Source organism: Phoca vitulina, unplaced genomic scaffold, assembly GCF_004348235.1.
Source record: "Phoca vitulina isolate PV1807 unplaced genomic scaffold, GSC_HSeal_1.0 scaffold60, whole genome shotgun sequence".
Lineage (NCBI taxonomy): Eukaryota > Metazoa > Chordata > Mammalia > Carnivora > Phocidae > Phoca > Phoca vitulina.
In genome coordinates, this window is record NW_022589763.1 from 1158968 (window position 1) to 1231056 (window position 72089).

The window sequence follows — 72089 nt, forward strand, 5'->3', positions numbered from 1 at the left end:
AAGTGTCCGTGGATGGATGGATGGATGGACAATGGGTAGACAGGTAGGTGGGTGGAAGGGTGGATGGATGGTGCATGGTTGGGTGGATGGATGGATGGACAATGGGTGGACAGGGGGACAGGTGGATGGGTGGAAGGATGGTTGGGTTCAGGGATGGACAAATGGATGGATAGATAGATGGATGGACAGATGGATAAACGGAACATGGTCCATGCAGACGGTAGAATATGACTCAGCCTTGAAAAAGAAGGACATTCTGCACCTGTTACGACATGGATGGACCTTGAGGACATGGTGCTGAGAGACATGAGCCAGATGCACCTGTGATTCCACATATACAGAGACCCTAGAGGAGTCCCATCCATAGAGACAGAGAGTAGATGGTGGGGCCAGGGGCTGTGGGAGGGGGATGGGGACAGACTTTCAGATTGGGAAGATAGAAAGTTCTAGAGATGATGGTGGGGATGCCTACAAGGTAAGGCAAATGTTCCCCTGGGAGGATGCGATTAGCCATTTGAATAAAACTTCCATGGGCCAGCAGGCATAAGCAGGTACCGTGCCCAGTCCCTAGGATTACGAGGTTATTCGGCTATGGGACCTTATCTGCAAGAGCAGAGTAGGGAGAACTTGAGGTTCGAGGCAATGGGGACCTCCTGATCTCCAGGTGTCAGGAAGTATGTGATATTGGGTCTTAATTTTGTGTCTCCTACACCAATGCTCCAGCGGCCCCAATCACAGATGGGGAGGATGTGATTCAGGGAGGCGGCCCCACAGCCCCTCAGTCCTGGGCAGTCCTGGTGGATCCATGTCTGAGTTGTGAGGCCAGCTTTGTGGCAGGAGAAAATGGGAGAAAGCTCTTGGAGGAGGTAAGGGCAGGGGATGCACGCAGAAGGATGGCTAGCACGCTACCAGTACCTTTCCCAGGGGCACAGGGAATAAACTACCACATCATCTCTGCTACCTGCTTTGGGAAAAGTCCCCAAATCACTGAAAACCCCTTGTTTCTCATATACATACCCCAATGCACCCACCAATTATTCGCCTTCATTATATACAGAATCCGAGCATGTCTCCCCACACCTAGCAGTGACCTTGCCTGGAGTCTCCGTGGCAATGACCGCCCTGCTTCCACGCATGTGGCTGGTATCAGTCAGGGCAGGAGAGTCCACACCACAATGACAAGCAGCACAAATGTCTTGGTGCCTCAGGCTAGTGGTTTGTAGGTGTTTGTTTCCAGCTGGGCGCTTTGCTCCATGTCATCGCCATGATCCCAGACACATGCTGGGTGAGTAGCTGTCAGCTGGAACCACAGGAAGGAAAAACGGTGTCCTGAGTGTCTCCACGTGGCTTTTAAATGCTCTAGCTCAAAAGAAATGCACATCATTTCCGCTCACAACCTGCTATTGAAAATGGAGCATAAGTCCACCCAAGCAGACGTGGGTGGAGATGGACAGTCCTTCCATGCGTGCCATGACTCCAATCCAACCAGACATGGGTGGTGATGGACAGTCCTTCCACGTGTGCCATGACTCCACCCAACCACGCATGGGTAGTGATGGACAATCCTTCCATGTGCGCCATGACTCCATCCCACCAGACATGGGTGGTGAAGCACAGTCTTTCCACCTGTGCCATGACTCCATCCAACCGGACATGGGTGGTAATGCACAGTCCTTCCACATGCCCAGATGGAGGGACGACAGCTGTGTCTTCTCCAAGCGCCATTACACCAACGACATGAGGTGAACCCTTTATTTGTGCCAGCCATACAGAAACTATTTATAATAGCTACAATCAATGCTGCTGTGATTGTCTTTTTTTATTATTATTTCTTGAGTTGGTCATTGGTGATGATTACCTGAAATCATTAAAAATTCTAGTAAGCCAATGGTGTTAGATATTTGAGAAAGATTTCTGCCAGAAAGCCCTGCAGTTAAAATATATAATTAGGTTTTGGTGATCTCTGAAAGATTTATCTCTCAAGGTTGCAATGCTAGTACATTTTACCCAGAAGTTGGGGGCAGGTACACAACCCTATAATACCCTAAGCATCATCCAATATAATTGAAATACTCTCTTCTCATTAGCTTCCATGAGTGTGATTTAAATGATTTGCTGCAGTGTAAATATTTGTCAAATTCTCGGGTTTTGCCCCTTCTACGTCCTCCCATGTACTAACTTAGAGGAACACACGCACACAAACTCATGCACTTTCTTCTCTCTTTCTCTCTCATACATGCATGCACACATGCTCGTGCGCGCGCACACACACACACACACACACACACGCATGCATGTGCTTTCCCTCATCGGCATCTGCTCTTCTAATTCCTTCATGGATACGTTAGTGACGCTCTTTTCATGATTTAACTGAGCTGCTTAAAATAACTTCGGATATGGAGTTGCTTACCGTCTTATGCAGAGAGCCCTTAAAATAGCTGTAAACCCTCATTATCCACAACGGCAATAACATCAACACGCCTAGGGGTCAGTTCCTTGTCGGGTTAGTGCAGTAATCCATGGTTACTAAATGGACCAGTTGAAAAAAAACCTTTCAAAATAGCCTTACCCCAGTGGGTGGCCACTTCATATCCATGCTATTTTGAGACATCTTGTGCAGTGTGGCGGGTTGGCCCACATGTTTTAATTCACATGTCGACTTAATCAGATGCTTTTGTATATAAGAGACAGAGGCCCTAATCTGAACTTACTGGTTTCTCTCTAAGAAGAGGGGATGAGGACTCAGATATGCACAGAGGGATGACCACGAGAGGACACAGGGAGAACATGGGGTATACACGCCAAGGAGAGAGGCCTCAGGAGGAACCAGCTTTGGTCCCACCTGGATCTCAGACCTCCAGCCTCAGCCCCACATGAATCTCAGACTCCCAGCCTCCCAGACTGTGATAATAAATGTGTGTTGTCTAAACCACCCAGTCTGGGATATTTTCTATGGCCACCTTCATACAGGGAGCTCCAGGGAGTAGTTGACTTTGGGACTTTTCTCTCCCCTCCTATTTGGGGTCTGTTCTCTCTTAGAGCATCACACACCCTGGCTGCCTACTATGAGCTTCCTATAAAATCCTCATGCACTGACCCTGCAGGTCCGAGGGAGCTGTGGGCCTCACGTTTCCAGCCCAGAACATATTTCAAACCTGGATAAACATCTAATTAAAAGAGCCAAAGGTCCTGTTGCACTGGCCTCAGTGTTGGGGGGAAATCTAATGATATTTAGATGCTACACTGCACAGAATACACTGTGCATATTTATTCACCTGGACAAATTGGCTGGATCTTAGCAATGTCTTGACATGACAATCATGTTGCGGTTGGCCGTTCACAGAATGCAGGCGGGAGTTATGTTGTGCTGTGTGGAAATGCCTGTCCTGGGCATAAGTCTATGTGCAGGGTCATTTCTGGATCCTCTGGGACTGCCAGCGAATCTCGGAAGAAACGAGCCACGTTCACACCATGTGGATGTGTGATTATTCTTTCTAAAGTGGATCTGGGTCCTTCCCAGAAATCTCCATTTCTTTTTTTTTTTTAGAGAGAGATTTTATTTATTTATTTGACAGAGAGCGAGTGAGCACGAGCAAGGGGAGTAGCAGAGGCAGAGGGAGAAGCAAGCTTCCTGCTGAGCAGGGAGCCCGATGCGGGACTCGATCCCAGGACCAGATTCTATGTTGGAGGCAAGTGGAGATGGGTTAATAGTGCATGGCCTCAAACAGGACTGGCATAGCCGCTCCGGGAGCTAAAATGGAGCAGCACCATGGACAAGGCTTCCTCCTCTTTTAGTGACCTCTGAAAATGAAGCCACCCCCTAAGGAGCCTTCCGACACCCTGGTCCTCAGCTCACCGTCCCGTGTGCAGACTGGGTGTTGGGCACGTTTGCTGTGTTGTGGGGTCCAGCCTGCCATGCGTTGTGAGCAGAGCATTGAGAGTCATCCTACTTGACATTGCAGAAAAATCCCACCCCATATGCCGGGCGTTGGGATTTGAGCACATGAGGACTGTGGGACTTCGTTGTGGTCACCCCAGAAACCTAATGCCCGTGACTTCAAAGTCTTGGTGCGATTTATTCCTGCACCGAGGAATTGGGACTCAGTTGTGGGTGGCTTTGTGCGTGGCATGCAGCTGTTCTTCCGAGAGTCATCCCCGTCTCTACTGTGGATATGACATCTGTCTGCCTTGTGCGTTCCTCCGGGGAAGCTCATCACAATTTTATAGCCATGCTTTCCAAAAACTGAATGATAAGAGGATCCTCGAGAAAAAGAAACAAGGGAAGTTGGAGCTCAGAAGACACTGAAATGGTCTGGATTTATCAAATGTGCACACAGTCATCCTGCTCCCCTGTGTGCTGGGAATATCTGGTGGGCTTGGTAGGACCACATGGAAAATGCCGCCATTTTGTCATGGAGGTCAGTGAAGTGATGGGTGCCTTTGGGGCCAGGAATGATATGTTCTACTGCCGAGATGTTGCTGAAAGTCATGGCTTTTCATAATCGGTGTGCATTTGCATTGTTGGGAGGTGGGGAGGAAGAATATCGTCGCCATTTATAGCTACCTGGCTTTACGGAGCCGCGTGGAGTAATCTGTCCGTTAACTGCGTTAAGTTTTTACATTGAGACAGAAACTGTTGAGAAACAGCGCAATCTCCCACCTTCTCTGCTTCTTTAAATGTGAAGGCACAGTAAAGAAATAAAGAACATGCAAGACTGTGATGCAACCATATCCGATCCTTGGCAGGGGGCATGGAAGAATGGTGTTCATTTCAGCAATCTGTAATAGCAGCTTTATTAACTAGAAAACGCATTCACCCGAGAATGATCTTTTGTGTGGTGCACGAAGGGAGACACTTCTGATGTCATGAAACCCTCTGGAATGAGACAGAGCAGTATGCAACAGAAACGGGGAGAGCAGTAGATCATCACAGTGCTGACACCTTGCAATCCTATCTACATCATGAGGCCACGTGCTTGCACACCACAGAGCACCCAGTGGTGGGTCACCCTGGGGTGCAGCACAAGTGTTGCATGGGTGTTGGAGATGAGGTCTGTTTTCTCATGCACCCTACACAAACAATGGGAAGACTCGGTCACTAGAAATGCCTCTGCATATTTCTTCTTGTGCAAATGTATACGTGGACTTTATTTGGAAGTAGTAAGACCTTATGTGCAAAAAAGATAATTTTGCAGATGTAGCCTCTGATGACATAGGGAGGAATAAAGACTCACTTAATTAACTAGCCCTCCGAAGTGGGTCCTACTGAGATGCCTGAGTGGGAGCCAGCTGGGTCCCGGAGTGGGTGGGATGGCATGGGACGGCTTTGTCAGACCTCGAGGGATGGAACCTATTGTCGGTCCATTCGCAGCCCCCAGCACGTGACGAACTAGTTTGCCACTGTGAGGGTTCCAAGGATGATAAAAAGACCGTGTTTGGACAGGTACCATGTTCAAAGTCAGCATGGCAGAAATACATAAAGGAGAAGGAAGAGCGATGCATGGGACCTAGGGGGAGATGGAGCAAGGAAGTGTGTGCTGGACCTTGTAATGGCCCCTTGCAGTCTGCGTTGGCAGGAGAGACTCTCTGTGACCCCAGTCGCTTGCATACAGGCTGTAAGGGAGCACAGAGGCCTTTTGGCACAGAGACGTTGAGAAGGAATTGGGTGGCTGACATCTGCAGACATCGCAAGCTAAGGATGTACAGCAGCAGTCCTTGTTTCTGAGAGGTTTTTCTTAGACTTGTCCCCTGTTGTGGCCACAAAGCCTGCCTGCAAATGGACAATAATCCAGCACCCAAGGCAGTCCCTGGGCCAGGAAAGGCATTTAAGCTCTGGGCGCTTTTCAGCAGTCTTGGCCACGCTGTAATTGCTGCATGCCCTGGGCTGTCATGGGTTGGAATGAATTTGGGAAGGCGGCATTCAAGAACTTTATTGAACTGTGCAACTGGAGATGGTAAAGCTCCAATGGTCATGCACATCGCCCTCCCGACACAACAGATGTTGTGGGAGGTGTTGGAGCCCGTGTCCCCCAGTTTAATTTCAGTGTCGCTGGGGGGTTGTCAGAATCTTTTCCTCTGAAGGCTTCAAGGAATGGGAGATAAGCCAATCTGTGTGCATCACTTAGGTGCTAATTAGGCATTGCAATCCATCTTCCACCTTGCAAAGGAGGTGGGAATGTGCTGCTTTTCTCATGAGGTACAAATGGAAGGTAAGGACAAATTCACCAAAAGATGGACTTTTAAAGCTTTTTGATATGGTTTCAAACTCAGCTATGAAATGTCTTTACATACGGTTTTTGTTTTTTTCAATTACAACAGTTTCTATGAGAGGCTGCACCAGACAGATAAAACCTCAGAAATGTACTCGTGAAAATAAAACTTAGCGTATGGAGATCATAATGGAAGGCATCTACACACGTTTTGCATACTCAGGGCAGGCTTTGTCTTAGAGGCTGCACCAGACAGATAAAACCTCAGAAATGTACTCGTGAAAATAAAACTTAGCATATGGAGATCATAATGGAAGGCATCTACACACATTTTGCATACTCAGGGCAGGCTTTGTCTTATTTTTTTTGATGATAAGGCCACGGGACAGAAGTGCATTTTTAATCTTGCCACGCTCCATTGATGAAGATTATATGAGTAAATGTAAAAACATGTCAGCATAGATATGGGTTATAGGAACAAGGATATACGATGTGATTAAAAAGCACAAACAGGGAAGAAAACTAGGAAAATGGTAATTTAACCAGTATCTGATTACTCGGTGCAAAAATGGGGCAGTAGACCGTGTATGCGTCAGCAAAGGGAAAATGGCGGAGGCATCAAGCTTCCTGTTTTCCTTCTTCCTCCCTCCCTCCCTGAAACCAGCACCAACCAAACAGATAAGGTTGTTCCAAGGAAGAAATATCTTTCCCCCCCAACTTCCCACTTCCTTCCACGGTCTTCTGTCATTGAACTCACCGGGGAGCCCAGGACTGAATGATGCAGACCATGTCCATCAGCCCCTTGGGGGAAGGAAATGATGGGTTTTGAATATGAAGGGGGACTTGGGAAATACATCCCCTCCCACCAGGCTTGAGGTTAGGAGGTGTGGTAGGCTGCATTAATTGCTCACAATGTCTTTCTTCTTTCCATGACTTGGCCCTGGCTAATCCTTGGTGCAAAGACCATGCATCCCTAGTCCATTGACTTTGGACTTTGCATCTGGTTCATTTTGGCATGTCGAACACTAGAAGAAATGCTTGAAGCTGAGGTGTGCCTGCGTGGTTTGGCTTGTCCTCTGAATATCCACTCTCCGCCATTACAGGAATATCCCTGGGTTCCAAAATAATGAAATCAAAATCAAGCGGAGCAGACATGAATCTATGCTGACACATTGGGTTCAGCTTAGCCTAGGGCAACACAATCTAGATCAGCCACCAAACACCCACAAACCCACAGGTGTGAAAAATAAGTATTTATCATTGCAGGGAACTGAGATTGAGGGTTGTTTGTTATGCAGCCTCATTCGATGTAGAGCTGACTGATGCAGAAAACAAGCATCTTCCTGTGTGTGGGAAGGTTCGTGGCATAATCCGTACCTTTTAAGAAAATTTCCAAAACCTTGCATAGATTCCTTCATATTTTCAAAGGGGTGTGTGTGAATGTGTGAAAAATCATGGAACTGGTTCCTATCTTTTAATTTTCTTTGTAAATTTGCAAGTGATGATGTGTTACTTCACCCTGAAGTCTCAAATCTACTGTATCATGGTACCTACTGGAAAATTCAATTTTAACATTCTGTTACAAAAGATATTTTGATGGATGGGATAAGAATGGGGGTGTGTATTTAGAACCCCAAATTACCCTTGACCCCTCTTGTCACCACACATCATTACTACTGTGAAGTTGGGGTGTAGCCTTCACATCGACGTGTTGACTCTTTCTTTATATATGTGCGTACCGATAAAAATATAATCTAAAATATATTTCACAGAGAATCCAACCAATATGGCAACCCATTCTTGGATCTATTGACTTGATGTCACAAATAATAACTCAAAATCTTTTTGCCATCCCTGAAACTGTCGTTACGATTCCCACACTTCCTAAATGCCTACTTGATAAATTACATTTTTATCTGCTGAAAGAAAAGTAGGCTAAATTTACCACAACATCCATTTTCATGTGGCAAATTGGAGGCATTTATTTCTCCTCAACTGATGACAATTTTCCAACCCTAGAACTAAGTTCTTTTCCAAAATGATGTTTTTCCTACTAAAGCCAAACTTCCACTAATTAAAACCAAACAAGCGGCTTGATTTAGACGCTGTGTTGACACAGTCAAAACTGTGCATACAGCTCCACTTGTTTATTTTCGACTGGTTGGATGGCTGGATGGCGGAAAGAAACGAGGAGCTTCAAATGTAAATCCTGTTGCGTACACTTGTAATTAAGCTCTGAAGAAATGCTTTTGTAAATGAGATTGATACCTAAATGTGTTGAAAGAATCCAATTAGATGGGCATTTGGAAACGGTTTAGTGAATGCCGACGTCTCTGTTTCACGAAGGCTCGGGGTGGGGAAAGAAGCTTCACCATCAGGGGTGAAGCTTCTTTGTTTCATGCATGAAGAAGTATGATGAAGCCCTCTATCTCTGTAGAGGGCCATTGCTGGTTGTCTTTGGAGTCGACCCCGGTCTTAGCAGATGTGCCGCCAGAAGGTCTCATGCTTTCAATCTTTGACTTTGTCTTCCGCCCTCTGTAAGTGGAAAGCTCTGATTTTTAGAGCTCATGTGCTTGCATGGGCTCAGCCTGGGTAATCCGGGGGTAATCTCAGCAAGCAGGAACCTTAATTACACCTGCAGAGTACCTGTGCCGTGTAACGTAACACGTTCTCAGGTGTGAGTCCCGAGAGCTGAGGTGAGGTTCAGGGGAGACCACGTTCTGCAGACCATGTAAGGAGATGAATACATGAAGGAGTAAGTGGGCAGCAGGGCCATGAAGAGAGTTGAGAAGAAAAGATGGGGAGATGGATGGATGGATGGATGGATGGAGGTTTGATGTTGGTGTGGGTGTAGGGTTTTCCTTCTGGCTTAACCCAAGAGGAATGCACATCCCGAGTCCACACTGAGGGCGGCCCACAAAGCACAGAAGCAGATGTGCACATCCTATTCAGAGAGGAGGCACGGGGTGGCCGTGGTAGAACCAGTTGTGGGCAGAGCCTGCCTGGGGGGTAGCCAGGCTCCACCACTTCCCAGCTGGGGGACCTGGGGAAAGGTATTGAGCTCCCTGTGCCACAGCATCTCAGTGCAAATGAGGGTGAGTGTAGGGAATGCCTCTCTGGGCTTTGAGAGCCTGAAGTGGGTTACTACCCACAGAACACCTGCAGCCGTGTCTGGTGTGGTGTCTGCTGGTGTCCATGCCGTGTCAGCCTCTGACGCCGTGACAGTACTCACAGTACTCCTACCATGATACCGTAACGATAGTGCTATTGTGTCCAGAGAGGGAGCAGTAGGAGGCTAATCCTGCTATCACGGGAGTAAGACCGCTACCATGACAGGAGTAATGCTGCCTCTGTGATCATGATGGTGATATAATGGTACCATGCCCCTGAGAACGACGGTACCACTCTGTGCCCGTGAGAACGACGGTACCACTCTGTGCCCGTGAGAAGGACGGTACCACTCTGTGCCCGTGAGAACGACCGTACTGCCGCCGTGCCCGTGAGAATGACGGTACTGCTCCTATGCCCATGACAACGATGGTACCGCTCCTGTGCCCGTGAGAACGACGGTACTGCTCTGCGCCTGTGAGAAGGACGGTACCGCTTCGTGCCCGTGAGAATGACAGTACCACTCCTGTGCCCAGGAGAACGACGGTACCGCTCTGTGCCCGTGAGAACGACGGTACCACTCCTGTGCCCATGAGGACGACGGCACTGCTCCGTGCCCGTGAGGACGACGGTACCGCCACTGTGATTGTAACAATAATTACAGTAATACTGCCACCGTGAGAGTAAAGTAATACCGTTACCATGAGAGTAATCATCATGATACTGCCTCCATGACGACGACATCGCTACCATGATCACAGTACTAGCAATCGTAATAACAGCGTTGCTGCCGAGAGGAAGATGAGGATCATAATGATAATATAGTAGTCCCACAATGATAGTAATTTGTATCATTTAATTTTAATTATTAATTATTAAGTAATTTTATTTAATTATTTAAGTTTATGTTAGTATATGTTACATATTATTTCTTATGATAAGTATAAATGATTTATTTATGTGAAATAAATATGATTTGTTTATAATGAGTAAAATACCCTTTTATTAACAGTGTGTATGAATGCAATTAGTAATGTGCTTATTACTAATGTAATAATAAATAATTATTATAAGTAATAATTAATAATAAGCAACAATTATTAATAATTATATAATAAATTAATTAATAAGCCACAAGTAATAATAATTATATAATAAATTAGTTAATAAGTAATAAGTAATAATTATATAATAAATTAGTTAATAGGTAATAAGCAATAATTAACAATTATATGTAATAAATTAAGTAATAATAATTAATAATCACATATAATAAATTAGTTAATAAGTAATAACAATTAATAATCACATATAATAAATTAGTTAATAAGTAATAAGTAATAATTATATATAATAAATTAATTAATAAGTAATAAGCAATAGTGATGAATAATTATATGTAATAAATTAATTAATAAGTAATAACGATTAATAATCATATAATAAATTAGTTAATAAGTAATAATTATTAATAATTATATAATAAATTAATTGATAAGTAATAATAATTAATAATCATATATAATAAATTAGTTAATAAGAAATAAGTAATAATTATTAATAATTAAACGTAATAGATTAATTAATAAGTAATGAGCAATAATAATTAACATATGTAAAAATTAATTAATTAGTAATAAGCAATAATTAATACTTATATATAACAAATTAATTAATAAGTAATAATTATTAATAATTACATGACATTACTAACGAGACATCTGTCCGGAACAGAAAGCGGAGCTTTTCAGAGACGGCAGTGACAGGAAGGGAACCTGGTAATGATGAGGGTGGGGGGCAGGCACATGTGTGAGCACGTGGACGTGTGCGTAGTGTGAGAACGGGTGTGGATGCACACGCATGTGTGAGAGGTATGCGTCTCATGTGTGTGCGTGCAACACGCGTGTGTTGGATCAGGGCGGGGGGTTGGTGAGTGATGTAGACGCAGGTCCCACACCCAGCGCCTCCCCCACGTCCCCCACGTCCGCCACGGTGAGGAGGAGTAAACCCTCAGCTGGAGTCCCAGGCGCTCACACACCTGGGTGGTGTGACTTCCTCACCGTGCTACGTGGAGGCGTGACTTGTGCAGGTGCCGAGTGTCTCGTCTGCGGCACGGACCGCGGCCCTCGTCCTTCTCGAGCTCAGGAAGGGCAAGCGTGCTCATCGTGGCCACCCAGCTCCTGCTCCCGACACCTGGCATCGCCACACGTCTCCGGGGAGTCAGGACCCAGGGGAGACGGGGCCGTGCTCCTCACAGCAGGACAGTGGACATAGGGCTTCGATATGGAGGCGGCAGTGGACAGCAGTGGGGCCAGCCCGCCGTGAGTGTGTCTGGAGTCTTCCAGAACCCGGAGCTTTGTGCAAGCTGAGCGAGCTCCTGTGTCCACCCCGGAGCTGCACCATGCGGGTCTCCACAGGAGTGCACACCGCCCAGCTCAGACACACCCTCTCTGTTCACTGTTGGCCATCCTGGGAGGGCCTTCCGTGGACTGGTGACTGTGTCCACGCTCCCTGTGCATCATCCAGCACCAGGACACCCAGGCTGTGACCTAAGGGTGACTTAAGTCTCGTCCGAACTGCCCTGTGTGCTCTACCTGCCTCGGTCCCCTGCCCAGGTTGTCAGCGAGGCCGCGGTGGGCATCTCCGAGAATCCACGTGGCTCCGTATCAGCGTGCTGTGGCCGAATCACTCAGCAGCCCTCCGAGAGAGCAGATGGTATAGATGGGCTTGGGGACATGCCGCCGCTGTAGCTCGACGTGCGCCTCATTTGGAGATACGGTCTTTGCAGATGTAATTAGTGAAGATGAGGTTGTGCTAGGATAGGGCGGGCCCCCAATCCAGTGCCTGGTGTCCTTTCAAGAAGAGGGGGATTTGGACAGACACACATTTCTTTTCTCTGTTGTCTCCTGGAATTCACCCGAACAGGTGGCATTTGGCAACTGGGAAGATTCTGATATTTTCCCCTCTTTCTCTGGCTCTGGCTCAGCCCCAAGGCCAACTTCATCACAGATCTTGCAGAAAGTGATACGATAGTAAGAAAATAATAACAAAAAACGTATACCTATCAGTTAAACAGTTTACATAAAATAGAGCAATTCCTCACATCCTCAGAAAACCATGCAAGATGAGATAGGTAACTTGAATTGTCCTGTATTGATGAAATCAATCAAATTGTTAGCTAAAAGCATTTTTTTTTTTTAAAGAAAACTCCAGGGCCAAACGGTTTTACTGATGAATTCTCTGACACATTTAGTGATAACATATCACAGATTGTACAAAAATTATCAAGAAAACTGGACTTACAAGTCATTTTATGAGAGCAGACTTATCTAGATGCAAAAACAAAGAGAAGACAAGAAAGGTAAACAACAGATGGATCTCCTTTGTGGGCAAAGATGCAAAAACCCTCAACAAAATATCAGCAAATCACATTTAGAAATACATTTTTAAAGGATTTTATTTATTTATTTGTCAGAGAGAGAGAGCGAGCATGAGCGGGTAGGAGAGGGAGAAGCAGGGTCCCTTGTAAGCAGGGACCCCGATGCAGGACTCGATCCCAGGACCCTGAGATCATGAGCTGAGCTGAAGGCAGACGCTTCACCAACTGAGCCACCCAGGCGCCCCCATCACATGTAGAAAAAGCATGACAGATCCTGACCAAGCATGGCTTATGGTGGACATTATTCCAGGCTCCTTCATGACAAGGAATCCAGGTACCCACCTGGTATCAGGTACCCACCCTTTTAACAGGTGGGAGAAAGAAAAACCCACAGGGTCATCTTGATTTGGCAGAGGAAGGCTTTGACAAAATCCACCTGGCACTGACGACCTTCAGCAAGCTCGGAATTGAGGGGGGTTTCTGAATCCCGGGGAGAACACACGCTTTCCCAGCCAGGTGTGCGGACGAGGGAAAGGCGTCTGATCTCATCGGTGCAATTCTGCACCGTACGGGGAGTCCTAACCGGGGCTGTGTGATTGTTAGAGAGATAAACACACAGCATTCAGGTTGAAAGGGGAGGAGTAAACAGGGTACGGGGGGGCACCTGGGTGGCGCAGTCGGTTAAGCATCTAACTCTTGGTTTCAGCTCAGGTCATGATCTCAGGATCCTGGGATCGAGCCCCACATCCAGCTCGTCACTCAGCACGGAGTCTGCTTGAGATTGTCTCTTTGTCCCTCGGCTCCTCTACCTGCTCTCTGTCTCAAACAAATAATTAAATATTTTTTTAAGAAAGAAGTAAACATGGACGTAGGTGGCATCCTCAGAAAGGCAAGGCGGTACCACCCGAATAAAAATTGTGTTGTGTGCACGTGTGTGCATGTGTGTGTGTTGGGGGGGGGTCAAGCACCTGCCCGTCCCTCACCGGGACCAGCTCACTGCCTTCCACTGGCCGTCAAACTCTCGGCACCGACACGGGGAGCCCCAGGTTAAAGGACCTGCGGGGACTTGTCCCACCCCTGATTGTGTGGCTTGAAATAATAGGTCTTCGAATCAAGGACGAGTAGCTACGCAGCAGAAAGCACCCGAGGCGGGGAGCGGATCCCATGTCCGACTTTAAAATCAGGTCAGCAATCAACGGCGGCGAGACATCCATGCCAAGCTCTCTTCCCGGCCCCACTTCCTTTATTTTTTCTCCTACATTGGAGTGTGCTTGGGACCTAACTGCTCTGTTAAGGTCGTCCGCGTGGAATCGGTTAACAGCGCTTCTAATCCAGAATTGAATCCGACAGCGAGGAGCTGGTTTTTGATATGTCGTCTTAAATGCCAGTCATTAAAAAAAAAAAAAAAAAAAAGTAAGAAAGCTTCAGACATTAGTCCCAAATTTCAGCATGATGTCCTATTACCACCGTGAGGAGCGGCCATAGGTGGAGAAATTAGGAAGAAAATGGTGTCTTCAAAATCTACAGCAAGAGGAGACATTCCCAATTCAAGGGCACTCATATTAATTAAAAAAAAAAGAAAGAAAGCCCTTATAGGATCTTATAGGATGGCAAGTTCTCTTCTTGCATTTGGAGAGGGTAGCGGTTTTAGAGGTGGAGGGCGGGGCCTGTTTGCAGGGGACAGAGGGGACATAGTTTGGAAGAGCCAAAGTCCAAAGGCTCTATCATGTTCTCAGCAACACAAAGAGGCTGGTCGTCCCCCCCAAGAGGGGACAGATTCCTGGTAAGGCGCCCACCCCAGGACGGCTCATCCCCGTTGTGCCCAAAGCAAAGATCTTCACCAATGACATTGCCGTGGGCAGATCCTTGCACACACAGGAGCTGACTTTGCCGGGCACCATGGGGGCCAATACCTACAGGGGTGAAACCAGAGATTTAAAAAGTCCCCCCTAGGATCCAGCCTAGTAGCTCCCGCCAGGTTAGGAGCCACCTGAACCCCTCATCCCGGTCCCTCCACGTCTTGGCTGGTTCCAGTCGGTCACAAGGATGGCCAGGTCACCGCTTGGCTGCGCATAAGCCGGTCGACACAAAACGTGGGCTGCCCATGATGGGTTTTCCCAGTGGGCAATGCTCCCGAGACTCGTCTTCCGGAGCAGGTGCACAGAAGACTTCTTGTTTCGCTTTAAACATTACCATCTGAGAGTCCCCGGAAATCCATCCTGCTGTGGTCTGAACAGGGAAATGCACCAGGGAAATGGATGGGCCTGGGTTTGTAAGGGAGTAACGGGCTCGTCGGGCACCGTCCCTGCCCGAGCAAACAATGTGAAAACGATGACTCTGAGTCTAGCACGGTGGGTACCCAGTCTGGTCCGGGTGCTTTCTGTCCAACACGGAGTGTTGTGTTTGCTGCAGCCCACGGAGCATCCTCGTCCACTGCGATTGAAAAACACCGATCACGGGCATGAGCCTTCTCTTTTACGATGAGCCCAGGGATGCAGCTGATACAGTTTTACGAACATAATAAAGTCATCGCGCGTTGGGCAGATTCATGAGGACGTTCAAAATTTTTGGCTTGCAAAAGCAGACAGAATGCCTCAAGAAGCCATAAAAAAAGAAAGAGTAATTTTTCTTTTTTTTATTTTAATCTCTATCCGTACCTGTCATAGTTTACTGAGGATGGTCAGCACGGCGATATACATCACTGTCTGTTTACAGCAATAAAAATCAGATTACGTGGAGCGTGCCCTCACAAACAGAAACCCGTGGAAATTTGGGAAAGGCAGGAACAGTCAGAGGAGATTTAGGATCTTAGGATAAATTACCTTAATCTTCCACTGCGTTCCCCTCGGACCAACGGATTTTTCAGTTTCCCTTCAAAGTACTTTCATGTGTATTCTTGCTGTTTTGTCGTTTTAATCTTCCTGGAAGGTAAACATGAGGCAAAACGAAACAGATTTTTAAACACACCCTCCCAAAAAATAAATAAATAAAAAATTTCCCCAGCTTGGTCAAGTGTTTTTTTTGTTTTTTAAGTAAAGCATTTTTTTTTCCCCTTGGAAGTATGTATTGGATCAAGGACATGCATCAAGAATATAGAGAGAGTTCTTGTGACTCCATAATACAACAAATAATCCCATTTTTTAAAAAACTGGGCAAAAGATAGGGAGAAATATTGTCCCAAAGTAGAGCTCCAAATGGCCCAGAAGCAGGTAAGAAGATGCTGCACCGCAGTAGTCATGGGGGAAAATGCGAATTAAAACCCTTTGCCCCAGGGGGCTGACCGGAGGGGCTTCTGCCTGATTAGAAATCCCCACAAGCTCTCCTTGTGCCCCCAGAAGCCCAGACAGCCTGTGGCTGTTTTAGGGGAAATCAGAACCACCCAGCCTCAAGCAATGGGGTCTCAGAACCAATGAAAATATCTCAGAGCTGGCTTGCAACTTTTCTTTTTTGAGAGCTCATTTATTTATTAAAAAATAATATTGCGTTCATATAATTTGAAGGCATTGAATCAAACACTGGGAATAAGGTGGTAGACAAGAAAGACATGGTTCTTGTCCCATGGGTTGCAACTTTGTATCCAATTCTCTTTAAATGCACTGCTCGATAGGTTGACGAATCGAATTTAAATTTTAAAAAAATATTGAGAAAAATAATAAAATGTGCACAGAGGCTTTTCTGCACAACGATGCTGGGACCTTGAAACACGAGAAGCCAGAGCCCCAGGGTTCTTGCTGGGAAGCAGGATCTGCGTTTGAAGTCTCTGGGCTCCAAGTGTGATGAGTGGGGGGCAAGGCCAGGGGTAGGCAGAGGCGGAGATGGGGGGGGTGTCCACCAGCCAGGGGACGCCGAGGATGGCCAGCAGCCCCACGTACCTGGGACAGAAGCCCGGCCACAGAGGTGCCCTCGGAGTCTCCGGGAGGACCCAGCTCTGCCCACACGGTGGTTTTGGGCGTCCAGCCTCCGGAGCTGGGAGAGAACACACTTCCATCGTGCTGAGCCACCGAGCGCGGGGACATTCATTACAGCCGCCCCAGGGCACCGAAGAAGCAGGTGCAATGCACTCCGGTGTTATCGGCACACGGCACGGTCTGGCCACGTCCATGTTCACAGCCACCTGATGGCCACGGAAGAGCATCCAACGAGGGATGCCACGCAATTGCCTCGTGTCCTCCGAGACACTGCGCTTCGTGTCTTCATTCAGCTCTGGGCTTATTCCGCTCGCTGAAGCCTTACCCGCGTTCTGGGACCTCTGCAGCGTCTGCCTTCGGCTCAGGTCATGGTCCCAGGGTCCGGGGATCGAGTCCCTGCATCGGGCTCCCTGCTCTGCGGGAAGCCTGCTTCTCTCTCTGCCTCCTGATCATGCTCTCTCTCTCTCTCTCTCTCAAATAAATAAAATCTTTAAAAAAAAATTAAGAAGAATTGCAGCTATATGGTTATGGTGAAGGTTCCATGTCTAAGGCTGAAACTGCATGTGTGCGCAGGTTTCGTGTATGTGTGTGTGTGATTTCATAAGCTCCCTGTGTCCTTCCGTGAGGTCCATCCGGATGGATGACTTTGCCGCCCTCTATGCCTCAGTTTCCCCGCTAACTTGGGTCCCTGTGAGTCGTGATTTCCCTCACGTCCCCTGTGTTTGCTATGGGTGCCGCCCCCAGACTCGGGGAGGTGGTGGGTGCCCGCGTCTAGATCACAGAAGCCGCGGGAGAGGGAACTGGAGAGCCAGGCGGCTCCGCCATGGACGCCTCTTTCCAGCTGGCTTTGGACACTTGGGTTTCGGTGACCACGATGGAGTTCACGAACCCCCGTGCCCCCCCACCCATGCACGGTTCAGATGCCAGCATCCACGGCACATTACCGCGGGTAATTGTGCAAAGCGCGTGCACACACACATGGCGACTTCCACACGAGAAAGGACCTTTCCCCATGCAAGGTGATGGTTGCCCATCAGCTGCTGCACCCCCAGAGCCCCTGAGCTTGCCGCGCCCCAGAACGATCTCCCTCTGAGGGCCGAGAGCTTTCCCACACGAATTGAGAGTTTGAGCGGATTGCTTGGTTCCCAGAACTCCCTGAAGGGGAGATGAATGTTTGCATCCGCCCATTATCTTTAAAGGTAACGCCTGGGCTCTGTGAGATTTCTGGTAAATCCTTGGTAAATGGACCGGAATTTCCAGATGGGCCTCCGTGGACCGAGAGCGACAAGCATGCATCCTGCAGACCCAGCGTAATGAGCCCCACCCCGGACACGGCTTTGGGGACAAGATCGTTGTCAAGCCTGCGTCCTCCTTGACTTGGAGCTGGGGCAAATCCAAGTGGAAATCGAGGCAGGGAGCTGTGGACAAAGACCAGGGGCTGCAACCACGCCGGTGGGTAAGCCCCTACTAACCATTTCACGCATGCTTGGGGACGCTCATGGACCCACCACAAGCCCCCGACGTGTTCCTGAAAAGAAGGCATGATTGGGGCTGCTGATGGAGCCAACCCAGGACATCTCAACCCGTAGACGCCCAACCTGGAACCAGCCTGCTCCATGCACATCCCCATACTGCTGCCCACCCCCCGATTCCCCGACACACGCACCTGCCATCAGAGACCACCCTCCAGGGAAGCTCCTTCTGCTGCTTCTGGAGATGGTGGCCCAATCTTGGAAGCCAAGACCTACGGACGAGGGACATGCTCCTGTGAGCAGAAGGGAAATGCACGGCTCCTGTGGGCATCCCCACTGCACCAAGCCCATGTAGCTTTTTTTAAAAAAATAAGCTCTAAAATTAAAAAAAAAAATTCTGTTTTTAGAGTAGTCGGGCTAAGCAGGATGAGAAAAAGGTTGTGAAGATAATTGGATTTCCTGTGACCCCACACTCATTTCCCCTTCCCGTTAACATCTTACACGACTTTAATGCATTTTTTACCATTAATGGACGGACACAGATACATCACTAGTAACTAAAGCCCACACATTATTCACATTTTCTTGGTTTCCCCCAGATATGTCTGTTGTGTCCCAGGTCTCCATCCAGAATCCCATATTACAATGGGTTGTCTCATGTCCTTGGGCTCCTCTGGGCTGGGACGGTCTCTCTGGCCATCCTTGTATTTGATGACCTTGAGAGTTTTGAGGAGTGCTGGTCAGGGAGTTTGTAGGATGCCCCTCAATTGGGGTTTCTGTGATGTTTTCCTCCTGGTTTGACCGGGCTTATAGGTTCTTGGATAGGAAATCATTGAGATGAAGTGTCCTTCACATCACCTCGTATCCAGGTGCATCCATCAACCTGACTCATCACTGTTGGCGTTGATCACCTGGTTGAGGTGTGTTGATCAGGTTTCTCTGCCATAAGGTTATTCTCTGGAAGGAAGTTACTTTGCCCAGCGCACACGGAAGGTGTGGGGAGATTTGCTCCACCGCCCTGAGTCCCGACTATTTAGGTGAATTATTTGGAATTCTTCTCCATGGGAGATATGCCTCTTCTCCCCTGTGTGTTTATCCATTTAACCAACAACCTATATCAGTACGGATTCGTGGTTATTCATTTTACGCTTTGGGTGATAACCTGCTAGCACCTCATTTATTTTGTGCTCAAAATCAAGAGTTTCCAAAGATAGAACCGGATGCCTCAGTCCAAGGCTTGAGGGAGACCAGTCAGATGGAGCGCAGCGTTGCATGAGCCCGGCATCTTGGCACGCTGCGTGTCCCATCTGTTCCCGGGGATGGATAAAGTCATCAGTCCCATGGGGACAGCTCTGTGTCCACGTGGAAAACGTCATCCACCACGTGGCTGTTTCTCATGGTGCCACGGAGAGACAGATATTCCCAACCTTCCGCAGACGAGCAGGTGGGTTGAACACCATCCCGTGTGCATGTCACAGCGGTTTGGGATGACATTCTGGGGCATGTGATACCGGACGAGAGGAGTGGGGTTTTAATTGTGTCTAGGGAATGTCAGCGCTCTGGAGTTCTCATGACTCGACACGGTATGGAAACACCACGTCTTCAGTACCGCTGGGTGGCCGTGTTACCTACAGAATTCAGACGGTGTCACCTGGCCTTCTCAAGGATCTGCCTGTTCCCTTGTCCCAGGCCCCCTCTGTTGGTCACGTCATTCTGTTGTACCCTCAGGGCTGTTTTGAGGGTGCGGAAGAGTGGGTGTGCAGGGAGCTGGGCATCATCGGTCGCTGCCCCACCTGGACACCCACCCAGAGGGGAGGAGCGGGCTGGCAGCTGTGTTTCCAAGTGCACACCTGAACACTTTCTGTCTTTTGTTTCATCTACAGATACTTTGTTTAATATGCAAGGTAGGGGACAAATGAAGGAAGGTAAAGGGGTGCATTTATGCTCACCTTCCATGTGCACTAAAACTCTCGAGAACGGCAATCAGTAGGATCACAAGGGATGCCACACCCCACATACTGTCTCCAAAGAAAGTGCTCATTCAGATAAAATCCACAACAAGACTAATTTTTTAAAAGATTTTATTTATTTATTTGACAGAGAGAGACACAGCGAGAGAGGGAACACAAGCAGGGGGAGTGGGAGAGGGAGAAGCAGGCTTCCCGCGGAGCAGGGAGCCCGATGCAGGGCTCGATCCCAGGACCCTGGGACCATGACCTGAGCCAAAGGCAGACGCTTAATGATTGAGCCACCCAGGCGCCTGACAACGAGACTAATTTCAACACCGTCTTACAAGCATAACATTTCTGTATAGAAATGAAAGCACTACTTGGGCTTATCTTTAATGCTTCTTACTTGACTTCGTTTTGCTAATGGATAGAAGGGATAAATACTATCAGGCTCCTTCTTTTGCAGTTCACGTTTAATGAGACGTAATTTACACTCAAGAAGAGCCACCCTTTCCGGGGTACAGGTGGGTGGTTTTGAATGGCGTGGACAGACGCATAACCAGCGCCATGACTGTTACATTTCTATCCCTAGGGTCTTGTGGTTGACAATTTTATTCCTCTACTCTTGGCCACTTTGTATATATAGTATATATACTCAGGTATCTATCTATGTATCTATGTATCTATACATACCCATACTGGAGTATACATTTTATATAAATATAATTCAGATAGTTATATATGTATGTATATGTATATATAGTTGTATATATGTGTATATATACATATACAATTATGTTATGTATTTTATATATACATAATTGGGTATACATTATATATATATATATATATATATATATATATATATATATATATATATATTTGGGCATGTATATAGGAAATAGACATATATACATACATACACATAGCATAACTATAACTTAATGTGTTCACAAAACACCCTAGACAGGTTGACTCAAACAACAGACATATATTATTATCTGGGTTCTGGAGGCTGGGAGTCCGAGATCCAGGCGGGGCTGAGGCTGGTTCCTCCTGAGGACTCTCTCCTTGGTGTGTAGACCCCGTGTTCTCCCCATGCCCTCACATGGTCGTCCCTCTGTGCATGTCTGTGTCCTCATCCCCTCTTCTTCTAAGGACCCCCTTCCTATGGGATCAGGGCCCACCTCTGTGATCTCATTTTACCTTAATCCCCTCTCTAGAGACCCCACCTCTAAATACAGCCCTATTCTGTGATCCTGGGGAATGGCGCTTCAACACATGAATTTTGGGGGTGCATAATTCAGCTCACGGCACTCACATCTTCAAGAGAAAAAGTAATATCATCGTTTCTTAGGAGATGCATGACTTGCACAAGGGCCCTGGCGTTCAGAAGCACGGCTGACCAGCTCCAAGGTCAGAGCAGCTGACCGGCTCCAAGATCAGAGCAGCTGCCCAGCTCCAAGGTCAGTGGTTTTTCTCTTGGGCTGGAAAGGCTGCCGGTTGAGCTGCCTCTCCTGTGACCACAGAGATTTGAAGGTTGGATGTGGAAACTGCATTCATATTGTAGAAACTCCATAAGGATATAGATGTTGGACTGGAATTAAAAAACAAAACAAAACAAGACCACATTGCCTGGGCTCATGATGAATTCAGTGTCGGCTGCCTCGAAATTCACACAGCACTACTTTGGCATGCATTCGCTATCTATTCAGTAATTATTTATCGAGTGCCTGCCTGGATAGGTGAAGGAGAGCCAAAGGTGACCAGAAGAGGCAGTTTGGGAAGCTTGCACTCAGGATGAAGGGAGGGAATTCCTCCACCGGAGTGTATCATCTGTGGAAGAGAAAACCACATGCTCCATGGACAGGCTTAAAACATCTGCTTTACGGGCATAAAGCGGCTCTGGATCCAATCAAATTAGATCATAATTGATAAATAGGCAGCTTATGATGTCCCAGGAAATATGGCCATAATGCATCGCAGTCCACGCGTTGGGTTGCACTGAGCTGTTGGCGATGGGACGTGAACGTGAGAGAGGCGTGGGTTGCCGTGTGCCCTGACGTTTCAACCTTCCTCCAGAGGGCTTTCATGGAGCACCTAAGCATGCCAGGCGGGGCAGGCGGTGCACAAAAACAGCTCAGCCAATAGACTTCAGTCCCGCCTTCACGGAGCTGAGTGTCCTATGCAGGTGCACGCCCAAGGGTCAAGCAAATCAGAACAGGAAAAACTCGATATTTTCCCCCACAGCTTCTACTACTGCCTCTAATCTGTCCTGTTCATCAGATCTTCATGAGTGCTCATATCCATTGGAGTGTCAGCAACACCCCCCCCACCGCCTCCGCCGTCCTCAACACCCTCGGGCTCTCTATGAATTTCCGATGGCTGCTGTCACAATGCACCACAAACCTAGTGGCTTCAAATGACACAAATTTACCACGCAGCAAGGAAGCGGCCATCCGCGAGCCCGGGATGAAACCGAAGCTGCCGACCGCTTCACCGTGCATTTCTAGCCTCCAGGGCAGCAAGAGATAAATTCCCACTGTTTAAGCTCCCAGCCTGCGCTATCTTGTTACAGCGGCCCACGCCGACCGATATGCATGTCTTTATGTTCCGTGGGCTACTGCAAAACCGGACGTACTCATAGAGAACGGGGATCACTGATTGATGACAGAGCAGACAGCGATATTAATTTAAGAATGAGATTATACTGAAAATGGTATTTCATGAGTTGTATGAATTTTCTTAGAAGTGGAGTGTGTATTAGGCTCCCCAGAGTGCTCACCACCAAGCCCTGTGATTACTTTTCTTCTCTACCTTCTGCACACACACACATACACACATGCACACACACACACAAATATACTCATGCATGTACAAACCCACATACATGTACATGCACATACACCCATGCATACACACATGCATGCATAAGTTTGCACACGCTCACATGCACACATGTAGAGATACACATACACAAATATGCACATGCATGCACAAACACACATACGTGGACACGCAGACACGCACAAACACACATACATACATATACATACATGTGCACATACAAATATACATATGCATGCACATACACACATGCTCACACAAATATATACATGCACGCACACACACATACATGCACACACATACACACATGCACACACAAATATACACATGCATGCACAAACACATATGTGCATATGCGCATACACCCATGCATACACACATGCATGCACAAGTGTGCACACGCACACATGCACACATGTAGAGATACACATACACAAATATGCACATGCATGCACAAACACACATACGTGGACACACAGACACGCACACACAAATACACACACATACATACACATACACGTGCACATACAAATATACATATGCATGCACATACACACATGCTCACACAAATATATACATGCACGCACACACATACACACATGCACACACAAATATACACATGTATGCACAAACACATATGTGCATATGCACATACACCCATGTACACACACAAATACATACATGCACACACATACACACATGCAGAGGCACACATACACAAGCACACACGTGTGTGCACACACAGACACACACACTGATAGACATCTTCTGTTACACTCTCATAAGCCTATCTGTAAAAACAATTGCACTACGCCTTCTGGAATTTTCAGTAGCATCTTCTGAAATCCTTTCCCCCAGTCCCCTTTTCTTTGAACTGGATTAAACTCTTGCTCTTTGCAGGACTAATTTAAATGTTTGGCATGAAAAACCCAGATGTCTCTCTTTGGTAAATGCTGAGACTGTTCTGCTCACAGCACTGTTGGAAACCAGCTCACAGCCGGCTCTTTGTGCTTTTCGAAGATGCGTGTCCCGGCCCATTGGCAGGTCCATGGCAGAGCTCACCCCACGTATTTCCCAGATATCTGTGCAGAAGAAACATTCTATTGAGGAGCGTCTCATGTATCCAGGATCAGCCCTGCCCTTTTCTCAGAGCTCCTGGGATTTATTCTGGTCCTCACACAGCTTGCGGAACAGCTTACTGCCAATCAAGACCCCTGCTCCCTCAGACACGAGCTGTCATCAAGCCCCAAACCTCACTGCCTGCGACCACTGGAATTTCATTGTGTCAAGAAAGCACCCTAAGCCATTGATCCCCTTCCAAGGATCGGCCGTGCCACATGCAAGGACCATGCAGTGGCAGAAGGGCAAGGCTGAGATGCTATAATGCCCAGTTGGGCTCTGAGCTGACCACTCCATTGCCAGGTGGGCTCTGAAGGTGGGCTGACATTCCCTTTCCCAGGGAGCTTTGCAGGATGATGGTCTGAAAGCGTTTATAACTCATTTAGTGGCGACAATCACGGGATGGCATGGGATGAGGGGTAAAGGATACCACAAGCCAAAGATCTCTTTTCTTCGCTGGACTGACCCAAACCGGAGATGGAAAATGTGCATTTTAGAGCAACGTTGGATTTTTAAATACATTTTAACAGCTTTCTCAGACACCCCTCATGATGAGCCAGCTCTTTCCAAACAAATGCTTATCCCCAGTGTTTTCAGCTGGTGCAAAAGAATAGTTTTCATTCAGGTCTATTCTTGAAGGTCACTGCTTTTATCCCCTCCAAAATGGATTAAAAGCAAATCAGATTATGGAAATAGCTGAGCTGCCTTTGGAGGAGTTGGGATGGAGGGTTTAACGTGTGTGCAGGGATGGGGGGTGAGTGGGTAGTTTGCACAGTATGTGGAGCTTGAATGCTACACCGGGATTAGGTTGGGCAGGCACTGAAACCCTAAAACAGGAGTGCTTAAAAAGGACATAAGTTTGATTCTCTCAAGTAAAGGTGACCCTGTGGTACATGGTCCAGAGTTGGTGTGCTGGCTGCGTGTCAGGCTCCTCTGAAGCTAGGCTTTTTGCACCTTTCTGCTTCTCCAGCTGTAATAATGGCCCCTGACCTCATGGTCCGGGGTGACGGTCCCCACATTCGAGGAAGCAAATGGGAGGAAGGGAAGTAGGGTAGGGAAGAAAGGGCCAGCTGTGTATGTCTTTGAAGGAAGGTTTCCAGCATGTTGTAGGGCTAGTAGGCAGAGGGGGAAAAAGCTTTGTATTGGGAGGTACTGGGCATGAATGATGGTGCTGTTAATTATTGGTTTTGTGACACTGGGCGAGGCTGGACTTCTGTGAAGCTTAGTTTTCTCTCTTGTAACATGGCAATGATGATGGTGATGATGGTGGGGATGATGATGGTAATGATGATTGTGATGATGATGATGATGGCAGTGGTGATGAGGATGATGATGATGATCTTAGTGGTGGTGATGATGATGATGATGATGGTGGTGGTGATGATAGTGGGGATGATGGTGGTGATGATGATGGGGATGATGGTGATGATGATGGTGATGGTGCTGGGGATGATCATGATGATGATGATGGTAATGGTGGTGGTGGTGGTAGGGATGGTGATGAAGGTGATGATGGTGATGATGCTGGGGATGATGATGATGATGGTGATGGTGGTGGTAGGGATGGTGATGAAGGTGATGATGGTGATGATGATGGTGGTGGTGGTGGGGATGATGATGATGATGGGGATGATGGTGATGATGCTGGGGATGATGATGATGATGGTGATGGTGGTGGGGGGGATGGTGATGAAGGTGATGGTGGTGATGATGATGGTGATGGTGATGGTGATGATGGTGGTGATGGTGATGTGGCCTGCCTCACAGGACTGTCATAAGAGACAAATGAACTAAAGTATGCAGGACCTTGAACATTAGAATGTGTCATACAAATCATACTTGTTTTATTCCTGACCCACTTCTGATGAAAACCATTGTCTTCTTGAAGGCTCACATTACAAAACAACCAGCTCCAATGAATTAAAAGGCAATTATTTACTACATTTGTGTTTGTTTATGTGAGTATTTATGCATCAGAAGAGAAATAAATGAATACACACTGAATGAATTTTATAAGAAAGACGGATTTATAAACACCACTCAGGAAACACAAACAAGATTTATTTTCCTAACATGTCCTCACATTAGACAGACTTGGTGAGACTTTATACTATATTATGTGTCCCTCTGTCTATCACACCTTGGACGAGAAGCAGTAATTGCTGTCTCCCTGGTACCTGGCTCAGTGTCCAACACCTCCAGCACACTCTACCAAAGACTTGACATGAATTACATTCTGATCTGATCTGAACCAGATCAAAGGGAGGGGTAAGAGAAAGAGCTGGACATGGCAAGGTGAAGGAGGGAGAAGAGGCAGGACGATCAAGAAGGGATCAATGAAGACACAAAGGTCAGAGGAGTAGCCTTAGTGAGGAAGCCTGGACAAGCACATCGGTTCTCTTGACTGATTCACGCAGTTCATCAGTAAGTCCCTGATGTGCGTGCTTCTCATCACGCCACCTCTGTGTCCAGTGTGGTCCATGCTGCCATCTCTCCCTGGACACTAGCCTCTACCTGCCCCTACTTCTCTCAACATCCGTTCCTGCGTCATAACCTCAGCACAGAAGTCAGATTGATGATTTTCTTACCTAGGTCAGGGATCACAATGGGGCTTCTCCCAGAAGTGACCTGGGGTTGAAGATTGAATACAGGGTGGGGTAGGGGCTCTGGTAGGGGCGTGGGGAGGTGATACAAGGAAGTAAATTAGCCAACCAAAGGAGACTTATCAAGCCGGCCACACAGAGGTGATTGGAGCTTATCCCACAGTGATGCTCTGGCAAATAGCATAAAATACCCACCTGGGGACCCCTGGTGGAGAATGAAGGAGGCATTATTTATACCCTATGACTATCAGTACCAGGTGGGGGTATGTGAGTTTCTCAGACTTCCAGCCTGCTACTCAAATGGGGATCATGGGATCCAGCAACGAGTATAGCCCTCCAAGAGAGAGGCAGGGCTTGCATTGGAAGTCAGGTCGCTGTTCTCAGAAACAGCAAGGACTTCCTTGGGGGTGTGAGTGGAGCACCCCCACAAGAATCAGCCCCATCAGAGAAAAACCTCCATTGGCCTGTCATTTCAATGAGAATGAAACCCAAAGTCCGCATAAGACAGAAAGATCTGCCCCATCCCTGTGGTCTCCAAACTCATCCCCCAGCCTCCTGCCCACACACACGCACAGCCACTTGAGCTGTATCCATTCAGGCTGGCCCGTAACTGTGCCACCATCCACACCATCTGCTCCCAGCTGGGGCACACATGTCCTTTCCCCCTCAGCTCATCCAGGTGTCTGGGCAAACGTCACCCCTCACAGAGGCCACAACGGTGCAAGGGCACCTCTTCTGCTGGCTCTTCTTTGGAGGACTCACGACCACGTTGTATAACACAAGATGAGATGAGTTTCGTCCGTTTATTTGCATCTTGCTTCATGGTCTGCTTCTCCCACTGGGATGGACGCTGAGCAGGAAGCTTGCCTGGCTTGTTGGTGGGAACCAGAATGGCACTTGGCATACAGAAGCGTGTGATTCATAAACACTTGCTGAATTAATGCAAGAAGAGGTCGAATGAAAGAAGGGAGGAAGAGAAGGCGTGTGGGTCCTCAGGAGTCACAGAGTTGATTCTGCCATGCCCCATCTTTGCTTTGCAGGCAGGTGGGCTCAGGCTCTTCATTCTTGGGCCGTGGTCACCAGGTGAACGCACAAGGTGATGGTGGCGTCTTCCAGGTCGGAGGAGAAGGTCTACCATCAACCAGCCAAGAGACTTGACCTGGTTCCTTATTTAATACTCTGAATTTCAGTCCCTTCACCTGTGGAATGGGTTACACATCGTGCTGTCCTCAATGGAGGGTCCTGAGAGTTTAATGCATCCACGGTACTCAGTGGGCACTCAATCCACACTGGTTCTTGTTTCTATAATCCTCCTTGTTGGCCTGCTCATCCATGACCTTCTCATGCCGCTATCTAAGAGGACCACCGAGGGAGCACCGAGAATGGGACACACAAAGCAAGCAGGGAGTGTGCTTTGAGCCAACTTCCAGGCACTGTCTGGTGGGAGCTGGTCTGGGGCTTCTCCCTTTCCTGAGCTGCTTAGTAGTTAACACATAGAAAGTCAGGTGGATCTGGTTCTCATCAGCTGCTTGCAAACCACACCAGAAACTCTTCCAAAGCAAATTCACCCCGACATGCCCATCCTCCCACGCCTTCCGCGGACACAGTTCCCAGGGAACACAGACAGGCTCGCACGTGTGTGTGCTCACACTCATCACGAATGTGCCTCCCGGATCTTTCTCACCGGCATTTAATCACCAGGTTACATGCTAGCATGCAGCTATGCCAGTATTGATTTGATATTTCCATCTTCTAAGACATTGAGGATATACATGGATGGATGGATATATATACACACACATATATGAATGTATATGTTATGATATACATTATAGTGTGTGTATTATATGTACTATTACATTTATATTTATATAATATATAACATGCTTATATATGATGTATAGTATACAACACATATATAATGTATATAAAATATATAATTATATATTTGAATTTATGTATGTATATATTACATAATGTATATATAATTATATATTTGCAAATATATGTGTATATATTATATAACATATAATTATATAATTTCTATGTATATAATTTGTATGTATATTTTATATAATGTATATATAATTATGTATTTGTATATTTGTATGTATATTTCTATATATGTGTATATATGTATATATTATGTAATGTATATGTAATTATATATTTGCATATATGTTTATATTATATAACATGCATAATTATATAATATATAGTTTGTATGTATATATTATATAATGTGTATAATACATATATAACCCATATATAATTATATATTTGCATGTATATATGTGAATATATGTATACATATTATGTAATATAATTATATAATGAAGCCCTAGACCATACATACATCATATGCAATTTTATATACATAATTATATGAAAATATATTACATATACTATATGATATATAATATATAATGCATAATACAATATATAATGCATACATAAATATATAAAATTTATATTATGTATTCTATATGTAATATGTATATTATATATTGCATCATATATATTGTAATATATATATAAATATATATTATATATCTAAGCGAATTTATATTATGTATATATTATATACATAGTATCATATGCATTATCATGTATATGTAAATATATATATCTAAGTGATAGCTAATATACTTATTATGTGCACTGTTATGGAATCCAGAGAAATAGAAATTGGGGTAAACTTTAGGGGTCTTCAAGTCATCGGTGCCAGGTATATGGGCTCAGAGCTGGGCGACTAGCCATGGCCTGGTCCATACAACAAAGGTACATTTGCACACAACACACCAAAGTCTGATTTTGTTACTTGCCCTTCTTTAAATGTGATCACGGGCCAGTGCGATCGGCCATACGTCTGGTTTCTGTCTTCCACGCACCCTCTTCAAGATGAATGCACCGAAACATTCCTGCACGGGCAGGAATGGAAGGCAGGCGTGCACACCACAGGCCCTGTGGTTGGTTCTAGACAATGTCTCGTGAGCACGGGTGAGGGGGTAGCTGGGCGTCATGAACGGATTTGTGTACCCGGACTTTACAAGCAGGTAGGAGTTACTGACTCAAGTTGTCTCTGTTCCCTGGTGGCTTGCTCATTGCCTCTTTTTATGCTGCACTGTGAGAGCATTTTAATAGGGGTGGATGTTTGGGTTGAAGCCTTGGGAATGTGTACATGCTGGCCAAAATGTTATCTCCTGTGGTTGATGAGCCATGCTTCTTGCCTGATTGCACAAAACTAACAGGCAGAAGACTTCCCGGGTGGCCGCCTCCTCCAGCACACCTGACCTCCAGGTTGTAGGCAACACCTTGCTTGGATGATACTCCAGGACTTACAGAAACTCACCTACGGAGATCCCATAGAGACTAGAAATCAAGAAACCTATTCATGCCTGGTTCTGTGTTGTCCTGGATTTCGGAGGATGAAGGTCTATCCACTGATGCCCAGGGGGTGTCCTATGCACCTGCACCAATGACCTCACCTGGGGGCTTGTTAGCAACGCCAAGATCTCAGCTCTGCCCCACACCTGCTACATTAGAATCTGCACTTTTGCAAGATTCCTGGAAACTGTGTGCCCATGAATGTCTGAGAAGCCGTGATGTGCACTCTGACATCTGGTATGATTTCTGCAAAAGTGATCCACAGGAAAAAAAATAATTCTTTGCCACAAAACACACCAAGGCATCATCATATTCTTCAGACTTTCTGTGCAAGGCTATCGATGTGTACAGGGGGACAAAGAACAGATAGTGATGTTTGTATCTTCTGGCAGCTATAATATGCCAGGCCCATGAGGTAGGGAGACATGGGAGTTTTACCAATTCACGTATTTTGCGTGGCAAGTGAATATTTGATTAATGGGGATTAGCCCCTGCTGGTATGGAAAATTTCTGTTTGAAACGTTATGGAGCCTGTCACTGGCTCCTGGTCCTGGCCAGGTCTCCAGTCATCTTGTCACGGATGTCTTCCTGAACGGCGAGATCTGTGATGGTCAATGTTACGTGTCAACGTGGCCCAGCCACAGAGATGTGGTCAAATATTATTCTGGATGTTTCTTTTAAAGGTGTTTTATTTGTATGTATTTTTTGGTATGAGATTAACATTTCAAGCAGTGGACTCTGGATGAAGCGGATTGCTGCCCACAATGCAGGTGGGCCTCGTCTAATCAGTTGAAGGCTTTAAAAGCATAAGCAGTGACTTCCCCTGAGCAAGAAGGAATTCTGCTCGCACAGGGCCTGCACAGCTCAGCTGCAATACCAGCTCTTTCCTGCATGTCTAGCGTGCTAGTCTACCCTGAAGATTTTGGACCACTCAGCTCTGAGTACGGCATGAGCCAATTCCTTAAAAAAAAAAAAAAAAAATCTGTCTGTATACGTGTATACATCCTACCAGTTCTATTTCTCTGGAGAACCCTGATGAATGCAAGATCTGACCCTACTTAGGGCTGACCTTAGCGCCATCGAGAGGGTGATAGGTATTCCAGCTCATACACAAGCACAGAATAAATCCACCCAGGATTTATGAGCTCTTGCAGGAAAGGAAAAAAAAAAATACATGGAAACATAAGAAAGCATCCCAGGTGGCTGGGAGCAGGTGTCCGGGGTAAAGGCAGAGAAATGGGTGGTACATTCAAAATGCTTCTGAAGACAAGAATCTAGCTGTTTGGGGGACTTGCAATCGTACATGATTCTTTCAATTATAAATAACAAATCACTTGCAATAATAATAATAATAATAATAATAAAGAAGTCCCCATTGCTATGTCTGAACGACGGAGAAAAACTTTCTGATGGCACCTGCCAGGGTGGAAGGTTTTACATCATTGATATTGCAAAATACGTTGTGGCGAATTGTGTGTACGTAGTAGTTTGTAAAGTATGTTGGTGTGTGTGTGTCTGTGCAGGTATGTGCGTGTATATACGTGATGGGTGTGTGTGCGTGTGGGGATGAAGACATATTTATATGTATGTACGGACGTGTGTCTTATACCCACGTAAACACACGTATCCACTAAGGACTCCAAGCATCATGCAGGTGCGCTGATGCAAGCCGAACGATAACTGAGACATAATCGGAGGTGCAAACGCTCAGATGCGTTCCTATCACCCAAATCTGCCATGTTGCTGTCGAGACTTGGGTTTCTCAGTCTGAACACGCAGGTCCCCAAAGTCCCTTCCCGGTCAGACCACCTGTCATCCTGGCGGGAAGCCGGAAACAGGATTTAAGTCACGAGCAATCTGCCACGGGAAGGAGCAAACTCCCTGAGGCGCCACCTCCGGGAAAACACAGAGCGAGGCATCGCGGAGCCTAACGAGAGGCGACAAGGCACGCCAGGCAGAGTTACCGCCAAACGCGGGGCATGGGATGCGGCTGGTGGGAGGTAATGGACTGGGCTGCCTGCGCGCATCACTCCTCCTCATGATGCAAAGTGGTCTGTAATCAGCTCCCGAGAGGAGCTCAGACGCGGGGAACAGCCCCGTCCCGGCCACCGCTGACACTCATCCTAGTTGCAAACCTCTCCGGCGCTCCGTTACCGGGGCTGCCACGGGTGTGTTCTCTGGACCCGTCCAGCTTTGAGGAAAAGAAATTCAGAGGTGCACTGAGATCCCGTCTGGACAAGAGTGCGCTCCAAATGAGCTTTCTCACGAGTGTCCCTTTGCCTCTCAAGAGCGGCAGAGGCACAGCGTGGGGCGGCAAGTCCCCATCTTTTTAACCACTGCCTTGATGCTCTTTACAAGCCTGGATTCAAAGATCTCGTTCACAGTGAACAAAAACTCTGCACACTCTTCCTAGAGTAGGTGCACACATAGACTTACACTTTATGCATAATTGTGAAGGTGCACCTTTTTTGAGGTTCTTTCTTGCACCAACTCTCCCTGGACATCCAAGGACCTCACATTCAAACGTCAAGGTTGGGGAACCCTTCGTGGACAAGGAGCGTGCCTCCTATTTGGGGGGAAGTGCCTTTTTATTCCTTATACCTGCTATGCCTGGAAATGCACGGAAGATTTAGGGATTCCAACATGAGTCTGCCATCTCCCCGCCTGCCATGTAAGCTTGGGCTCAGGGGAGCCTTGCAGGGTCTGGTTGGGGAGACCACTGGGTTGCTAGCATGACCAGCCCTTACCGAAGCTCAACTACCACAAGTGGGACTACCAACCCCTGGACGCTGATTTCTCGGAGGAAAATCCCAAGAATCACACACCAGTGACGTGACAGCCATGGCCACTACATAGATTCCTGTGAGCTCATCCCTGGGCGCTTCCAAGCAGAAGCCAGAGCACTTCTGAGCAAATCCATTTCCACCCTGGAAGGAAGGTCCTTCTGCCTCTGAACTTCTGAGCCATCTGGGTTTTCCGACAGATGGCAAGCATGTTTTGAAATGGACTCTCGGCCCCGGCACGCTGCTCATTTCTTCTTCGTGCCCCTGACGCTCTGACTGTGTATCCGGGCTCTTCCTCATGAGCTAACTGTGTGAACTTAGGGGAGGTTGACTCGAATGCCATGTCTCAATGTTCTTATTTTTTTAAAAAGTGGCCGGAAGAGTGTCTTCCTCCCAGGGCCCTTGTGGAGATCAAGCAACTTGTTCTAGACATCTTATCTACCACTCATGGATGGCGCATGTCCAGCAGACCCGCCAGGGGCTGACGGAGCTGTTGTCAGCCCAGCTATGGCTCGGAACCAATTGGGCTCCAGGTGGCCCAGGTGCACGGTACCCTCTCTCCTGGGTCCAACTGCCAGGGGCCCCCATGAGAGCGTGCTGTAACAAAGTGCTGACTTCAATCTCCATCTCCTGATCTTCAATCTCCGAAAAAAATGGTTTGATGTAGAGGATAAAGATGTCACTGTAGGATTCCTTCATGCAGGATCCACCACAGACGGTGCTCAATATGATTAGCACAGCAGGGAGGCCCCTCTTATGTCCCCCACAAACACCTGTAGGACAAGGTCAACGTCCAGGATCTGATTTTGCAGCAAGTAGCTTATAGAATGCACACGGTACTCACTCCCGAGGAAGTGTGCATGCTCACCAGATTTTCCAGCTCACCTTGAGCATGGATGGTGCAGGCGTAGGTCTCTGAGAGTTTGGTTCACGCCAATGCCATGTCCTACGTGTCAGGTGGGGTCCTCCGTAAAGTAAAAGGAGCATCCCGAATTTCTGAAATTATAAAGGATAACGATGTCAGCACAATCATAGATGCTCGGTTCTTAAAATACCCCAGCTTGTCTTTCCCAAACAAATGTATTTTTTTTTTTTTGGTAGCACATGACATTTGAGGGGATTTCAGAAAATACATAAATTCTTAAAAAGGTTTTTCATTCTAAATTTTAATGTGGGAATACTTTCCCCCCACTTGAAGGGGGCACTAAGCTACAGAGGGAAGTATTGAAACCATTAAAATCACCAATTCTGGTTTTGTCCCTCACCAAGGAAAATGCAAATATATTTGGTCATAGTCAGAAAATCCTGTTAAGGGTATTTTGTTCCTGTCCCATGGCTTTGTAGATGTGAGGGCACGGATACGTTCTCTGCACCCTAGTTTTAGCAAGACATTTGTAAATCATCATCTGTTTTGCCTTTTTTTTTTTTTTTTGAAGCATGGATTAAGAATGAAACCCTCTTTCTGTGTTCTAAGTATTTCGGATGCAATAATCAACCGTGACAAAAACTGTCTGTTTTAGGGGATAAAGATTTCACTGTAGGACTCCTTAACACAGATCCCCGTATGCAACACAGCTTTGCAGCACTGCACAATTACTGAGTGAAATGCCATGGATTGCATAAACTGTATTTGAAATTATTGTAATGGTATTTGGGGAGAAATGGCTCATTCCCCAAAAGTCCCTCTGTGGAATTAATAATGATTTTTTTTTTTTTTTTTGCCCCCTATCAATGCCAGGCAATCCAATACCACTGTGTCATTTCTAATGTCCGAGATGAAATGAAGCTAGACCAGTTTGACTCTTTTGTTGTTTTATTTTTATTCCCCTGTAGACCCTTGGAGAGTTTTCTTTATTTTATCTGGCTTGAGAAATCCACTAGAGTATGTCTAGGATTGGTTCCATTTTTTTTGGTCTTGTTTTGTTTTGTTTTGTTTTCAGTTGAGACCTCCAATGTCATAATTTTTTTCTGACAATGTGTTTGGCAGACTACATTTGTCTCCTGTCATTTCTATAATTATTGCTTCTGATCCATCTCTTGGATGCAGGAAGGACTGAGTGGGTCCAAAGAGCCCAGGGAAGTGTGGTGTGCCTGATGCATGAGATCATCGGGTCTTGGACGGTGCAGTGCGGTGATGTACAGTTGCTCAGAGCCCGCGGCATTCAAGCGAGTCCCTGCAGATGGAGTCATGGAGGCTCCATCTACATCAGTGCTTGGAGAATGATAAGAAAGAGAGAGTGAACACAGCAGTAGATTGTGATCATGGTCCAGGTTGATGGTGGTGGCTGTGTCTGAGATGGTGGACGCCATGATGGAGACTATGGGGCAGACTGGAAGTATATGCCTTGACAAAGCCTGAAAATGTACTGAATGTGGGGGATGAGGAGAAGGAAGAGTCAGGCAGCCGCTCCATGATTCTGGTTTGAGCGTCTGGATGATGCTGTTTATCACAACAGGAAGGCTGGGTGCATGGAGAGAATCATGTCTCTTCCCCAGCCCCCCAGAATTCACATGTGCAAGGCTTACTCCCCCAATGGGGTGGTTTTAGGAGGTGGGGCCCTTGGGAAGTCATCAGGGTCAGATGAGGGTGGGGCTCCACAATGGGATTACTCTCCTTACAAGAAAAGAGCTCAATCTGTCTGTCGTATGAAGAGACACAAGATGGCGGTCATGTACAAGCCAGCAAGAGCATCCTCCCCAAAATCCAACCTTGCTGGCACCTGGATCTCACACCTCCAGCCTCCAGAACTGCACGGAAATAAATTTGTGCTGTTAAGCCCTCTGGTCTATGGTATGTTGTCACAGCAGCCTGACCTAAGACACCAAGTGTGGTAGACTGGTTGTTTTTGGGTTTCTTTTAAGGAGTTACTCTTTCTCTCAGAAGCTTCCTTCATCCTTAATAATGCTGGTTATGTAGGATTTACAGTTGGTTACTCAAGCATTCTGACCACCTTGTATCCCAATTAAGTCTGTCTAAATCTATCAAAATAATTGCACCGATGTGCTGGGCACCAGAAGGTATTTGGTGCCTGATGCTTCTCATATTATAACTAGACACAGGTGAGGACAAGACATAGGATGTAGACATGAACTGGCAGGAGGATGATTTGTCACCAGCAGACCCCAACTGGAGAGGACGTGGAGATTTGTTGAAGATGCCTCATTGCCATCAGGATTCATCTTCTGAGTCACCTACATATGAGTTGTCATATTTGAATGTTGAAGAGTCAACTACTAGGATCCAGTTGGCTGGTCATCATCCATTATTCCCCCTGAAAAGCTGCCCTTGCTCTGTGGACAGGAGGTGTTGGGAAATTTTCCCAATATTCCTCTACTGTGAAATATTCTTGCCCCGAGACAGAGACAGAGAATCTCAGTGGGGCTGGACCCGGAATCATTTTCTCCAGCCCTGTGAGATTTATACTCGGTAATGGGTGTTTGAAATAATTATCTGGGGGCACTAACCTGTCCTCTTGTCATATTGAATAGATACACTGGTAAGCGCTGTGTGATTTGGACCAATTTGCACACAACTGTGTTGAATGTTGCACCTACTGGCTATTTGGCTGAAATTCCCTTGAACAGAGATCATGCTTGATATCCAAATCCTTTGTTCAGACGGGTATTCGTTTCCCAGGGCTGCCATGACAAAACACCAAACTGGGTGTCTTTGAATCACAGATACGTATTCTCTCAGTTCCGGGAACTAGAAATCCGAGGGCAAGGTTGGTTCCGTGTGGATTCTCTGATGGAGAGTCTGTTTCAGGACTCGGTGGTTTTTCCAGGGATCCTTGCCATCTCTTGGCTTGTGGATGCATCCTTCCAATCTGCTTGCTGTCTTTGGTTTTCTGTGGTTTTCTTATAAGGACACTACTCATATTGGATCCAATCCCACGATCTCATCCTAACTAATCACGTCTGCATGAGCAGAGGGTCCACCGCATTCTCTTCTGTGCTCCGAGTTCCTGCTGATGTGATGTGTTCTCAATCCAAGGAGCCCCTATGAGTCAGAAGTGATGTCTCTCACAAGGCCATGGACATGGAAAGCTCTGCCCTGGTTAGTTCTGATTACTTTCTACCCTACAGTTCCTAGGAAATGAGCAATTTATGAGTACTGAGCCCAGGTATGAAATGCCCAGCCACTCCATCCTTTATAGAGACCCCAAGAAATGTTCTCTGGTCATCCCCTGCATCCTCCTCCACCTCAGCTCTGCCAATCCTCAGCTGCTGTATTAGCTGTTGCCGTCTAACAAATGTCCCCCAAATTTAGCAGCTTAGAACAATACAGATGCATTATATCACAATGGCAATGGGTCAGGATTCCAGGCATGAGTCACCTGGGTCCTCTGCTCAGGGTTTCAAAAAAAAAAAAAAAAAAATTCAATAAGGAAACAGCTGGGGCTGCATTCTCATCTGAAGACTAAATTTCTCTTATGGTTCATTCTTGTTGTTGGCAGAATTCACCTTCTCTTGAAGGGATCCTCTGATTAGGTCAGGCCTACCTAGGATAATCTCCTTCTGATGAAGTCACAGTTACCTGATTAGTAACATCAGCAGGGGAGTGACATCTGTCATGTCATGTTCATGGGTCCTGCTCATACTCCAGGGGAGGGGATGACACAGGGTGTGTGCCCTAGGGCACAGAAATCTCGAGACCACCTCAGAATCCTGCTTACCATAGCTCCTTCCCACCCAGTCTGTGCCTCTGAGGTCCCAGTGTGCCTCCCAATAGGCTCACCTGTATATCTGGCAGGTGCCTCGCCAAGTTTCTGGGACGTCCAGATCTATGAACTGGGGTGTCCTCCATGCTCTATAAAGGGATTTGATGGGCCCAAGGCTCAAGCAAGATTGCAGAAATTAATTGCATTTTCATGCAATTGGATCTCTCTACTTTTTAAAAGGCACACATAAGCCTTGTTTGCAAGAGGAAGAGCTCTCAAAATATCCCTTAAAATATTGCACAAATACACACGAGGCTTAAGAAAGCACATTCCTTCCTCTGCCCCTGTCTGAGCCATCTCAGACATTTCTTGTACTCTCTGTTCACGACCATCTGCCCATCTGTCCCCTCCAAATGAGGACACTTATCCTTAGTTTTCCCAAGCTAAAAGAGTGATAATCAATTCACTTGTCTGACGGACACATCACAAGCCTCAATTTAGCCACCATGGCTTTGCGCACCGTATGTGGCTGAGCGTCTGGTGGCCGTGTGACCTTGTCTCCAGCCCTTCAGACAGACTCACAGGGGCTGGGACAGAACACGGGGTCCACTCAGGGCTGCACTGTCTACGGAGGGACTGGGTTTCTACCTTCCAAGGACTAAGTGGTAAATGAAAAACAGCCTTATATACTTGTATTGGGGCTCTCCGATTCCTTGTAACTGAATTAAGACATTTATAACAAAAAAATTGGCCATTTTAATCATGTGGCAATATGCTGTTAGGGGCATGAAGCATATTCACTGTTGTGCAACCATCCCCACCATCATGCCCAGAACTTTCCATTTCCCCAAACTGAAGCTCTGTCCCCATCAAACACTAAGTCCTCATCCCCCCTCCTGCAGCCCTTGGCCCCACCACCTACTCTCCCTCTCTGTGGATGGGACTCCTCTAGGGACCCCGTATATGTGGAATCACACAGGATTTGTCCTTCTGTGTCTGGTTTATGTCACGCAGCACATGTCCTTGAGGTCCATCCATGTCATAGCAGGTGCAGAACATCCTTCCTTTTCAAGGCTGCGTCATATTCCACCATGTGCATGGACCCACATTTTGCTCATCCACTCATCTGTTGATGGACACTTGAGTTGGTTCCACATTCTTGTTATTGTGAATAATGCTGCTCTGAACATGGGTGTGCAAATGTCTCTCCAAGACATTTGCTTTCAGATATTTCCGGCATACACCCAGAAGTGGAATTGCTGGATCACGGGATGGTTCTATTTTTAATTCTTGAGGCACCGCCATACTGTTTTCCACAGCAGTTGTGCCATTTTACACTCCCACTAACAATGCACAAGGGTTCCCATCTCTCTACATCCCTGATAACACTTGTTATATCCTGTTCTTTGTTGTTTGTTTGTTGTGATGGCCGCCATCCTCACGGGGGTGCCTAATTCCAGCCATCGTCCATACTGCCTGGAATCCGCACTGACCAAGGATCTACACCGATACCTTCCTTGGTATCTTCACATCTACCTGACATCTACCATTGTGCTCTGTAGAGCTGTTGGCCTGAAATTCCTATACAACATCTGGACTTCTCCCAGGATGAAGACAGAATTAGTATTTACGAGCATTTGTTTTGGTGTTTGGCTGCAGTCAGGGGATCTGAGTTCTGAGAGTTTGGGGCAGAGACTGGTGCCCACTGACAGCTCCATCTGCTCCCCACACTTTCCAGCATGCCTTGCAGGGAAATGCCACGTGAGCGGTCCTGCCTGGTGCAATGTTGGTGTGTGCGAACACGCACGGTGTGTGGCCCACACGTGACTCCCCAGTGTCTTTCTCTGCTCATGTTAACTAAGGAGGGCGGCGTTTTACATAGTGAAGCCACCGTGTCAGCTTGGATCCCTATGTCAGTGTGTAGAGAACATGCATGTCCTGGGGACACATACACTTTTGTTGGACTAAGATCCTGGGGTTGCTATTTGGACCCTGGGATCACGACCCGAGCCGAAGGCAGATGCCCAATGACTGAGCCACCCAGGGGGCCCCCCTGGGGTTGTTATTAAAACTGGCCTCCTCCAACTGATTTAGGGGAAGAACACCGAGCCTAGTTGATTTGTGTTACGTTTTGACCCCTTTGAGGGCTAGCAAATGGTGTGTTAGCCTAATCCAACCCAGCGATGGGAGGACAATGCCTGTGGGTTCACACTGAAATTCTCCCAAATCGAACTCAGCCAACATGCTCTTCTCTAGCTGCCGATCAAGAGTCGGAAGACCTGCTGCCTGATTTTTCAGAGGAGATTATTTTCATGCTCTTTAGAAAGCAGAATAAATTAGTGAATTCTGAGAACGAGTGGGGTAGATACTCCTTGGAATTGTCCATTTCTGTGGCATGTGCAGGTGGTCCACTTTATGCTTGTGTTTTGCCCACTATTTGTGCTCTTATTTATTTAATTCTTTAATTCTACCTAAAATGGAATATACCATTGGCACTGAAATTAGGTTGGGGTTGGCTCACTGGAGAACAGTTACGAACCCAGGATGGGATCACGAGAAATGAGAAAACCCACCCACTTCTTGCATTGGGTCCTTCCACTACCCATGGTGGCATACCAAGTCTGAACTACTAAGATATCCTGAACGGACTCGCATTTAGGATTCTCCCAGGAACATACAGTTCATGGCATGTTTCAAGCTTTTCTACTGAGTTACAAAATCTGCTGGGGAAGTATGAAAGATCTCACAGAATTAATTCCATTTACGTCAACATCAAATCTTTAATACAGCGTGCCTGCTTTTCGTGGCGGGAACTGATTCTTTCATCTGCTGTTGCTTGTATCTTAAAAATGTATAAATTGACTTATCTTTATATACATTTCCCTACTTGTCATTGGTCCTATTTTGAGGTCCAAAAGGAGGCCAAAAATAATTGGTTTGAGAAGGGGATGACTGTAGGAAAATGCCTGACCTGACATCCGTGTCTCTCATCAAAAGGAGGCAGCATCACTAGCCTGATTTTTCCATTTGAAAATCAGAAATTGTAGGGCACCTGGGTGGCTCAGTCGTTAAGCATCTGCCTTTGGCTCAGGTCACGATCCCAGGGTCCTGGGATTGAGCCCTGCATCGGGCTCCCTGCTCCGCAGGAAGCCTGCTTCTCCCTCTCCCACTCCCCCTGCTTGTGTTCCCTCTCTCACGCGCTCTCTCTCTCTGTCAAATAAATAAATAAAATCTTTAAAAAAAAAAAAAAAGAAAATCAGAAATTGTAATGTTTCTAAGCAAACTGGAATGGATGAGCTGGGCTCTGTAGGTCAAGACCATAAAAAGTCAAAGCATTTGTTAAAGCTTGAACACAGAGTCATAATTCTGAGCATGCCTCTTCTGAGTTCAATGTACAATTTCCAATCTTTAAGCTCAATTTTTTTTGGAAGAGTGGCCTTCTCTTTCCCAAACAACATACTACCAATTGCACATTCATAGACTTGGCAGGAAATGCCAGGCTAGTTTGATTAATGCTAGCAACCAAAATGGAGTCTCCATTATGTATGGGAATTTTGTGCATGCATTTAATCATCTGGACCTATGCTCAATCCCTGTTGTCTCTCTCTGGTGCCCGGACGGGAATGTCGGAAGAAGAGGGAGCCTTCGTCCTGCTGTGGAGCCGGCGGGGTGCAGGTTTGTGTTGATGGCTCTCCAGTTTTGCTCTGGCTCGGTGCAAAGCTACAGCTGTTTGCTTTATCACCCCAGAAAAGTGAACTTTGAGTCTACCACCCTCATTTACAACCAAAACGAGGCATGGGATTCCCTTCTGGACGATCTCCAAGTGTGAACTTGGTGCAGGAAGATACACGTGTTTGGAGAATTTTCAAAGATATTCGATGAAAAGCAAAAGAACCACTGAGCGCCCACAGATGGTTCTCAGAAACACAGAATCCGATTTGTGAGGCTCAGGGAGCCACTCGGGGAAGCTGGGAGGTTTGCGTCAAGAGTGCTGAGCATTATGCAGCCAACAAAGGACGGATGGACTTACCCATCAGGAGCACAAATGTGAAGGGTCCTCCATAGAATCAATGAAATGCCACCAACCACCTGGAAAATCGAGAGAGAGAGAGAGAGAGAGAGAGAGAGAGAGAGAGAGAGAGAGAGACTTCTTTATTCCCCAGGGAGACTAGAAACCACATAATACAGTAACAGTAACACCGAGTGAATCTGTTTGCATCCTTAGGATAAATTGGTGGATTTTTACAGATAAATCAGAATTAAGAACTCTTACCATAAAGCAAATACTCACAATCTATTTTGGGTAGTGGCTGGGTTTTTTTGTTTTTTTGTTTTTTTTAAGGTGGTCTACCATGCCCCAAATACAAGTTCTGTAGGATCAGATACGTGATTTGCAAATATTTCCTCCCATTCTAAAGATCGTGTCTTCCCTCTGGTGATCATTCCTTTTGCTGTGTAATGTTTTCTTCGAGGCAACAGTCCTTGTGTTTTTGCTTTTGTTGCCTGTCCTTTCGGTGTCCCACCTGCGAAATCATTACTGAGACGAGCATCAGAAAGCCCTTCCCCTGTGTGTTCCTCTGAGTTTAAAGGTTTCGGATTGCAGGTTTGAGTCTTTAATGCATCTTGAGCTAATTTGTGTGTGTGTGGGGGGGTCAGACAAGGGTCCAATTTCATTATTTCGCACGTGAATATCCAATTTGCCCAACAGTGCGTGTTGAAGGGAACCACGCATTCCCCACTGTGCATTCATGGCTCCCTTGTTGAAGACCAGAGGACCACATGACACGGGATCCAAGATGGGGCGATTGCCAGATCATTCTCCGGTGGCCCAAACACATCCAGGCAAGGGAACGCCCAGATGTTTCCGCACGGTCCTTGAACCTACGTCTGTAACTGGAACTCATTAAGTTCTGTCCCCACACCCTCTTCTCCACCTTTCCGGGTCTGGCCCTGGGCAATTCCAGGCTAATGGCTGACTTTGAGTTAACTCCCTGCTCTTTCGAAACCCACACTCATTCCCACAGTCCTGGTTTTATCTCCGTAACACCATTCTCTTCTCTCCACCGACCCTGTGCACTCCCCTAATGCAGGCTTTCCAGAGCCTACGAGTGGTCTCCCACCTAACCCCCTTTCTGAAGAACTGCCAGAGCAGTCTGCCCAGAACGCGCCCCACCCCAACCCAAGAGAGTCCCTCTCCTCGAAAAAACACACAACAACCAAAACATATTTTTTTGAGCAATAAAACAATATTTTTAAAGCAATAAGACAAAACAAAAAATGCCAAATCTCCCTAGTGAGGGGCGCCTGGCTGGCTCAGTCCGTGGAGTAGGAGACTCTTGATCTCACTGTTGTGAGTTCGAGCCCCATGTTGGGTATAGAGATTACTTAAAAACAGAACTTTTTAAGAAAAGCCTCCCTCCGCCAAAAGAAAACCTTTCTAGTTAGTCCAGCTTCTAAAATTGTTTGTACAGATAATTCCCTTCATTCCATATGGATGGCTAAAGAATCAGCTTTTAAATTGTGCATCAAGAGTGATGGTTTCCCTTAAAATCTTTGTGAACTGTGACGGGGATGTCACTGCAAATAGACACGGGAGACACTGAGTCCCCATATCAGGAGGTTGGACTTGGATGTCCAAACCCTGAGTGCCTGCACGTCGCTGTTAATTACAGATGAAGGACTCAAGCCTGCAGAGCTGCAAACACTGGAGAGCCAATGAGCAGAGCAGTGGATGGTAGAGGTGCACGAGCCCAGAGCGTGGTTCACGTCTCCCAGGCATCCATGGACAGACCCAGAGGCTCAGAACCGAGGGAGTCATCCTCTGTCATCCCCCGAAATCTATAGCCTCCTTTTTCTCTTGCACATTGATCTTGCCTTAAATATACCCCAGCCTCTCAGAGCTCCTCCTGCTTCAAAACCAGGCACGGATCTGTGTGTCAGGGGACGATTATCCCCTTGGTAATGCCATCCTCTGGGTCCCTTCCCTCAATGTTTCAAAGGTCTTTCTATTGTGGAGCGCCATGCTCACTTGCAAAGCTAGCCGATCGGTCCAGCACTACTGACCTGAAATGAAGAAGGAATCCGGCCATTCCATGGGGCACTCTACAGCCCGGAAATGGCCTCACCATGGTCTGGGTGTTTTGCACAGCACCTCTCGACTGAGCAGGGAAGCTTCACATGACGGTGTGTGCGTGTGCGTGTGTGCGGGATGAGAACTCTGTGCGTGGCAAGTGCAGAACGGGGCCATGCCTTTCAACCCCCAGGGTTGCAGGACCTGAGGAGAACCTAGCTCTGGTGGCCCGAAGCCACAAGACCCTCTCCAGACGTAGGGGTCTCTAGAAACCTGACATCCGTGCTGGTCTGATGAGCTAGGAAGTCTTCCCACGGTCTTCCGTCTGTTCTGGTATTTGCTTCTGTGTTTCTCCACGTGTGCAATTAAGACAAAGAAAAGCCTCCAAGAGCTTCGTGGGGGATGATCCTCAGAGGGGATTTTGGGAATGACAAGGTACACTGGGTGACCCAGGAATAACCACGTGACCTATAGATGAGCAGATGTGCTGGGTGACCTGGGGAAAAGGAGGTGCTCTGGGTGACCCAGGGATGAGCAGGTGCACCAGGTGACCTAGAGATGAGCAGGTGCTGGGTGACCTGGGAACCAGCAGGTGTGCTGGGTGACCTGGGGATGAGCAGGTGCACTGGGTGACCTGGGGACCAGCAGGAGTGCTGGGTGACCTGGGGATGAGCAAGTGCACTGGGTGACCTGGGGACCAGCAGGTGTGCTGGGTGACCTGGGGACCAGCAGGTGCGCTGGGTGACCTGGGGATGAGCAGGTGCACTGGGTGACCTGGGGATGAGCAGGTGCACTGGGTGACCTGGGGACCAGCAGGAGTGCTGGGTGACCTGGGGATGAGCAGGTGCACTGGGTGACCTGGAGATGAGCAGGTGCACTGGGTGACCTCGGGACCAGCAGGTGTGCTGGGTGACCTGGGGATGAGCAGGTGCACTGGGTGACCTGGGGACCAGCAGCTGTGCTGGGTGACCTGAGGATGAGCAAGTGCACTGGGTGACCTGGGGACCAGCAGGTGTGCTGGGTGACCTGGGGATGAGCAGGTGCATTGGGTGACCTGGGGACCAGCAGGTGTGCTGGGTGACCTGGGGATGAGCAGGTGCACTGGGTGACATCGGGACCAGCAGGTGTGCTGGGTGACCTGGGGATGAGCAGGTGCACTGGGTGACCTGGGGACCAGCAGGTGTGCTGGGTGACCTGGGGATGAGCAGGTGCACTGGGTGACCTGGGGACCAGCAGCTGTGCTGGGTGACCTGAGGACCAGCAGGTGTGCTGGGTGACCTGGAGATGAGCAGGTGCTGGGTGACCCGGGAATGACCGTGTGTGCTGGGTGACATTACAAATCCACCAGGTTTCCTGCTCCAGGCTTCTCTCTTTCCACAAGCTAGTGGACTATTGAGGGGGAGAGAGGCAGGAACTTAAAGATGGTGATGTCCTTAGCAAGCTCTTGTCAAGGGACCATGTCTCAATCACCTGTATTTTCTTAGGGCTTTTACTTTCTTATCTTATTATGGAGAAACCATAGTCCTCTTTCTAACTTATACTAAGTGTGTTCCCCTCCATTTCTCTCTGTTTCTTCTTTCTTCTACACACACACAGTGATGCACACAGATCATTGTATTTTACTGATTCCTGTTTTTTGTTTTTTTTTTTCAGCCTTACATCCTTAGTACCTAGAGCCTGGTATATACAAAAGGTGCTGAATAAATACCCATTGCATGGAAGGATCAGTGAATGAATGAGTAGTTGCGGTCCTGAACTTAGATTAGAATTCTTTCTCCACCATTCCCTGTGCTCGTGACCTTGAGAAAAGAGCTGGGACATCCCAGGTGTCCATTTCTTCACCTACCAGACGGTGACAACGTTACCCCATGGGACCCTTGTGCAGTACGGACAGAGAACAGAGCCTGCCTCCTTGAGAACACACCGCAGCGGGCAAACATGCCTTCTGTGGGTTCGGACAAATGTATAATGATGTGTATTCAGGATTATGGGATCATACAGAGTAGTAGGGCAGGGAAAACACTGTGTGATACAATGATGGGTACCTATCATTATATATGTGTCTACACCTACAGAACAAACACCACCAGCAGTGACCCTAAGATCAAGTATGGACATTGGTTAGTAAGCATGCATCAACATTGGCTCATCCTTTGTAACAGGTGCACCAAATATCCCAAATGCACAAAATGTAAAGAGTAGAGGAAAATTGTGTGGGAGAGTAGTTGGGAACTCTTTGTACTACGTGCTCAGTTTTTCCGTAAATCTAAACCTCGACTAAAGAGAAAAAGACCGCTAATTATGAAAAAGAGTAATTAATGAATTCTGTGAGTGCCATGAAGGGTAGGAACGGGGAGCTGCTCTGAGCTGGGGTCCTGGGTGGGGGGACACGATGTGTGAAGATACAAACAGGTATTCACAAGGCTGGAGGTCACAGATCAATTCTCCACCACGCCCTGGCACCTGCAGAATTTAATAAAACTCAGAATAAATAGCACGAATTGCCCACCCAGGCCACCCTGGGAGCTCCACAGATAGGAAATGACAGGTGTGTGACCATACCAGTGGGACAGAGGGAGGCTTGCAGACAGAGAAGACATTGCCTTGCCCCCAATGCAAAATGTGCATAAAGGGGATTTGGACTTTAAGCAAAGCCGCACAGGGGAGCTCTGGCACGGAGGAAGGATCCCCTGGTCTTGCAGATGTAATTACATCCGGTGGCGGCCAGATGCCGGCGCCCTGTTGCACATGATCATTCCCATTTGCCAGAATCTGGGTTCCGGTGCTGGCCCCAAAACGCTGGTGTGTGGAGAGCACAGAGGTGGGGAATTCACAGCAAACGCTATCCCGCCCTCCACGACTCTGGACCGCGTCATTTCTAATCTTTGCTACCCCGCTGCGAGGAGGAAATTAATACCGTCCCCTCGCCAAGACCCTGGAAGCCAGAGGATGTGCCTGGGTCCCACGGCTGGGTTTTGTCCTTTGTTGCCACCGTGAGTCTCTTAAACCCGCCCAAATTCTGTACCCAAATATTCGGCACATATTGAGAGAGCATGTGGTTTTGTCCTCTGTGTTAAGAACTCTTTCCCGATTGTTGAAAGCGCTTGCCCAACTTTGCCTTCCTGGCATCAACCGAACTTGTGAGGGATGTTTAACGTTCTGTGTGCATTTGGTGTGTTAAATTTTTGTATGCTTTATATGCAGGGGCAAATAGAAATTTCGGGGAGATATTCTGAGTCTGTGCAAACATCCTGTTTTTTCTGGCTCATCTTGGCTTTCACTGGAGGGTCTGTGCCATAGCTTGCCTGGTGATTTTGTTTCTTTGTGGCGTCTTGCTTCTTTTGCAGTGATTTGTTTTCTGGGTATTTGTTTTTCTGACAAGATACTTGACGTCTTTCTCAGTTTGGCAGTGGGCATTCTTCATGCTGGGATGAAGCCAGTCCCATGCTTGCTTGGGGAGGGTCTCCTATGACCTGCCTGCACTGGCATTGAGATTAGGAAACACTGATGCCCACCTTTGGCTGGTTCTCCAACGCCCTCAGGGCAACATCCAGAGACCGCGTTCTGATAACCCTTATAGGTTTTGTCTTGACTCTTCCTTGGTTTCCAGCCAGCTCGGTGCTTTAGGGCAATGTCTTTACCTCTCAAGAAACCAGCCAATGAACAATGACCACCATTACTGAGGAATGCTGCCAGTTGGCCCTGAACAATCCCACAACCACACTGGAGTTAGTCCATGAAGGCTGTCACGTTTGCAACAAGGTGGCAGATTTGTGTTTACCCAAATGAGCTAACAACATCCATCTACACCATAATCTGCACACTGATGTGTATAGCAGGTTTATTGTGTCCAACGCGGGGCACACACAACACCAAGCAACCCATTGTTAGCTAGAGTCACCATGCTGGATGCTAGATCTTTGGAACTTACCATATCATTGAACATTTGCACCTTTCGACCAGCATCTCCCCATTTCCTCCCTGCTCCCCCCAGTCCCTGGCAACAACCATTCTAGCCTCTGGTTCCATGAGTCTGGTTATTTCAGATTCCAAGTGCAAGTGATACTGTGCATTATTTGTTCTCTATCTGACTTATGTCACTTCACGTAACACTCTCCAGGTCCAACCATGTTGTTGCAAATGGCGGGCTTTCCTTCTTTCTCAAGAGACTGAATAATATTTCATCATGTATACATACAGATTGGGAGTCTTGACAGACATTCCAGAGTTTAGAAGATCCCACTGGACTGAGGTCTGAGCTATAATCAAATACACACTATTTATATACAAATATACAATATTTATATACCAATGAGCATAAAGTCCCATTCTCTAACAAATGCTTTGTGGAATCCCATTTCATCCTGTACTTCCTCTACTATCTGCCCCCAACGCTTTTCAAAATTCAAACTATATACTTAAGAAAAATGTGAAATGCACAGATGTATCATCAGGACCACGAATTTCTGGAGAAACAGGTAGAAAGTGTGGACAGAGCCACCGCATCTGCTGGCCTCCTGGTGGAGAGAACACAGCAATATGGGAAGTGTGGCTGACAGGAACCACACACAAACCCACGTGGCTGCATCCCCCCGCCCCCCCCCCCCCGCCACACTGGCGTCAGCAAGAATCCAGGGACCTGCAGTGACTTTGATTCGGAATCTGATATGATGCCATGTTTCGTCCACTGACAAGTGACAAATAACATCTTGTGGAAATGGGAGGGGTAATGAGTGGGTGTTTCCGATCAGGGTGTGTACGTGCCAGGGATGACGGTGGAATCATCCTCCCATCGAACGGCAAATGCAAAGGTGCAATAGCTCGGTCATTATCATGGGAGGAGATGGGGACCGCTGGGAGAATGGGGCAGGAGAGGGCCTGGGAGCACAGCCAGGACAGCACGGATCATGACAAAAGCCTGTGGTTATGATTACAGCCCTGCCATGCCAGCCCCATCCATCCTCTTCCTGCATTTGTCTGCCATGTTTTCTGGCACCAATCATCTCCATTAAGTTCCGAGCACCACGTGGGTGTTTGGGGCAAATAATCCACAGTCTCTGCCCTCAAAGAATTGAAGGCTTTGGGGGATAGCAAAGGACAAGGAAACCAGGAATATCTGTATCTTCCTGGAAATGAGACAAAGTAAGATTTCAGAGCAAAAACAACTACATTTCACAAAGAAAGCACTTTGATCCTTATCCAAGATCCCTCGGTAAAACTTGACTTTGCTGAATGAATGAGTGAATGAATGAATGAGTGAGTCCAGATAGATGGAGCAAGGGTTTAAATAAAAGTGGTTTGCCAAGATCTGGGAAGAAAATGATACATGAAATTTGCCATCACCAAAGCAGAAAAACATGGCACCCCTGTGTGTGTAAAAAGTCAGAATGGAGAGCACCGGGTGATGGATGGAAGTGTTCAATCACTAGATTGTACCCCTGTAACTAATATCACACTGGATGTTAACTATGGTGCCATTAAAATAAAAAACTTGATTAAAAAAAAACACATTCCAAATGGGAAAAAAAAGCCAGAAAGGAAATACAGATCAGAAATCCACATCCTAACTGGAGAGAAGAGAAAATGTGTAGACAGTACTTTGAATGTTCACGCTGAAGCTGGGAGTAAAGCAGGAGCTAACTGGGTCAGGGTGCTTGTTGAAGATAAAGTGGAATTGTGTGTTGGTGTTTGAACTTCCCCTTAGAAGGATGAGCACATCTACCTGTGGTGTGAGTGGACACCTGCCGGATGTCCTTTTGAGCTACATAAATAGCGTGCACCTGCTCATATACACATGTTGAAGACATATCCTATACTACACATTGTTCTAGGGTCTAGAGGCAGGTGTGTGAATAAAGATGATCATATCAGCCACCTCGCTGGGGAGGCCAACCTGGGAACATGCAATTTGAATGTGTTTTTAGAAAGATGGCCGTGAATGGCTTCTCAACTGGAGGCTTAGAGGACACAGGACTAAGGAACCACCTTGGAAGGTACTGGAATGGTCCAAGGCATTGGTGGCACAGATAAAAAGGTACTCACTGAGACAGCAGCACCCTGATGACATGCTGGAAGAGGAATGTCGACTTGAGATGTCTTTAGGAGGCAGAATCTATAATTCATGAGAAGAAATTAGTGATGCAAGGGAGACCTCCACAACCCTACATGAGGCACTTAGGGGGACAGTAGGTTCCATTGGCTAAGATCAGGAACACAAGAGGGGAACTAGATTTGGAAGGTGAGGCAGATGACCATCTCAAGGCAAACTATAGAAATAAGCATGTATGATGTTTCTTCTGGGGCCAGGAAAAGACCCAAAAGGGTCAGTTGGTTTTGCATGCAGTGAGTTCCAGGGATAACGTGGGCACGTGGGGTTTGGGACGTAATGGCAACCACGAATGTGAGCATGTGGGCAATGAAAAGATAACAGGACCAGACCCAGGAGCCAGGGACCAGAGTGCCAGGTGTGGAAAAGTGATCAAGACAGAGCTTGCCAGTGCCAAAAACGTGAAAACGTAGAGTCAGCCTATGACCCACCCATTCTACTTGTAAATATATACCCGCCCCCAAACTGGGAATAGGTGTAGGAAATAAAACTCCCACACCCATCTTCATAGCAGGATTATTCACGACAGCCAAAAGGTGGAGACAACTCAAATGTCCACGGATGGATGAACAGATAAACAGAATGTGGTCTAGCCATACAGCAGAATATTACTCAGGCATGAAAAGGAATGACACTCTAGCCCATGCTACAATGTGGACAGACCTTGAAAGCATTAAGTAAAAGAAGCCAGACACAGAAGACCACACATTGCATGGTTGCATTTATACGCAATACCTAGAATAAGGAAATCCACAGAGAGGAAAACAGTACTGGCGTCCAGGGGTAGGAGGGAGGCGGGTGGGGAAGGATACTTGATGGGTGCAGCATTTCCATTTGGGGTCATGCTCTGGCACAACAGATGGTCTTTGCACAACATGGTGCATGTGCTCAACACCGCTGAACACTTTGATTTTTTTTTTATGTTATACAAATTTCACACCAAGATAGAAAAAGAGAAGAAACAGAATGGCTAGAGTGGGTGGACGGGGATCGGCAACCATAAAAGTGACTAAGCTTTAAAGTAAGAATCACCAACATGGGGGCCCCTGGGTGGCTCAGTCAGTTGAGCCTCTGACTCTTGGTTTCAGCTCAGGTCATGATCTCAAGGTCGTGAGATGGAGCCCCGCGTCAGGCTCTGTGCTCAGCATGGAGTCTGCTTGAGATTCCTTTTCCCTCTCCCTCTGCTCCTCCCCACCTCCCCCCCAACTCATGCTCTTTCTCTAAACAAATATATAAATAAAATCTTAAAAAAAAAAGGTACCACCGACGCCACAAGGGGGTTAAGAAGATGCAGACTGGTGCTCTTTGTATTTAGTGATGGCAACATGGTTCACCTGGGTGCATGCCATGTCCTGTGGAGGCAGGAGCCAGTGTAAGAGGCACGTGTGGGACAGGAGGAACAAGGGCAGTGATGGCAGGGAAAGGATGGGCTACAAGGTGACGTGTTCATTTCAGAAAGGGCAGAACTAGACCATGTGTACAGTTAATGAAGAGTCCATTGGGTGACACACCAACCAACTCTGCAGTCATTGGCCCCAGGATGGACAGCTAGGGCCCCTCTGGGAAGATCAATGAGTACGCATCTCCACCCCCCACCACCATGATCCACCCCCAAGGAGATTTTCAGGTTTGAATCCAAGTGACTTGGCTCCAGGGAACTATGATCTGAATATTGCAGGAACACACAAGAAGACACAGCCAATTGCACCAGCCATGTCAGAGAAGGCTTCACGGAGCGGTGACATCTGTGTTGGGACATTTAGTGACTTCCCCATGGCTGCTTGCCATCACAGGGTGCCACAAATCAGAGGGCGTAAGACAAGAGACGTGTCCTGTCTTGGCTCTGGAGGCTGGAGATGGGCAGTCCAGGTGTGGGCAGGGGTGGTTCCTCCTAGAGGCTCAGGGAGAGTATTCTATGTGTGCCTTCAGCAAGCATCTAGTGTTTGCCAGCCATTGCTTGTGGTCTTCAGCTTGGGGACACTACACCCCATCTGTGCTTCCAGGTCCACATCACGTCCCCTGTGCACCTATGTGTTCACTCGGACTTCTCTCTGTTGGTGTTTATCTCGGTCTCTTCTCTTCATCTTATAAGGACATCAGTCATATTGGACTTGAGCCCACCCTCGCGATGTCACCTTGATGCGATCATATGCAAAGCCCCTATTTGTAAATAGAGTCACATTCACAGGGCCTGGGGTTTAGGACTTCAGCATTATTTTGGAAAGAGACAAGGACTCAATTCAACCCACAGCAGGTGGAAGGCGTACGAAGAATCTGGACAGTAGACAAGTGGAGGAAAGGCATTTCTCCACCAATGAACAAAGTCAGTTTGCTGTGCCAGGGGAAGAGATGCAGCGCAGCATCGGATACTTGAGTGATAGGGACAAGAGGAAGCGAGTGCCGGACGAATAATGTGGGAGCCATGAGAAGTCTGCAGACACCAGCCTGGCTTCTTGTTTACTACTGAATGAGGAGTCCCTCCCATGGTGTAAAAGCCTGGCCCCCTCTCTACGCCGTTGCTCCCATGGATTTATTGTGGTTTTCAGCCGGCTTGCTTAACGGCCTCTGACCATCTGGTAGTAATCAACACGCAAGGATGGAGTCGTTATTAAAACCGGCAGACTATTATGTGCGGTGTTGTCTTTTGAGCTCTGCATTGTTTATAGGTGTGGGGCCCGTAAGTGTCATACCCCGACAATCCAGAAAAGAAAATCTGGGGAATAGTTAGGTGAGCCATGGGGGGCAGAGGAGGTGTGAAGCAAACAAAGTCATGGAGGCATAGCCAGCCCCAGGCAGTGTGCTGAGGGACGCAGAGCTCACCTCTGTGTTGCCATACCTTCCCGGGTGATGATGTGGATCTTTTCCCTCTGTCCCCTTCCTGGTCCCTGGTATGCCAGGTTCTCAGTAGCCGGGGAGGAATACTATTAGAATGGAAAGTTTCTAAGAATGAAAGTGAAGATCAGGCTTCAAGAATGCTGGTAAACACAACACTAATAGATACATTGCGAAGACCATTCACAATAACTATGGACATATCAGCTGATTAAAAGGAAAAAAATTACTGATCATCAGGGAAATAGAAATCAAAACCACAATGAGATATCACCTCATACCAGTCAGAACGGCTAAAATTAACCACACAGGAAACAACAGGTGTTGGCAAGGATGTGGAGAAAGGGAAACAGTATGGAAAACAGTATGGAGGCTCTTCAGAAAGTTAAAAATAGATCTACCCTATAACCCAGCAATTGCACTACTAGGCATTTACCGAAAGGATACAAACATAGTGATTTGAAGGGGCACGTGCACCCCAATGTTCATAGCAGCAATGTCCACAGTAGCCAAAGTGTGGACAGAGCTGAGATGTCCTTCAACAGATGAATTGATAAAGAAGATGTGGTCCATATATACAATGCAATATTACTCAGCCATCAGAAAGGATGAATACTCACCATTCCATCCATCCACATGGATGGAACTGGAGGGTATTATGCAAGTGATATAAGTCAATCAGAGAAAGACAAATACCATATGATCTCACTCATATGTGGAATTTAAGAAACAAAACAAATGAGCAAAGAGAAAAAAGGGACATACCAAGAAACGGACTCTTGACTCTAGAGAACACACTGATGGTTGCCAGAGGGGAGGTGGGTGGGAGATGGGTGAAATAGGTGATGGGGATTAAGGGGGGCACTTACCATGATGAGCACTGAGTAATATATAGAATTGTTGAACCACTATATTGTACATCTGAAACTAATATTACACTGTTGTTAACTATCTGGAATTTAAATAAAAACTTAAAAGAAAAAGAATAAAAAATATTACCTTAATCTCCTGGGTAGACCAGAAGTCACCGTCCTAACTTGTCTGATGCCTGAATTTCCATTATTGTGCAAGGAAACAGTGGGCTCGGGAGACTCTATCCACCGACAGATTTACCTAGGAGAGTCACATTGGAACGGATCTTTTCACAAGCCAGAACACATCACTCTAAGATAGGGTTTATCATGTATGCAAATGGGAATTTACAGTTTTAATGTTGAGTAGAACTCTTTGCTTAAAAAAAAAAAAAAAGAGTCTCCTTTTTATAAAAGGGATTGACGATGCATTTCACAGGTGTTGACCCTCACTTGCCGACAGAGAAAGGGATGGCTATGCAGGGACATGGGCCCTGGGGGTCAGCACAGTAACCAAGCGCGGGGGGTGTTTATAAGTGGGGCTTCCTATTCCTCATCTGGAAGTCAGAGGACTCTGCAAATGGTCTCCAAAGCCTCCCCCATTCTTATGTTTCAGGTTTTCATGAGTTCTCCATGTTTTTGTGAGTTGGTGCCACTGCTCAAAGCCCAGAGTGAGTCCTCCTGGCCACCAGATGGGGCTCTGCAGACAGGATTTTCTCCCTCTCAGGCTAATTTGGGCTTATTTCCCATGTTATTCATAAATCTTTTCTTAATACTTCTAATTCATCTTTGTCTTTCAGTTTTGAGTGACTGGTTCTGCTGTTCCTTCAAAGGGGTGCACCGTGGGGGTTTCATTTTTCTTCTTTTCTGTTCTTTTCTAGTCCAAAAAGCCCCTCCACTCCCCAAAACATCAGCTTTCACAGGGTCTAATGGGTGCTCCAAAACAACATTTCCTGCACGGATTCCTTGTCTCTCTCTAAATGTTCTAGGATGTTTCTGTTAGGTGTCTTAACTTTCTCAAAATTTCATCATCCCCCAAATCAGGGATGATATCTGTATGTGTGCCCTGGCCCTGGGGCAGCTTTAATCTAGTACCCCAAACTTGGTGCTTAAACTACAGAAGTGTATCCCCTCCGCCAGCTCTGGAGGCCAGAAGTCTGAGATCCAGGCGGGGATCCAGGCCATGATCCTTCCTGAGGCTCCAGGGGAGGGTCCTTCCTGCCTCATTCAGTTTCTGGGGCTCAAGGCATCCCTGGGCTTGTGGCCATGTCCCTCCGATCTCTGCCTCCATCTTCACGTGGCTCCTTCTCTGTGTCTGTCTCTTACAAGGACACCTGTCATTGGCCACTGTCATCCAGGACAACCTCTTCTCAGATCTTCCACTTAATCCCATCTTCAAAGACCATATTCCTAAATAAGACCCCATTCTCAGGTTCCTGAAGGTCAGGATGTGGATCTGTCTTTCTGGGGGGCCACTATTCACCCCACTACAACATTAAACATATGTTGCCACTTCTTTGACATGGGCACTGGGCCCTCAGAATGGGGTCCAGCCATATTGCCAGAGGTAGTCTTCTGGTTTTTGGGTCTTCATCTTTTCTTCCATTCCCTGTATCCTGTCCTCACCCTTTCTACGGGCTCACCTTTGCTGGTCCCCACTGCTTGAAGCCAGAACCCTGCCTCAGTTTCCTACCTGCTCTGTGGGACTCCTAAGACCCTCCCCTCTGAGGTTCTTTTCCTACCTGACTGACTGGGTTTCCCACTGCTTTCTAACACTTCTATTTTTGTAAACTAAGTGGTTTTTTCTTTGTTTTTTTTTTTTTTTTTTTTTTTTTAATACGTGTGCCTTGATAAATTGCACAATACCACCACCACCTCCTGCCTCCTGCAAAGTTCTGAATCTCGGTCAATAGACAGCAATGTGAACAATAGAGGGATAAAAGAAGTGTTTCACTTCAGGGTCTCAAAAGCCTGCAGTGACATTTATATTCAGCAGTGGGGATAATGCGGGTCAGCCGAGGCATGGGCAGGTGATCCTATTGTCACTGTGTGAGCCAGTCTAGACTGAAGCATTGTCTGAGTAGTTAAAGGTCACTCACCCCGGTCAAAGAAGTGCTCGGCCTCAGCGTCAGAGTTCACTGAGAACAAAACAAAACAAAAGAGCAAAAAACAAACAATCCACCACCTGCTATTCTGTATATTCAGATAAACCTGGTTCCTACCAGGTCATTGAGAACAAAACAAAAGAGCAAAAAAAGAAACAAACAAACACCCGGTGTTTGTATATTCAGATACCCTGGTTCCTATCAGGTCTAATCCTAAAATTTTCTTAGGGGCCAAATCAGAAAACTATATAAAAAACCAATAGTTTAAAAAAAAAAAAAATCCTTCATTGACTCCTACAACTGGGAAGAAAACACCACAGTCTGTTCATGAACTTCATCATCAGTCAGTTGTTTAACAAAAACGTATTTATCCGCTGGCACTTGATGGATATTACGAGAGACCGACAAAGATAGAAATTCTATACCTGGTTAAAGAAATTCACAGTCATGACGGGAACATGCAATTCCTTCTTCCATTTCAAATCAATGTGATTGAAATCGTTTAAGGTGTTTGGTTCATACAGCTGTTCACATTCCAAGGAAGTTTGTCAACCTGTGAATTCATTACGGTCTTATTTCGCAGCGTTACACAAATACGAAATAAATACCCTCACGTGCTTTGACTTTTTGACAGTGGAATGCAATCATAATTACAAATGGAGAATAACACCAGTGACTTTTTTCCTGGCAACTGCCCGTATAATGATTTGGGACCTATTAAAGGAACAATGTAGTATAGTGAGAAAAATCCTACATCAAGGCGAAATCACATAGCACTTCTTTATATATTATGGGAAAGATTCAGAGGACTGGCAATATTCTTATACTTGATGAGATGAGAGCATAAGCTCAAAACTGGGGTTCTGTGTTCGTTTCTACAGGGAAGGATATTTCTTCGATCTGCTGTGCTCTTGAATTGTCACTGTGGATCACTGTCTTTCCAGAATTTCTGGGTGCGGAGCATACAGCAGGGCAGAAGTCAAGCCGTATTAGCAAACATGCTCATTTTCCAGAGGGACTTTCCTGTGGGCAGATAGGGGTGAGGTGCCCTTCTCCTTCTTGTGCCTGCTCATATTATTTCATTCTCGATTTTGATGCCCTCATTTGACGGTGCACGGCAGCAGGACTGACATGTCAAGCTCTATCTCACCATTAATGCTCAGCATCTCTGCTGTAGCTACCCTACAGATGTTTTCCTGATGCCTTTCCTGCCGAGAAAATACCCATGCAGCTTTGCTCCTCCAAAGGGAATTGAGAAGCAAGGGGTTGACGCGAGCACCGCCCGAGGGCTTGTCCCTTTTAAAAAAGTTGTACCTGCCCCTCCCCGCCTCCTATCTTCATGCTATGTTCATTTCCATCAAAAGCAAGCCAAGTGGAAAATGCCTTCCCCTCTGTTCAGTTCACGGAGACGTGTCAAGACCTGCAACTGACTTTTCCAGCTTTACTCAAGGTTGTGAGGGAGAAAGGAACGGATGAGTCACTCCTTCCGAGGACACCAAGCAAGCTATCAACTGGGGATCTGACCCTTTGAGACAAAGGAAGTAGGCGTTGGGCAAAACCCGCAAAATCTGATCTGAGCAAATCCAGTCCTTGTCTGAAACACGGCCAAGTGGACAGCCGCCATTAAAGTAAAGCAAAAGATGATCTTGACAAGATGAACCCAGGAAACCACGTTTTATGGGATCGCTGCAGATAAGGAGAGAGGGTTAAGGTTTCTTGGAGGCATGACTTTTGTACCAAGTTGGGAAACCACAGATCCCCACGGGGGACCACTCCTTGCAAGTCTGTCACCGAGGTGCAGAAAAGAGCTCAGACCCAGATACCTTCTCTTAAGTCTCTAAATTTGTGTGAACGATGAGATTAAACTTGCAGGCTTTCTAACTGTGGGGAGGCGATGCTGACAGCTCAAATTACGGGTTTTCACAGCCCCGGTGTTGTGCCTTATTTTTGCTTCTCGGAAACAAGAAATAGGCGTGCATAAATTAACCCGAAGAGATATTGCAGCCAATAATTAGCCACGCTTGCAGTGAAAAGTATGGGGTTGGTAGCATGAGTCACAGAATATACAATTTTCTCTTGATCTGGTGCAGAAAATACACCGCAGATTGCTCTTGTGCCAATCATAGCAAGAACCAAATCTACCAAAAAAATATTTTTTTTAATGAGAACCCCCCCCCCCAAAAAACAAAAACAAACTCAGAACCAAAACAACAGGCACCGTGTGTTGATTAGAAATCCAGATGCGTGTATGTCTTCATGGCCACCTGGGTTTGGGGTCTCTGGGTAACTAGCAATGAGTCCCCTCACTTCCTGTCAGACCCTTCACTTCCTGTCTCTCTATTCATATACATGACCCACAGTGTGCATTTGAAATTCCTTAAATTAACCTCACTTTTTCAGGTGCACTATTGTGATGTAGTGACTGATGGGCTATTTGCTTCATCAGTGTTCATATTCTTTTTTTTTTTTTTTAGAAAAAAAAATTTTTTTTAAATAGGCTCCACATGGGGGCTTGGACTCATGATCCTGACATCAAGACCTGAGCTGAAATCAAGGGTCAGACGCTCAACCAACTGGGCCACCAAGGCACCCCTCAATGTTCATATTCTTTGCAGTGATATTCCTGTAAGTTGGAAGAACCCTTTTCCCATGATATTTAAATAGAATTTTAAATGATTCTTTTGAAGCTCTCACAAATCATTTGGAGGTATTTCTCCTTGCCCCAAGCTCTGAATAATATCAATACCTTGAGGGATCCTTGAAGGTTTCAGAGAACTTAGTTAAGCATTCTATGAGCTGGAGCATTTTTATGCAGAGGTAGATCTTTCCAAATTTCATCATTGAAACTGGTTCAGGGACATTTACTTTGCTAAATTTTGGAAGTGCATGCTTTTCCTGGAATTGTCCCTTTAATTCTGGTTTCCAGAGGCATTTGCATAGACCATCGCAAATCACCTTGATTTTCGTGATTAGTGCACCATTTCCAAGTCCGTTTTGGGTACGTGTACTTTGTCCTTCTTTTCAAATTGCTTCCAGGGTTTATGTGAATTTTTTGTTTCCAGAAAACTAAGTCTCTGCTATATTGCACACACTTCTTTTTTTTTAAGACTTATTAGGAACACAGAGAGAGAGAGCACAGAGGGAGAGTGAGAGGGAGAAGCTGACCTGATGCGGGGCTTGATCCCAGGACCCTGAGAAGGCAGATGCTTAAGCAACTGAGCCACTCAGACACCCCTACTGCACACTTCTTAAAAAAAATATTTATTGGGCATCTCTTTTAGACCACGCAGTGTTCTAGAAGGTGGACATAAAGCAATGGATACAATAGCATCCACTTAGTGGCTACTGATAGCGATACAGCTGGTGAAGTGTATCAGTGGGCAAGTACCAAAAATAAACGCGTGTCTGTGCACGTGTAGGAAATGCATAACATGTCGCGATGTGCACTACCAAATCTTGGTTAAACAGGTTGAAGAATTAATAGTGATAAAGAGTCTATGACAAGATAACACTGGAATGCAGGCGAGAGAGGGCAGGAGTAGCCAGTGATGCTCATCTCTGGGTGTCCTAAGTTCTAAGGGGGAGGGGGGCCTCCAGTGCAAAGGCCCTGAGGCGGATTGCAATCCCTGCACAGCAAGGAGGTCCAAGTGTCTGAAATGGAAGGGACAAACACGTAGCTTGTGTCCACGTCACTCAGACCCCTGTAAGGCTTTGGGAACAAGTTTAGATTTTATATTCCCAGTAAACGATCTATCATTTCTGCTTTTCATCTACATACTCATGTAGTAAATTCCTCCTTTACTAATTAAAAAAATCATTTTCTTGCTTTCTTGAAACTTATGTTTCTCTTTAAAAATTCCTCAATCTGGTGCTCCATTCATTAGATAAAAACTAAATTCATTCCAAAACAGTCAACCCCCCTTGGCGCCCAGTGAGAGTAACTTTTGCCATGTCCCCCAAATTTCTGAAATGGTATTGATTTCCATTCTTTTCCCTTACCCAAAGCCCTTTAAAAGAGAGTTTTAAAACGCCAGTTCCATAGTAGTTTCATTTGTTAATTTCTTGTGATTAAATTCTAACTTCATGACATTATGGCCAAAAATATGGTTAATCATATTTATACTGTTTGGATTAATGATGTTTTGATTTTGAGCTAATATATGGTTTTAAAAAAACCATAATGTGTATTTTATGGATATGGATTTGATTATACAGCCATTAGATTTTCCCTTCTGCTATATAATTTAAATCCTTAATGTCCTTATTTTCTCCTTTGTCTTCTTCAATCTGCCATGCATAAGTGTCTTAATATGAGTTTTATTTCTGGTCACAGGGAAGATGAGGTTATTTGACCCAACACGCCTAGTGAAACAAATTGAATGTGCTGGATGAGCCTATCTTATTAAAAGCATCACTGCACTGATGGGATGGCACAGAATCATCCACCACGGTCTCGAGGGAGGCAGGGATGCAGAGAAGTAATGGGATCCTCAGAGCCACCTTTTCCCAGAGGGTAGTCGGCGACCTGGTCAAAATTAAACCTCATTTTTAATGTCTCCTCACATCTCCAGAAAGAGAAGACAAAGGCTTTATGTCCTTGTCAGGGTGGGGAGTCTAACGGGGGGGATTGTCCTGCACTAAGCTACAATTCTGAGGTTCTACCCCAGTGATTCTCAAAGTGTGGTACCGGGAACCCTGGGGGGGGGTTCCTTGAGTCAAAACTATTTTCATAATAACATGGAGATGACATTTATCTTTTTTGTTCTCTTCCAAGTGTCCAGTGGGCTTTTTGGAAGAAATGTGATGGGGATAGAAAGCAGAAGCATCTAACAGTGTGCAAAAGGATTGGCAAAAATGTAAAACAAAGCTATTTTTATCACTAATATTATCACATTACTGAGACTGTAATACACAGAACATCTATATCCTATAGTGTAAGAATACAATATATTCATCATATAATAAGACTATATGTTTTTCATACAGTGAGAATATAATATGCTTACCATAAAGAATGCATTACTTGTGTTAACATGTAATGGTTTTATTATCACTACTTTTATTTTTTAAGACTTTTTTTTATTTATTTATGAGAAAGTAGAGGGAAGATCAGAGGGAGAGGGCAAGCAGACTCTATGCCCAGCATGGAGCCAGACACAGGGCTCGATCTCAGGACCCTGAGATCACAACCTGAGCCGAAATCAAGAGTCAGATGCTCAACTGACTGCACCACCAGGTGCCCCATCATTACCTTTAAATATATCAATCAATAGATGTGTAAAAATCCTCTCAATTTTTTTAAGATTTTATTTTTAATTAACCTATACATCAAATGTGGGACTTGAACTCAACCCTGAGGTCAGGAGTCACATGCTCTACCAACTGAGCCAGTCAGGCACCCCCCAAATCTTCTCAGTTTTAATTGCTAATGCAGTAAATATGAATTGATATAAATTACACAGACAAATTTGGGGTCCTCAACCATTGAGAATGTAAAGAGGTTCTAACCTAAGGGGTTGGAGAAACACTGACTATACTCTCAATATAAGAGTGGACAAGATGCAAACTTGGGCTCCACTCTAATCTGCAGAAGAGAAACATTGGCACTAAGCTAATAAGGCAAAGGGAAGTTCTTGAGAATTTCTAAACATCCATGTACCCTCTTGCAGAGTATTAGGAGAAATTCACACCACTTAGCTAGCACTCCTCCCCCCAAATCCCAAACTCTAAATTTAGTTTAAAATGTTCCTGAATTGATAGTGTCCAATGGCACAGTGATGAAATTTGAAATATCAAAGATACAACAACTGCTACAGCAAAGGGACCTAACTATTCAGGATGAATAACATCATTATATCATGCATTTGGGCTGAGTTTCAACCCCATAGAGACACCCAGAAGAACCAAACACATATCTTCTCTGGAGGAATGTCCCTTTCTTCCGGGCACAAGGAAAATGAGTAGCTCAAATGTAAAGCTTACTAAACCCATAAGGACTTAAGTCACTGTGAGCCAATTCCAGTGGACATGAGACATGGAACAAACAGAGCAACAAGGATTTCAGAGGTCTGAATTATTGGCTACAGATGGTAGTGTGACCAACTTGAAGAAAGCAAAGCAAGCTTGATTTGAAAACTCACTTTTTCAAATCAAGCTCCAAGAAATGAAAAATACAAACAGTGACATTTGAAACTCAATGGATGGGGTTTAAAAGTAGATCAGACATAACTGAAGAGAGAATTAGTGAACTGGAGGGCTCAATGATCCAGAAGCCAGCACAGAGGGACATAGAAATTAAACATGTGAAAGAAATGTGAAGAATTGCCGAAGGTACAAGAAGAAGAGTTAATGAATGTTAGAAAGACAGGAGAAAGAGTAAGCCAACAGGAATATCTGAAGAGATGATGGTTGAGAATCAACCAGAATCGAAAAGGCAGCAACCCACATGAACAGGAAATAACATCAGTCTCAGGAAGACTAAAAATAAATGCACACATACACATCATATGAAATTTCAGAATACCAAAGACAAAAAATAGTCTATTAAAAGCAGCCAGAGAAGAACAAAAAATAACAAATTACAAAGGCTGGATGGTAAGGCTTACAACTGACGTCTACCAAGCAGTGAAAGCCAGAAATACAAGATGACAGAAAAATAAAATAATTTAAGGGTTGAAAGAAAATAGACCCCAGAGAAAATATTTCCCAAAAATGGGGGCTGAAATCAATACAGTTGCAAAAAACAATACCCTGAGGACATTTCCATGAGTGGACCATCATGGAAAGAAAGTGTAAAGACTGTGCATTAAGAAAATTGAAACTAACCCGAGTTGGAACCTGTGAGAATACAAGGGGTGAAGAAATCAGAAACACCGAATGCATAACACAGTATTACTCATGTCTTGTGAAGGTGGAACATCTGGTCATAAAATGAGGAGCCGTGTCTGAAATTAGTGCTTACCAAAGAAAACTTTCCGTGGAAAAAGATTAAAAGTAATTTTCAGGGTGTACAAACCTTATACAAGTGATGTTATACTTGATATTATCAATATGTTAAGGGTTGATAAAATCGATATATCCTACCCTAGGGGTCGTATAAATAGTGATCTTCTAGGACCACATAGCTCCATCTTGGTGCAGGCTCTGCTGCGATGCTTGGGAATGAAATGTGGAGGGTGTCTTAATGGATATCATCTACACCAAAACAGAAATGCCAGGAGGAGTCTTGCAGCAAGTGGGCATCCCTCAGAGCCCTGCTCAGCAGCCTTTCTGCTGCACCTGGCACACACACACACACACACACACACACACACACACACACACACAGAGCCTGTAGGCAGAATGTTCCACTTACTGTTGACCTAGCGATTGACTTGTTAAACCCAGCATATTTCATTTCCTTTCAGATCGGCAGCAGGCTGCCAATCAATGCTGAAAGCCACCTGGTGGAAAGGTGACGGGGAGATGGACACAAAGGTGTATATGATAAAGCACAAATATTGGTTGCAAAGAATAGGGCTTTGGAAGTGAATGATGGCATTCTACCTGTCACATCAGACAATTCTACATGATAGCTTCTTTCCGTTCGTCTTTCTTTGTGGGAGGAAATATTCTATTCTGAGTATTCCCTCTGTTGGCTCACTCATCGGTTTGTTTATTAAAAGAATGAATAGCAATGAGAGACCAATGTCATTGATCTGCCCTTATATATGATATGCTTATAGCTCAATTACTTTTTTTTTAAAAAAACTACAACGCTTTTTTTTTTTTTTAACTTGGGCGATACAGCCTGAAGGTCTAACCTCACTTCACAATGTCAGCTTTATTCAACTCACACTACCATCTGTACAAGGAGCACAAGAATCCCCATGTCACAATAGCAGGTGGTCAGACACATGGAACCCAGCCCCAAGTCTCAACACTTATAAGGTTCAATTTATGGGAGTTAATTTTGTACATTCCTTGAATCACTTTTGATCACCCAGGATAATCGTATCTGAAAAGATGCAAAATGTTCAACTTCCTTCTTTGAAAACCTAATTTTAAAGGACATTCAACAACTGCTGTTGAACAAAGCGTTTCTCAGCAGAAGTATCTTTCCACGGTGATTTTCACATCAATTTATACAGTCTCATTTCATACAGATGAATATCTTCCTGGTTAAATCTTTGGGGGAAAAATATGAACTGATGGAGTAATACATAAAAGTGGATGACTCCTGAATTTGATTGGCTTTCAATTCTTTGGAAAATCATAGTTAAGTCATCACCACTTTATATATTCAACCAATATTTACTGGATCCTGATGCCATGTCAGCCAAGAAGAGCAGAGACAAGTAATACCTCTCTCTCTCTCACACCCTACCACACACATTCAATAATAGTGTTCAGTTATTGGTCTGTGGTCATCAAGGGATGCCTAGTGGCACTCAAAAAAATGTTAGCTTTTGAAACACAATTCCATTCCTCACAAAATCCATAGCCAAAACTCTGGGAGAAGCATTCCGATATTTGCCTTAAACTGTGTTTATTCAGACCAAAAGAGATCTTACATGAAAACTCAAAACTGAAGTGTGCATGATCTTATTTTTTTGATATGTGCCTCATAGCTTAGCAAAAAGTGTCCTCATCACCACCACCACCACCACCATCATCATCAATATCACCATCATCATCGCCATCATCATCATCACTACCATTACCAGCTGCCATTTTGGGCTTCTGGGAGAACAATCTGATCCCAAAGGACCTTCTCCCTCTCTACTTTATTCCAGGGAGACAGTGGTCTGACTGATTTTTTCCTTCGAGCCGTGGAGCATCCTTGGTGGCCTAGAAACAGCTCAAAGTGATGATCGAACCTCCTTGTGAGACACCGTCTAAGTGGCCTGTTGACAAATCGGTCTGGTCTGAGCATCGTAAATGATTTCCAGTGCAGTTTCTGTTCTTGTACACTCATTTTTTGCCCTGTCACTCTACAGTTCCTTGGGAATAAATTAATGAAAGCTGAACTGAATGTTGTCTTTTTCTCTCCTTTAACTTCTCTTCAACAAGTATTGTTTTTTCTCTGTGGGAACTCACTGTCCTGAACAAGTGTAGGCACAGAAATCCTCATTTTATTACTTCACCCTTCTGGGAAAAATAGCAGGAGTAAGGATGAGCCATCTCTGGTTATGGCCATCTGGATACTAAAATACTCACTTGGCTCCATCAACTAATTTTGAAACAGTGGCTTGAGATGTATGGTGTGCATCTGTGAGAGTAAACTTAGATATAAGTCAGAGAAGGGATCCAAAAAACCTATGCTTGGAAAATACACTAGGAAAGAATTGGAGGAGAAAAACAAAAACAATGGTATTTATTTAGATCAGATGTGGTTGTATCTGACTGGACCAAAGGCACAAGTCTTCTTATGGCCACAGCTCATGCCACACCTGAGTCCCATGGAGGAGCCACAGAAAATCAAGGGTGCCAAATTAGCTGTTTACTTCTGAGCTTCTGTGGCTGACAGTTGCATTTTGGCCCCATTTAGTGAGACCTGGTGGTGTACTCTTAGCAAAGTTAGGGCTTGAGATCCAAACCTTAGTGTATCTGGGAGGATAGCCCACCTGACTGCTGTGCGTCAACCAGGCTTGCCTGCAACCCCACAGTTTCAAATAATTGTTCAAGCAGATGAATGGCATCAGGCTGCCAAGATGAAGTGACAAAACGTCCAGGGGGATGGAGCCTGGTGAGGGAAAGGCAGGCAGGAAAACTCTGGAAATTGAGGCAGGGAGACTTTTGTCATTGGATGAGCCATCGATCTATCCATCTATCCATCCATCCACTCATCTCTCCAACCATCCACCCATCCATCTATCCACCCATCCATCCATCTATCTATCCAACCATCCACCTATCCAACTATCTACCCATTTACACATCCACATATTCACCCAGCCACCCAGCATCCAACCATCCATCCATCCATCAATCCATCATCTGTTTCCTCATGCTTGCTTGCATGCATGCATGCATCCATTTAACATGCATGCATGATATGTGAAGAACTTCTCCAGCCTTGGGGACACAAAGAAGGCATAAAGATATGGTCCAGTTAACAGAACTCCAGGCTCCCAGTCAGGGTTGAGGCTCCAGGAAGAAAGAACATGGACACAGGAGGAAGGGCTCAGTAATTGCGCTCAGTAATTCAGATGCAGCAATCTCGTACTTTAGAAGACTGATTGACTACAAAGGGCATGGTGGATGATGATGTAGGGTTCCAGTCAGCATCTAGAGATCAGCACCAAAGTGCTCCCTAATCAGGCAGCCTAGTGAGAAAAGGAACATAATTTTACCCTCTCCATGAAGGTGCTGCTACAAGAAGGGCTTTCTCTGTGGTCTGCTTTAAAGCTCCCTTGCTCAAGTCCAGATTGATCTGGGAACTGACATGGAAATGAGCCTCTTAGTTGAGATACTGGGAGGGGGCAGTGAAGGACTCCCTGGATGAAGTTAGAGGCTGGAATGAGGAAAATGAAACCCATGAGCAAAAGTTAAAGAGAAGGTGCAGAGGTGAAAAGAATCTGGAGCAGAGTTTGGAAAAGAGGTAGCATTTGCCCTGGTGAAGGGCATTAAAGAATATCCAAGACAAGGGCACTTGGGTGGCTTAGTCAGTTAAGCATCCAACTCTTGATTTTGGCTCAGGTCATGATCTCAGGGTCCTGGATCGAGCCCCAGGTTGGGCTGTGCGCTCAATGGGGAGTCTGCTTGAGGATTCTGTCTGTCTTCCTCTACCCCTCCCTCCCACTCACTCACGCGTACTCTCTCTGTGTCTCAAATAAATAAATAAATCTTAAAAAAAAGAATATCCAAGGCAGAGGGAATTCTGGAAGCCAGGGCGACTGTTATTTACAAGGGTTCTTGTTTGCAGAACAACATGGAATCCAGGCCAGCTGCAGGACACATGGTGGGTCATGGAAGATGCGTGCTTGGGGAAACTTGAGGATAGGAGGAGATGGACAGGTGGCCAAGGACTTTGGATTGTAGGCAATGAGACCCTGGTGGAGGCATGGGAAGTAGAAGGTCACTCTTCTGCATCACCCAGATTCCAGCGGGGAGAGAGTAGAAGTGGGGAAACCATTTAGGAGACCATTATAATTGGAAAGAACAGCTCACAGTAGGAGGGTGACAACAGAGAAACAAAGGTGCCAAAGAAATTTTGAAAAGTGAGCTAGGTACAGGAATGTGAAGTGCATGGAAGTTTCAAAAATCGCTCCCTCTGAAGGAGTAGTGGTGGGTGCTTATCATTTTTGTTCTCAGAAGAAATCACTGCATTCCTAAAATAGGATAAATGGAAGATGTTTATTATGAAGATGTTTATCTTCTTGTAGAAGACGTGGGCAATGGGGGTGTGTGTCAATGGTATAATTAAAAGTACTGTGTGAACAAGAGAGGGAAGTTTTACTGAGAACATCAGGCATCCATAAAGATGCGCTCGTGGGAAATTCAGACTTTTAAAGGAAAGTGGCCCCCTCACAATTCAACTTTACAGACTGTAATAAAATCCTGGGGTTTGGCTACAGAAAGCAGTCAACTGTTTTTGACTAGATTAGTTTTAATTTAGTTAAGGAGCAAATATATATATTTTTAAAGATTCATTGAATTATTCGAGAGAGAGAGAGACAGAGAGAGGGGGAAGGGTAGAAGGAGAGGGAGAGGATCTGAAGCAGACCCCGCGCTGAGAATGGAGCCTGACCGTGGGGCTCGATCCCAGGACCCTGAGATCATGACCCGAACTGAAAAAATCAAGTCTGACGCTCAACTGACTTTGCCACCCAGGCGCCCCACAAATATATAATATTTTTTTGAAGTATCTCTTTAATATAATGTCCAAAAGCATGAGGCAAACTCAACCAGCAGAGGAAGCAAGGTGTGCAAAGCTATGGAGTTAACATGAAGAGACTTCAGCACACACATAAGTTCTGACTTCTACTGGAGGAAAAGACAACTTAAATTGGGATTTCCTCTGTTAGCATGCAATCTCCATGATGGAGCACCCTCTGAATCAACAGGGTAACCAATGACAACTGTCATCCTTGACTATCATCAGAGTCAGAATGCTGGGGATAAGGTGCCCGGCTTTCTTTGCCCATAAATAGTTAATTGGAAGGGAATGAGGAAGGTAAGTAGGTCCCTACAGATTGGTGACAGTCTGGATAGGCTGAAAGAAGGAGAGAAATAGCCCCTACAGTCTGTTCGGGATCATGTTTCAGATGGGGGCATCTGTGTGGCATCTTCCCACTAAGAACTTGATGGTACCAGAAATAAGTCTGCCCGAGATTTAAAACTGATAAATCCACACTCACATCTTGCCAAATGGACGTGGCCAGCTATCTGTTGAATGCAAACCAAGAGCCTGTCTATAACTGTTTAATTGAAGAGTTGGGGAACACCCAACATTCCAATTAAGATGACCTGGCTCTGATCTCCTAGAGGCAGGCAGAAACGTGACTGGGATTTAATACGTGGGAATCCAGTTAATCATGTTATTCTGGGTATACAGAAAGGCTGTGTTAATTAGAAGAGAAACAATCAGCTTCCATCACGATTGCCCAGAACGTTCAGGGGAACAATGAAACCTTCATATGATGGATGTGAATAAACTGTATCTATAACTCAATATCCTCAGAGTCTCAAGTTAGTACATATATAATATGAAATGTATTATGATAGATATATGATAGTACATATATAATATAAAATGTATTATGATAGAAAAGTACACCAGTGTATGAATCAAATATATATATATAATTTGTACCTGTATGTAGGATATATTTCTATGGCTGAATAGGCTAAGTATATTAATGCATGGGGTTAAACAGTCAACAGGTGTCTATACTGAGGGGCATCTCACAGCTCTAATACAGTAAATGTCCACTATGAACTCCTAAGGAGAGGAAGTCCAACAAGAAATGTCTCTTCAACATTTATAGGTGGAGTCTTGTGATATCTGCTGACCTTCTTTCTGATTTAGTGTTCTGTGGAATGTATTTTGGGACATTCTGGCATAAGACATAGGAAGATGACACCCAAGGGCTGTCCCTTGGCAGTGTTCATCCATCCCTGACTGTGGGGTGCACATGTGGGCCAAAGGATGCCCAACTTTGTAGCAGAGCCTGTCCTGATGCCCACCTAAGTCTCTTTCCCCTCCCCTCACTGTAATGGGAGTTTTAGGTAGACACACTATTCATGTGGCCAAGAAGAGGGAGAAGAACCCAAGTCTGGAGGAATCCTGGCATCTGGGGAAAGAAAAGAGGAAGAAGAGGAGGGAGAGATCAAGAGAACATGAGGCGGAGAAGAAGACGGTGGTCCCAACACTGAGCAGAATCATGGAAGCCCAGAGTGGGAGCTGACAGAGGATGGGGAAGCCAATGGATAGAATGCCCAAGAGAGAGGGGGCAGATACCACCAGGAAGCACATCACGTGAGCGTTTGGACTTGCAAGCTTGTGAGTAGAAGCCATCTAGGGAAAGCTGTAAGAAATTGAGTTGAGGTTGGTGGCAGCTATGAGGTTGGCAAAAAAGAGGGCTCTGTCTTCGCTGGACAGCAGCCCTCAACTATACCTGTGGTTTGGGTTTAGAGATTAAGAAGAAATTCCGACTCGTTAGAACGAACTCTGTCTCATAGCATGAATTTCCAAGGGAAGTGTTAAGTTTCATCTTCTGAGTGTTTTGTTGTTTTGAAAAAGTTAGACACTTTCTTCCAGCTGTGTCTTGAGTTCAATCCTATGATGGAGCCACAGACTTTACTAAGAAGGCCCACGCACAGGAGCTTTTGCAAAAAAAAAAAAAAAAAAAAAAAAAAATGAATGGCAGGTGAAATTGCTTTGAGCTGCCAAAAACCTAACAAACAGCCCACTGTCAATTACTTGTCATGGGCTTCTCGGTGCTTTGCAAAGGCTTATTTTAGCTTTTGGGAAAATCTACTTATCCCAAAATAAACGCTTGCAGTGGGTTGCTGTAGGAGAAATAGAGCCACATGGTTCAATGGAAGACTGTGCAGGGGAATGATGCTGGTGTAAGTACACCTTCTAAATTACTTTAGAAAATACCAAAGGAGCTAAGCTACCGTGACCCTTCACAATGAAGATGAGCATACAGCACTCTTGCTTTTAGAAACTGCAAAAGGAATTAGGTTCATAAACTGTGTCAGGCACAACCAGAATTGGAGGGTCCTCCTTGAGTATTAGGAATTGTGCTGGACTGACAGCATATACCCACAGATTTGTTTAATTCCGGCAACAGAGAGTTGCATGCAACTCTGTATGAGACATCTGTTCTTATTGTCTTTTAGTTTATTTCTTAGAATGGCCTACGCCATCCAGCAGAAAATGGAATCGGTGAGGTGAAAGTTTGCGACCACTAAACCTTTCCTGTTTTGGTCCGGGTTTGAGATTTTTAAGATGTAGATACAAACACTCAAATGACACCCTTGGATGTAGACATTTCATGAGATCATGTCCCAGCTAGAAATGCATATTTTATGCCAGCCATACCGCTGGTGATACTATTTTAAATCATTTTGGAAAAACATCTCAAACTCTACAGTCTAATTCCCAAACTGATACATGGCCAAAAAGATCCATAGAGACCCAATGATATGACAGATTTTTCTTCCTCATCCCATAGAATCATATAGCTGTCTACCCTTTTGGGGTGCTCTATTACATAAACATTTCTTTTCTTTTCCTGAGCATGTTGTAACTGGTTTTTCCAAGTCCTGAGGCCCCCATGAAAATGTTGATCTTTCTTCTTTACAACTGTAAACTCTGAATCTCATGGACACATTCCTAAAGGTGTATATCACTCCATCTTGACCAAGTTTTGTCATCATGTCAGAAACAGATGATGAGGGGCGCCTGGGTGGCTCAGTCGTTAAGCGTCTGCCTTCAGCTCAGGTCATGGTCCCGGGGTCCTGGGATCGAGCCCCACGTCAGGCTCCCTACTCGGAGGGGAGTCTGCTTCTCCCTCTCCCTCTGCCCCTCCCCTGCTTGTGCTCTCTCTATCAAATAAATGAATAAAATCTTAAAAAAAAAAAAGAAAAAGAAAGAAAAAAGAAACAGATGATGATATACCTGCTGGGGTCTTATTAGTCACTTGGGGAAAGAGTAATCCCATGGTGTAAGCCAGCTCCAAAAGCCAGCTTGGCCCATCTCTTCATTGATTTTGGTAGACTTTTGATGACTCATTCAGAGTCCAGCAAAGCAAATAAGTATGGGTGAGGACATTTCGTATTCTATTTTCCAGCATCCTGACAACAGAAAAACTATAGAACATTTCTGTGGACATATGGTTGCCTCCTCTTCTCCAACACCCAAGGTATTTCTCAAGAAACAGAGAATTTAGAATGTTCTATAGTGTTCTAAATGGACACCCCAACCTGAGCCATCTGAGAGAGTCCTGTAAGCTTCCTATCTAAATATAAATAGGGAGGTTTGGTGATTCATCTCTCAAATTCTGTTTTGTGTGTTTAGGTGTCTCTTCTCTCCCCCATCACTGGGTGGCAGAGCAAAGCCTTCCTAGCTGGATGAAATGAAGGCTTCCCATGGCAACCAGAAAACATCGGACTCACTCACCATCATCCAATAACCTCATGAGAAGGTGATCAATATCCATCAGCCACAGAGTTCAGCTGCTGGGGCTGTTTAAGGGACCGAAGATGTCAGTCTCCACATAGCCAAGTCCTATCAGGAACCAGAGTGGGATGCGAAGGAGGTAAACATAACCCAATCTGACAGGAAACCATTGAGGAGGTTCAAAATTAAACTTGGACCATGCACAGAAAGAATTAATTCCTGGAGACCACTCGACTGCCATCAGTAGCAGAGATTCATTACTAGGCAGGACACATCCTGCTCTGAGCATCTGCCAATTCATTGCCTCCATGGACATTGTGTTTATTTAGCATTTTCCAAATGTGAGGAAGGTTACGTAAAAAGTACTAAGACCTCATCCTCCTTCTCCAGGAGTTGACATGTGTGAATGAATAATAAAGTATCTATGGAAACAGAACACATGTATGGAGTCCACAACAGAAGTATAAGAAAGGAGGGTGGCGTTTCAAGTGGTGGAGTGATTCGTGGGGGGCTCAGGAGAGTCCTTGAATGGGAAAAAGAATTGTGCTGTGGAGTTTCTCTTAGTTTTCTGAAAATCCTATGACAAATGTCTACAAACTGGGTGCCTTCAAGCAACAGAGACGTATTCTTTCTCAGTGTGGAGGACAGAACTCCAAAATCAAGGTGTTGGCAGCACTGGTGCCTTCTGAGGGTTGTGAGGGAGAATCTGTCCCATGTTCCTCTCTCCCAGTTTCAGTGGCTGCTGGCCATCCTTGGCATTTCTGGGCTTGTAGATGCATCATTCCAATTTCCGCCTCTTTCTTCAGATGGACTTGTTCTCTGCGTTTCTCTTCTCTTCCGTCTGCTATGGGGACATGAGTCATTGGATTTGAGTCTACCCTATTTTGGGATTCTTACATCAATAGCATCTGCAAAGACCCTTTTCTGAATTAGGGCCATAATCCCCAGGTACCAAGGGTTGGGATGTAGGACATATCTTTCAGGGGAACAATTCAACCCATTATAGACCTTGAGCAGTGTAGTGGTGTAGGAGAAAGAAAAAAGTAGCATGGAAATCCATAAAATCACGAACCCTTTTATTTCCCCA